This window comes from Lepisma saccharinum, chromosome 10 (assembly GCF_977018435.1).
Source record: "Lepisma saccharinum chromosome 10, izLepSacc3.1, whole genome shotgun sequence".
Lineage (NCBI taxonomy): Eukaryota > Metazoa > Arthropoda > Insecta > Zygentoma > Lepismatidae > Lepisma > Lepisma saccharinum.
Genome location: NC_139238.1, coordinates 78,241,629 through 78,306,996, shown reverse-complemented (window position 1 = coordinate 78,306,996; position 65,368 = coordinate 78,241,629). Strand labels below are relative to the sequence as shown.

Sequence of the window (65,368 nt, the reverse complement as noted above, 5' to 3'; positions counted from 1 at the left end):
ATGACAAAATTTAAAAATTGTTATCGCCCAGACAGGGACTCGAACCCTGGACAGATAGGTTAAAAGCCTAACGCTATACCAACTAAGCTATCTGGGCACAAGGTATTATTTTTTGAAAAGTTAGTTATGTTAAGAAATATATTGAAACATTTCAGAACACTCTTGGTCTGGTTCGACAGAGAAGGAGACAACATTTCCAAATTTTTACAGACTGGGTGTATTTTTCCACTATAGAGGCCTTCACTATATGTAATTCGTAACACTAAAGTTCAGCCAGCTTCCAAAATTGAGGTAAAGATTGTGTTTGGCGAGATTAACAAGTTACAATTATATCCAGTTACGGAGAAATAAAGCTAAAACTCTCAGATTTACTGTACTAGCCAAGTTTTAGTAACATTTTCTTCACTTTAGTACAAATACCAAAGAAATAGGTATATTTTATTTATAATTTGACAAAATGTACTAGTATTTAGTTCACAAAGTTAGGTAAAAAACAGTATTTTTTAAAATATTGTTACTGCCTTCAAATTTTATGTTATTTAGCCACTAACAACTGGTTTATACTGTTTGGCATCCTTTAAAAAGGAAAAGAAGGAATTATTTGTTTAGTATTTTTACTACTTTATATTTATTTAAGAAAACAATTCTACAGTTTAACTTAATTTTAACAAATTGTTACTAATTTATAGATCAAAGTTATGTTATTTAGAGTGTATGAAGGCGTATAAAGTTAATATTTGTACTTATCAGTTCAACTAACAATTATATTTTACACACAAAAGATAATGTTTACAGTTAAATTACTTGAATCAGAGAATAATATTTTACAGTAATTGATTCATTCAGCACTAGTCAGTACTTTTATGCATCAGAAAGTTTTCTTAATTTTCTATTACGCATGCTATTTTGGGCTATTCTTAAAATGTATTTCTAGGGCAAACTGGTTTAAATTTCTGCTTATAATGCAAAGTTGACAGTTTTCGCACAATGCATTGTACATTTGTTATATTCTCTACTTACAATCCAAATATTATGCTTATTTAATGTATGACTAACTAACTCTCTAGTTTTTTTAAACCCGAATGTTCATGGCTGCAGCAACACATGCCTTTCATCTGTCCCTGTCCTGAGCAAGATCTATATACTCCTTTCCTTCCCTACCAATTTCCTTTAGGTCCATCTCTACATTATCCCTCCATCTTTGTTTTGGTCTTCCTATTGGTCTTTTACCATCAGGTTTCCCAACAAGAATCCTGTATACTCTTCTTTCCTCTCCCATTCGTACCACATGATCTACACACCTAAGTCTTCTTGATTTAATTATTCTAATAATATCTGGACATGAATACAAATTATGTACTTCTAAATTATGTAACCTTCTCCACTCATCTGTCTCCTTATCTGTTTTAGGCCCAAATATTTTCCTAAGGATTTTATTTTCAAATACTCTCAATTTATGTTCCTTTTTCAATGTAAGGGACCAGGTTTATTTACTGTATTTAACTTTCATTTTTTGTAATTAACAAAAATTAAAAGCTTATACTGTAGTTATTATATCTTTTTCTATCAGCTTATTTTGAAATTAATATTATTAGGTATAGTATTTGATTTATAACTATATTGCTTTTTTATCAATTTATCTAAGAGTACACGCAGACAAACACATGTGTACACACTTTTATGTAAATAGATATGCCTTTTTCAATATTTTAGTATGAAGATTGCACTTTAGCTATTTAAGCAAGGGTAGGAAAGGTAGGATTTCTGAGAATTTGTTGTAGGATTTTGTTGTCCAAGTATAGATGAGACCTGAGCTGGGAGACTGTTTTGAACCTTTTCATGATAGTTTGCATGTGAACTGTATGCAAACTGAGCACTATTGACTGTGCATGCTTCTAAGTTTTGCTGTTATTTTACATCAAGTCTCTGAGACTGTAGTCAGTTTCCCTTTTCAAGTAGTTTTTATTGATTGTGTTTGTATATGTTTTGGGGACTTAGCAGTTTTATGTTATGAGGCAGTTTGTTGTAGAATATTTTTACATGATTGTTTTGAGATATTGAGTGTCTGCTGTTTTACTTGTAATTATTTTCCTTCTTGTGTTGTGTATTTGACTATATTTTGTCCCAGTTCGTAGTATTTAGAATAATTGTTGTTGACTTGTAGATGTAGGGAGTAATAATCCTTTGCAAGATGCCCTATACTATAGTCTGAACATTATTCTTAGTGTTCACTTTTGAAGCCTTAGTATTCTGGTAGTATTATTAATGTAGAGGTAAATTAGGCTGAAATGTAGGCATTTATCTGATAAATTATACTCACTTAGTTGTTTCAGCAGGTAGAAGTTGCATGATGGTTTACTGCTGATGATGTTAATTTGCTCTTCTTATGTACTACGTATGATGTAGCTTACTTGAGTAATTGGAATTTTCTACTGAAAAAAGGATTGCTTGTCTATTTTTTCCTATGTTGTTGAGTTTGTCCATAAGCAAGCCATGTTTTTACTCAATCCTATGCCTTGGAAGAATCTAGATATATTGTGTTTGCAGTTTTATGTTTCTCTAAGGTTTCAGCTATGTAGTTTTTTAAACTGTGCTATGGGTGTGACTACTGATTTCTCTTTCTGGATGCCATGTTGGTTTCTGTGTATTCCTTTTGCTGCTTGAATTTGACTTAGGTTGTTTGCTTTTTTTCTTAGATCTTTATTTGTTTATTTGTTCAGTATTTTTTATTTTTTAATATTCTTTTACATATAAAAATTCAAAGTACATTGTTAAAGTCAAAGTGTGTTAAAATTCAATTTTTCAAAGTTAAAGTTTTAAAAATACAATTTTCTAAAATTAAAAGTTATAATAGTATATTTTTGTTAGTAGAAGTTTTTATACTAGGCAAATTATTTTGTTGTTAATTTAAAATTTGTTAGTTAATGTAAAATTAAAGTAATTAAAAATCAATTTTTCAAAGTTAAAGTTTTAAAAATACAATTTTCTAAAATTAAAAGTTATAATAGTTCATTTTTGTTAGTAGAAGTTTTTATACTAGAGTAAATATTTTTGTTGTTAAAGTAAAATATGTTAGTTAATGTAAAATTAAAGTAATTAAAATTCAAAAAAAAATAAAAAAATACTGAACAAATAAACAAATAAAGATCTAAGAAAAAAAGCAAACAACCTAAGTCAAATTCAAGCAGCAAAAAGAATACACAGAAACCAACATGGCATCCAGAAAGAGAAATCAGTAGTCACACCCATAGCACAGTTTAAAAAACTACATAGCTGAAACCTTAGAGAAACATAAAACTGCAAACACAATATATCTAGATTCTTCCAAGGCATAGGATTGAGTAAAAACATGGCTTGCTTATGGACAAACTCAACAACATAGGAAAAAATAGACAAGCAATCCTTTTTTCAGTAGAAAATTCCAATTACTCAAGTAAGCTACATCATACGTAGTACATAAGAAGAGCAAATTAACATCATCAGCAGTAAACCATCATGCAACTTCTACCTGCTGAAACAACTAAGTGAGTATAATTTATCAGATAAATGCCTACATTTCAGCCTAATTTACCTCTACATTAATAATACTACCAGAATACTAAGGCTTCAAAAGTGAACACTAAGAATAATGTTCAGACTATAGTATAGGGCATCTTGCAAAGGATTATTACTCCCTACATCTACAAGTCAACAACAATTATTCTAAATACTACGAACTGGGACAAAATATAGTCAAATACACAACACAAGAAGGAAAATAATTACAAGTAAAACAGCAGACACTCAATATCTCAAAACAATCATGTAAAAATATTCTACAACAAACTGCCTCATAACATAAAACTGCTAAGTCCCCAAAACATATACAAACACAATCAATAAAAACTACTTGAAAAGGGAAACTGACTACAGTCTCAGAGACTTGATGTAAAATAACAGCAAAACTTAGAAGCATGCACAGTCAATAGTGCTCAGTTTGCATACAGTTCACATGCAAACTATCATGAAAAGGTTCAAAACAGTCTCCCAGCTCAGGTCTCATCTATACTTGGACAACAAAATCCTACAACAAATTCTCAGAAATCCTACCTTTCCTACCCTTGCTTAAATAGCTAAAGTGCAATCTTCATACTAAAATATTGAAAAAGGCATATCTATTTACATAAAAGTGTGTACACATGTGTTTGTCTGCGTGTACTCTTAGATAAATTGATAAAAAAGCAATATAGTTATAAATCAAATACTATACCTAATAATATTAATTTCAAAATAAGCTGATAGAAAAAGATATAATAACTACAGTATAAGCTTTTAATTTTTGTTAATTACAAAAAATGAAAGTTAAATACAGTAAATAAACCTGGTCCCTTACATTGAAAAAGGAACATAAATTGAGAGTATTTGAAAATAAAATCCTTAGGAAAATATTTGGGCCTAAAACAGATAAGGAGACAGATGAGTGGAGAAGGTTACATAATTTAGAAGTACATAATTTGTATTCATGTCCAGATATTATTAGAATAATTAAATCAAGAAGACTTAGGTGTGTAGATCATGTGGTACGAATGGGAGAGGAAAGAAGAGTATACAGGATTCTTGTTGGGAAACCTGATGGTAAAAGACCAATAGGAAGACCAAAACAAAGATGGAGGGATAATGTAGAGATGGACCTAAAGGAAATTGGTAGGGAAGGAAAGGAGTATATAGATCTTGCTCAGGACAGGGACAGATGAAAGGCATGTGTTGCTGCAGCCATGAACATTCGGGTTTAAAAAAACTAGAGAGTTAGTTAGTCATACATTAAATAAGCATAATATTTGGATTGTAAGTAGAGAATATAACAAATGTACAATGCATTGTGCGAAAACTGTCAACTTTGCATTATAAGCAGAAATTTAAACCAGTTTGCCCTAGAAATACATTTTAAGAATAGCCCAAAATAGCATGCGTAATAGAAAATTAAGAAAACTTTCTGATGCATAAAAGTACTGACTAGTGCTGAATGAATCAATTACTGTAAAATATTATTCTCTGATTCAAGTAATTTAACTGTAAACATTATCTTTTGTGTGTAAAATATAATTGTTAGTTGAACTGATAAGTACAAATATTAACTTTATACGCCTTCATACACTCTAAATAACATAACTTTGATCTATAAATTAGTAACAATTTGTTAAAATTAAGTTAAACTGTAGAATTGTTTTCTTAAATAAATATAAAGTAGTAAAAATACTAAACAAATAATTCCTTCTTTTCCTTTTTAAAGGATGCCAAACAGTATAAACCAGTTGTTAGTGGCTAAATAACATAAAATTTGAAGGCAGTAACAATATTTTAAAAAATACTGTTTTTTACCTAACTTTGTGAACTAAATACTAGTACATTTTGTCAAATTATAAATAAAATATACCTATTTCTTTGGTATTTGTACTAAAGTGAAGAAAATGTTACTAAAACTTGGCTAGTACAGTAAATCTGAGAGTTTTAGCTTTATTTCTCCGTAACTGGATATAATTGTAACTTGTTAATCTCGCCAAACACAATCTTTACCTCAATTTTGGAAGCTGGCTGAACTTTAGTGTTACGAATTACATATAGTGAAGGCCTCTATAGTGGAAAAATACACCCAGTCTGTAAAAATTTGGAAATGTTGTCTCCTTCTCTGTCGAACCAGACCAAGAGTGTTCTGAAATGTTTCAATATATTTCTTAACATAACTAACTTTTCAAAAAATAATACCTTGTGCCCAGATAGCTTAGTTGGTATAGCGTTAGGCTTTTAACCTATCTGTCCAGGGTTCGAGTCCCTGTCTGGGCGATAACAATTTTTAAATTTTGTCATCGGATCTTTTGCAACAGTAAGTCGTGAGTAAGCTTTTAAGTTCCTCAAATATCAGCATCTTTAGCTAACAGTACAGCATAACCAGTATTATTATGATAGAAAAGTTCTGGTGGTAGAACCTACACCTACTGTAATATCTCTGTGGTATTAACTTACATGCAGCCCATAACTTTTGGGACTGTTTCTTCTCCGTTACATTTCCTCGCCATTTACCCTTAGCGTCGCGATTAGCCTCAGAAGCAAAAAAAGCGAAATCTTATATTTGTTTTTTTTTTATATCTCTGAAACCACCTATACTATAGAACTACATTTAATGAATTTTGCAGTCTTCCTGTTTGATCTGTTAAATAATCCAGTCAATAAAAATATACTTGCATAGAAAAATCTGTTTTTCAGATACTTTAATCGGGTAATCTGCTTTTGTGTACTTCCTCAGAAATATATACAATCAGTGTTCTTGATACATTTAGCACCTGATATAGAATAAGTCGAAGTCTAGTTAGAGTTTGGCCTGTAAGTGCTTCTGGTACATGTAGTTACTTGAAAAAGCAAATATTGGTTGTGTATAAAAGGTAGCATTCTTGTGAAACAATGAAAAATTAACATTATATCCTCATAGCATTAGTTGCAACTGCTTCTTGCAGATTAACAAAGCTCTGGCGTGTGGTCCTACGTCACCTATAATCCTTTGTAAGGTTCGTGTTGTCCTATAAATTGTCGATATACATACTAAGTCCCTAGTTACAGCCTAAGCTTTAAGTTTCAATCTGAGGATTTCAGTGTTCAGATAGTGATTGTAGCCTAGTGTAATAAACCAAATGGAAATAACCCAAGTGTTGATGCACCCAAAGAAGCCAGTAATACTTCAAAATACCTTGAAAAAGGCTATAAGGCTAAATAATTCTTCTAGAATAGTAAAAAAGTTTGGAAAGTGGACCTATGGTTCATATAGTCAGTCGTGGGTGAACTTCGTCTTGTCCTGTGAATTGTCAATATATTGTTAAATTGTTATATTTAAAAAAGAAAAAAAAAACAATATTAGTAAGCGTCCAGTTGTGGACCCCTCGGTAAAAGAATTTCAGTCTTTATAGACACACAATAATTTTCGTTACACTAAACATTTGGCCTCGTATAAAGGTAAATAGTTGAAATGTTAAACATTTCGTGTACTTTATCCAGTAAGGCTTAGCTAGAAATACAATAACAGCGTTACAGACATAAAAATTAAGCAAGGTTTGATATTCTAGTGGCACATAATAAATATAAAATATCCTTTAAAATACTCTGACAAATAGTTGTGGGTTATCTGAGATCAAAATTTTCAAGCCCTCTCTCCTGCATAAATAGGGTCTAGAATTCACTAAGCCTCAAAATAATATTGGGTACATAAAATAAAAAGCAGATGGAGAGTGATGCTGATCGCATCATCTCCAAACAGCAAAAACAAAAGTATATGGATGGAGCCCTACCTGATATATTTAGGAAACTTTACCTAGTATAAAAGTAACAAAATACTCAGCAAACTCTAAAATAAACAAACTTTCCTACGTAGCAGGCGTAACCTGCCCTAAATAAATACATATAGAAATACAGAACCAAAAATAGCATAGTGGAAATCAGTAAACCCTAATAATAATAATAATAATAATATATTCTGTGGCTTACATTTTAGCTAAAAGTACTTTTTCTTTAGTGTTTTTGAAAAAAAAAAAATAAATACTAAACTCTAAATTAAAAATTTGTAAATGTATATATGATACAAAACAAAATAAATACAAATTAATACATACCCTGCAAAAAATCAGTAAAAAAGTTGAAAACATCTCTTTGTGCATCCAAAATATAATAACAAATCCTTCCTGACTGGATTAAATTGTGTTATTTGAGTAATAATAAGCCTAAACTTGTAAAATAAAAGGGTAGAACTTGTCAAAACATACTTTTGCATCCAAAATATAATTCAAAACACATCTAAATTGTGTTATTTGAGTAAACTAGAGAATAATCCTGTAAACTTGGAAAAAATCTCTCTCTCTCTCTCTCTTTCTCTCTCTCTCTCTCTGTGTGTGTGTGTGTGTGTGTGTGTGTGTGTGTGTGTCTTTGAGAGTCCAAAATGTAATAAAAATGGTGCCTGAATAATATAAATAGTGTCATTTGAGTAAATATTAGGCTAAACTTGTGAAATAAACAGATAAAAATTGAAAACTCACACTTTGTGTGTCGAAAATATAACAAAGTCTTTCCTGAACAGATAGAATTGTGTTATTTTGGTAAAAATAAGCCTAAACTTGTGAAATAAACAGATAAAAGTTGAGAACACACACTTTGTGTGTCGAAAATATAACTAAAAATCTTTCCTGAATAGTATAAATAGTGTTATTTAGGTTAAAAATAGGTATAAAATTGTAAAATAATAAGTTAAAAAGTTGTAAAAAATGTCTTTTTGTGAGTCCAAAATTTAATAAAAAATGTTGCCTGAATAGTACAAATAGTGTTATTTTGGTAAAAAATTAATATAAAGTTGTAAAATAATAAGTTAAACGTAGAAAAAAATGTCTTTGTGAGTCCGAAATTTAATAAAAAATGTTGCTTGAATAGTACAAATAGTGTTATTTTGGTAATAATAAGCCTAAAGTTGTAAAATAATAAGTTAAAAGTTGAAAAAATGTCTTTGTGAGTCCAAAATTTAATAAAAGTGTTGCCTGAATAGTACAAATAGTGTTATTTTGGTAAAAATAGGTATAAATTTGTGAAATAAACAAATAAAAGTTGTAAAAAAGTCTTTGTGTGTCGAAAATGTAACTAAAAATCTTTCCTGAATAGTACAAATAGTGTTATTTTGGTAAAAAATTAACATAAAGTTGTAAAATAATAAGTTAAAAGTTGAAAAAAATGTCTTTGTGTGTCGAAAATGTAACTAAAAATCTTTCCTGAATAGTATAAATAGTGTTATTTTGGTAAAAAATTAACATAAAGTTGTAAAATAATAAGTTAAAAGTTGAAAAAAAATGTCTTTGTGAATCCAAAATTAATGAAAAAATGTTGCCTGAATAGTATAAATAGTGTTATTTTGGTAAAAATAGGTATAAATTTGTGAAATAAACAAATAAAAATTGAGAACACACATTTTGTGTGTCGAAAATATAACTAAAAGCCTTTCCTTAACAGTATAAATAGTGTTATTTAGGTTAAAAATAGGTATAAAATTGTAAAATAATAAGTTAAAAGTTGAAAAAAATGTCTTTGTGAATCCAAAATTTAATGAAAAAATGTTGCCTGAATAGTATAAATAGTGTTATTTTGGTAAAAATTAACATAAAATTGTAAAATAATAAGTTAAAAGTTGAAAAAAATGTCTTTGTGAATCCAAAATTAATAAAAAATGTTGCCTGAATAGTATAAATAGTGTTATTTTGGTAAAAAATTAACATAAAATTGTAAAATAAACAGATAGAAGTTGAGAACACACACTTTGTGTGTCGAAAATATAACTAAAAGTGTTTCCTGAACAGATTGAATTGTGTTATTTTGGTAAAAATAAAAATAAGCTGGGAAAATGTTTGACATAAAGTCAAAGTTTGGTAAAAAATAAACTCAATATTATGTTAAATAGCACACAGTAACATAAATTTACTACCTAAGTCAATAATCAATGGGTCCTAGGTTCGATACCCCGTGATAAAAGCAAATAGTGAAAACTGTAGGCCCAGTCCCTGAGAGCTCTCCCTTCTTCCTAGTACAGATAATAAACCCTTACGCTTCGTTCTCCTTGTTCAAAATAAAATTCTCGCTCCAATCTAATTGGGTATCCAAAAATCCTTCTTTCTTGTGTTCTCGGTAACATTGGGCTACTTTGACAGAAACCTGTTCTAACATGCAAGCTTTCTACCCTAAAACCCTCGCTAAAGCGTCCTGTGCCTTGGGGCAACCCTGAGCGGAATATTAATTGGCGGCGGAAACCGGTTCTACAAGCAACGCATAGCTTCAGAGATTTGACCCTTGCTGCGCATTCTAGACATCCTTTGTTGTCTGGCTCAATCCCTCCCCTCCCTGGCAGGGTTGCATAGCTTTCCCCTGTTATTGCGTACTGGTTAACCTTGGGAAAAAAACCGGTTCTGAAAATCTACCGACGCGTTCTCTGATTGGTCAATCAGATTCCTTCTTTGTTCTGACGTTGTGACGTCATTTGACCTTGAACGCGCTTCCCCCAAAATTCCTTTCTCCTCTACCTGCGCGGAGTTCCCCTTGTCTGTCTGGCATCACAGCCGAGTCGAGATTCGGAGACAGTATTCTGTCTGGCGTGTTGCACCATCGTGTTTCATAACATGATGAAATTACTGCATAGTACTAATTAATAATATTACATATCGCGGGTTCGAGTACCGGGACCGTCCCAAATCGTAATTGGACCTGTACCTACACCCATTACCACCGTTCATAACGGTTCATAAACCATAGAAAACTTATTTTCAATACTATAAACATTAATTATTATAGTTTCATACGTTACATACTTTGCAGTAATGAATATAAAAACATATGCATAGCGTTTAGTACCTCTAATTACCTTCTATATACATATTTTTCATAAAATAAATAATTATATATTCATAAAAGTTATAAACATGCAAATACATAAATGTAAAGTATTCTAAGTACATGCAAATGAATTCTAAGTACATGCAAATTTATTCAAATTATGCAAATTAGTTCTTAATTACATGCAAATTAATTAACACCCGTGCACTAATTGTCCTTAGCTCATTCAGATACTACTAATATTGATAAACTTCTTTCGCAGATATGTAGGTATGAGACGGGCTCATGAAATTAGTGGACACAATACGTTCAACTTGGTAAGGAAGTAAGATTTTCAACACAAACTTAGTTTTTTAAATGGAAACCCCATTTTATTTTCATCTCATTTGAAAGTACGGAAAAAATCATTAAGAATGGCCTTTGTTACATTGTAATACGTCAAGTGGTTCTCAAGTAATTGTAACGTGAAGTTGACGCTTGAAACAAACATTCTCACAAGTTATTTTGTATGTCGTAACATACATATCCCCCTTTTGACATCATTCGTGTATCGTAAGAAACATGTTACTCTTCTGCATACTACGCGTTGTGCCTAAAATAAAAAAGAAGTTGTTGTGTTCCAACAACTGCGCGTTACAATAAAATGTGTAGTTCGTACATAAGTAAGCTTTGACAAATTATCTAAAAGGTTCTGATAAATCTTTTTGAGTTAACAAATATTTGTACATTAAAAAGTATAGATTTTAAACATTCCGCATTGAGTTACATTCATAAAGGTTAGTACATTAACATCTTTCTAATTTTTTATTGGCGTTCATTCATTTACGTCATAATTTTTAGTACATCGGAAAAATCAACTCTTCGCGTTTGGCCATCACAAATCTTTAAGTTTTCAACTTTTATACTTTGCACCTTATACATTTTTCATTCTTTCTATAAATTGATTTATCAGATAAAGCAAAGACCTAACAGAGTACACTGATTAAGCAGACGTTTGTACGTACGTCAGAACTGTTGGTCAGAAAATAGCACTTTCAAACTCTGAAAAGGCCGAGATGATACGCGTACTTATCTATGGCGAGTGTATGTAAAATGCAGCACAAGCGTGCAGGCTGTATGTACGACGGCATTTGCGCTCGGCTCTGCCGACAGGCATAGTGGGGATGCACCTTCAGCGCTGAACTTCACGTTAGAATTACTTGAGAACCACTTGACGTATTACAATGTAACAAATGCCATTCTTAATGATTTTTCCGTACTATAAAATGAGCAGAAAATAAAATGGGGTTTATATTTTAAAAAACTAAGTTTGTGTTGAAAATCGTACTTCTTTACATAGTTGAACGTATTGTGTCCATTAATTTCATGAGCCCTTCTCATACCTATATATCTGCGAAAGAAGTTTTTCAATATTTATTGTTATTCACGAAATATTTCCAGTGGTAATTTTAGGTGACTCGCCCTGTATATATTTATTTTTTGTAAAGTGCTGAAGATGTTTTACCTGTGACAAGTTATTCGTGTCGCATGTAAATCTTGATTGATTGATTGATTTAGTTTATTTTACTTCGCGTTTTGTGCCTCTTGGCTAATTTGCGAAGATGGAGATGAGTGATGAAATGATGAAATTGATGAATGGACATTCACAAACAACCAAGCCCGACCGGGATTCGAACCCGGGACCCTTGGCGTCGCGCATGTAATCTAAATTACGATCAACAACATCAGATACCCCTGCCGCGCAGGTTTGTGTCAGTAACATAGTGGTAAAGGTAAAGTGCTCCCCTGTGTTTAGCACCACGCCATGAAGGCGTATAGGGGGAAATGGGGGTAACGCCCCACACTTACTTGATCCGGTCGTGAGTGAGGGTGATGTGATCAGCATCACGACCCTGACCGTCTTTACCCCCCAGGGTTCCCCCCAGGTACCCATGTAACATAGTGGACGTGTTTAAAATCTTGTACGTACGTACCAACTGAAAGAAGATTAACATTGTATTATAGGATATTTTCGTAAGACTGCAGTTCATTCTAAGGCTCAGAAAACAGAGTTTACGCTCCGCTGTGTCATTTTAATGGCGTCCACGGACCACAGAAACGTATAGAGGACATCAAAACAAACAACTTTTCTCCGTAACATTTTTCTCGTTGGTGCGTCGTTTCGGCGCTACAGTCGTTCAAAAAAATCCTTTTTGCCGCCTGAATGATGACAACCCATACACCCATCAATGCAATAAAACTTAAACAGTGAGATAAAATAAGGTTTATCTTTCCCGACTAAACTTTCATCAAGACCCCCTAATCAGAGGGTCTGCGCACGCCTATGTCTAACTTGATGAGCTGGACAAAAAAATCATTGTATTGTCTTTATGTAACATAATACTTTATAAACTTTTGATTGAGAATTTGATTATCATATTCTGTTTATATATTGTATACTTTTTCGCACATTCCTTCATGGGAGTTTAATATCTTCACACATGCTCATACATGTACACAAAAATTTATTTTTTGAAGTTGGTTACGCATTGTATAAAAATGTAACGCTAGCCACAGTAATGCAGTATGCACACATATGTTTACAGGTATAAGTTAAAAAAATACTAATCCTGATTATATAAAACAGTGGCAAGTGTGCCATTATTATTATTATTATTATTAGTAGTAGTATTAAAGACCTTATTATCCTCTTAATTGACGCAGTGGCGACTCGTGGAATTCTTGGGGTGTAGGAAGTTATGGTAAACAGACCGAGGAAAGTTTTCGAAAATGCGTTCAATAACACAGTGACATGTATCGCCTGTACCTTGGATTAGCCATTGGATTTGTAATGTTAGCTGCAAGCCCTCCCTGGCTGTCATGTGTGGATTAAGAACAGCTTTGCCAATACCAACCTCCTGATAAGAAAAGGTGCTGTTTCAAATCATAAATTACGCTAAATGTGATAAAATTATGCTAGGGTTTATTATTATTATTATTATACAATTATTATTAATTTATTATCATCATTTTCTGATGACTGTAATAGTTTTAAGTTCAATTTTATTTTGCTATTTTGGAGTTGTGAACTGCGTTATTGATTATTTATTGTAGTTAAGCAACATTAGGAATTTCGACCATTCAATAAAATGGGTTTAGCATAGTGTTTGAAAAAAGTTGACGAAAATTCCATGACTGGTAACGGCGTCGGTTTGTTTTACTTGTGGCCTCCAACTTTTTCTACCGATTACCTTTTATGAAATGTTCCTCCTTGTTAAATCGGTGAGGATAAAGAAAAGATGAAAACAAGAGGATGGATCAGGGCCTGTAAAAGCTTGTCCCTTGGTCGGCACAATCCCTTTTGTTTGAAACAAGTCCGCTAAAGAAGTACAAACAAGATCTGGAGATTTTCTTAAAAATAAATATTTCCTCAAAATATCTTCATTAGAATTCAATTTCTCTTTTTCCCAGGGACGCCCGTTTTTTAGATGATGCTGGATTTTTCCATTATGCCAAACACAGAGTTCTAGGTGCCAACGAAGTTCAAATTTTGCTAGGTTTAGAACCATTATGCTAGAGTTGGCATCAATGTTGAGGAACCCACGGGACCTTCCTCGCGGACCGTATAACTGGGCAAACCCCCGCCCTCACTTGCACTGCCCCTCACCCATCTGCCTGTAGGATGAAGAGAAAGGTTCCTCAGCGGCAGGCATAGACGATCGTCTTTGGGCAACAGATCTGGAACGAGCGGGTGATAGCTAGCACATTGACTCTTGACAGTCGAGTAGCGAACCTTGATTGCGCTCAAAATTTTATAACGCTCATTAAACTCGTAAAAAGTAGAAAACTGGAAATAAGTATAAATGAAACTGTAGGAAGTTCCTCACTTCCTACATGGAGGAATCACCACTGAATTGACGCGAAAAGGGGGTAGAAGTGGGTGCTAAAGCATTTGTGTTGGAACAAATTACGAGGGGGTGCTGGCTTTGCTCTCTTCCCATCGTTTCCCATTCGCGATTCATATCTCATTTGAAAGTGTGTAATATGAGTATGTTACGGTGCAAAAATAATATTCTTCCCGTAATAGCTTCTTTCTATTTTTCGGGTTTGAAGTAGTCATGGCGGAGGCACAAGTCAGTTTCACAACGCCGGAGGTTCGGAGTGTGATCAAGTTTCTGTTCCTCCAAGGAAAGTCTGCGAAGGACATTCACGGTGAGATGTCACAAACACTGGGAGATAAGTGTCCTTCATACAGCACCATAAAAACCTGGAGAGCTCCATTCACGACTGGACATTTCAGCGTCGAAAACGAGGTTCGCAGTGGGCGCCCTTCATCAGTGATGGATCCGGCAACATGTGATGCTGTGCATGACATGATTCTTATGGATCGGCGAATATCATCCATAAAGATTGCCGAGATAATGAACATCTCCCGGGAACGTGTAGGATTCATCATACTGGACATGAGGAAACTTTCTGCCCAATGGGTTCCGAAATGCTTGAACAGTGATCAGAAACGGCAGAGAGTGAAGTCATCGGAGGCCATTTTGGCTCGATTTCGTGCTGGTGAAGAGGATTTTTTGGACAGATTAGTGACAGGATGAAACGTGGCTACATATCTATGATCCCGAGACCAAGGATCAGTCCATGGAATGACGCCACAAGGGGTCACCCCGTCCGAAGAAGTTTTGTGCACAAAAGTCATCCAAGAAGGTGTTGGCGTCAATGTTTTGGGACAGGGATGGGATTTTGATGCTGGACTACCTCCAGGTTGGTCCTACGATAACTGGTGAATACTACGCAACCCTTCTGGGTCAATTAATGGAGGTTATCAAGAAGAAACGCCGAGGGAAATTGACGAAAGGCATCTTGTTTTTACAGGACACAAGGCCAACATTGTGATGGACAAATTCCATTCCCGGGATTTTGAATTGGTCGAACACCCACCCTATTCACCTGATTTAGCCCCCTCTGATTATCACCTGTTCCCACACCTGAAAAAATATCTGAAAGGACATCGATTTAATGACATTTCTGACGTGATTAAAGCCACAGAGAGCTGGTTTCAGGAGCAATCAAAGAACTTTTATTTTCAGGGGCTACAGAAGTTGCAGAACAGATGTGCTAAATGTGTTAGGCTTAGGGGGGGAATATGTTGAATAAATATGTAGTACCATCACTCTATCTCAATTATTTCTGGGTAAAGCCAGGAACTTATCAACACCGCCTCGTATTTTAAATATTTTTTCAACACGTTCAATTTCACCAGCTAATAATGGAATACAAGCACACAAACTGTGCTTTTAAAAGACAGACAATACATCAGGCCCGTACCCAAGGGGGGCAGGGGGGCATGCCCCTCCCTCCCTCGAGCCATGAAAAAATTTAATATGAACGTATAAAAACCTACAAAAATTACGTAGACGGTTTTTCAAATTTTGCATTAATTTCGATTTTGTCCTTGCGCAAATGAATAGGTTGTTTCTGTACAGAGGCAGGCTCTAGAAGTCTGCAGTCTGCAATATTGGGCTATTTTAGTTCTATAAGCATTGATGCAAGGCTATGAGACGTTCCGATTTAGTCGGGAAAGTCCATTCCTTTTAATCCATGTCCCGACTTTTTTGTCTCGGCTCGGACACTACTTGCTATAAGGAAAGAAAGATTCTTGCGCCACTACAGACATTGCAATGGCTATGTAGGTCTTTCTGTAGAATACTGTGTACATTATTAAAATTGTCTGAACTTTTTACGAGTCAAAACAGTTGTTTGACACTCGACAACACCCCTTGATTGTTGAATAGTTTCTTCTATTACAGTGTCACTAATGTTTCACCTAATTAGAATAGAGGGGGATTTTCTATACTCTTTACATTATGGAAGAAAGGTTCCTCAATGACTGCAATACAAAACCAACCATATAAGGGGCATTTAGCTCTCCACCCGCACCACAAGGTCTGTGACCCCTTTTCACCACCATTGAGCAGAAGGATAAAAAAAACTGTTTTATTTCTCCAACATCAGTGGTTTTCTGCTACTGATGTCCATTCTGCTACTCAATGGCTTAGGGTTAATTAATATTATGTAAATAGGAAAATCCACTTCACAGCAGAATCGTTGTTAGACTTTTGGGGCAAAAATTGCCTGAAGCACTTTTAACATATATAGTTATTTGTCCAAAACACTCAAGAAATTAAGTACATTATTATTTACGAAACTCTGTCAATCTGAATTTGATTTACTGCAACTTTTCTTCTTATCTACTTGTAATTGTCTTGAACATAAATACACAATGGTGTGACCGTTCAACAGACAAATTTCACAGTGTGCAGAGGACATCAAGGCCAAAAAATTCAATCCTACGAGCCGTTGAAAATGGCATTTTCTATCCCACTTGTATGCAACCCTATTTAATAGCTTCTTGGTTGCCACTGGCATTTATTTTTACCGTCGAATAAGATTCTAAAAGCAAAAATACACCATAGAGACAATATTATGCCAGCAGATACACTGCTAGGGTGAAGACACTTAGCCATTCCCTTCAGATAATTTATTTCCAGGGTTCGCACTGACTCCAAAGTACTTCACAATTGGAGGAGTCAGGAAAACAAGGCTATGACTGAGGTCATTTGACACCAATTATTTTTAAAAATAAGCTTTCAAAACTTGGAAAAGTCAGGGGAATTAAATGATTTTTGCTTGGCAGAATTTGTAACCTGAAACACGTTTCGTTTTATCTTCCCAACAATCTTCCTTTTTGGGTAATATTGCTTATAAAAAGGTTCTTTCATTTATTTTCAAAAATGTTCAACAAACGTGATTAATTTAATTAACTTACAAAGTTGAAGTGTACTTCTTATTTTTTATCATGTTAAATCATTACACAGTTATGTAAAATACCTGGAAAAGTCGGGGACTTTGCAAGATGGGTGTGAACCTTCATCTATCAACTCCACACATATATGTTGCTTTTCGCAGGCTATTTGAATTGTTTGTATTATGCATACATGTAGTATACCCTTATCATACAATTTTTCTTTTCCCTCTCTGACAGAAACAAATGTCAGGGTCAACTGTAAATATTTGTCACGTGGTTGTATACATATAGGTTACAAAATACTGTTCTTCAACATTTCGTAGCAAAATGAGCAAATTTTTCTAACCACCCTTTCCCATACACTCCCCCCTCCACATACACAGTGTATAATATACTAACTAACTAACTAACTCTCTAGCCTTCTTAAACCCGAAGGTTCATGGCTGCAGCAACACAGGCCTTCCATCTGTCCCTATCCAGAGCAATCCCTACCAATTTCTTTTAGGTCCATCTCAACGTTATCCCTCCATCTTCGTCTTGGCCTTCCTACAGGTCTCTTACCATCAGGTTTCCCAACAAGAATCCTGTAAACTCCTCTTTCCTCTCCCCTTCGTGCCACATGGCCTGCCTACCTAAGTCTTCTTGATTTAATCATTCTAATAATATCTGAACATGAATATAAATTATGTAGTTCTAAATTATGTAACCTTCTCCACTCACCTGTCTCCTCATCCCCTTTAGGTCCAAATATTTTCATACGGATCTTATTTTCAAATACTCTTAATTTATATTCCTCTTTCAATGTAAGGGACCAAGTTTCACATCCATATAATACTACAGGCAAAATTACTGTTTTGTATATTTTAACTTTTAGTTTCTTAGATATTAAACAAGAAGGCAAAAGTTTATGAAGAGAAAAGTAACATGCATTTTCTGAATTAAGCCTGTTTTTTATTTCCTTTTTAATATAATTTTCATTTGTTAGTATTATTCCTAAGTACTTGAATTTGGAAACTGGTTCAAACGAGTTGTTATCAATAATTAGATTTTGATTATTACCTAACACTTGGTTTCGGCCTGTAAGCGGAAATCACCTGGCAGTTTGCCCGAGAAAACCTCTACAATATTCACCACCGGGAAAGCTTCAAGAATTATATATACTTAGTTTTCTCTTTGCTAACTTCCAAACCTATCTCTTTAGCTGCTTTGAAAAATATTTTAGAATTATTCTTAATTGTATTTATAGCATCCCCTAATAAGTCTACATCATTTGCATATGCTAACAACAGAGTCACACCGTTTAATTTTAGTCCTTCGTTAGTTTCTTTTACCTTCCTAACAGCATATTCTAAGGCAAAATTAAAGAGCAATGGAGATAATGAATCTCTTGTTTTAACCCATCATGAATTGTAAATTTGTCACACATTAATACCCACACGAATTTTACTTTCTGTTTCACTGGTGCATACTTTTATCATACTAACAAGCTTCGTAGGTATTCCAAACTCGACTAATATATTATCTAATTTATCTCTTTTGACCGAATCATATGCTTTCTTCAAATCAATGAATAGCTGATGGACACTGATTATATTCCCACTTTTTCTCAAGTGCCTGTCTGATGTGAAAAATAAATCCACATTGATAATCACCTATAATTTCATTAGCATATGGGGTTAGTCTTGTTAAAAAGAATGTTAGATAATATTTTATATGTTCTTGCGAGTAGAGAAATTCCACGGTAATTATTGCAGTTCATTTTATCACCTCTTTTAAACACAGGAACAATTATGGATTCTTTCCACTGCTGAGGGATTTCTTCTTTATTCCATATTAAATTAATTAATTTGACATATTAATGAATTTCCACCATATTTAATTAACTCTGCTGGTATTAAATCAATGCCAGGTGCTTTGTTATTCTTTAGCCTTTTAATAGCATCTTTAACTTCAGTCAAGTTAGGTTCTGGAACTAAAGGTTCTGCTGTGTGTGCTTCATTCACTTCTGATTTACCTCCTACATGAACATATAAAATGTCATTAAAGTAGTTCTTCCATCTATTTAAAATATCACTTGGATCAGCTAAAAAAAATCACCGTTTTTATCTTTTATCAAATTTACAGGTTGCCATCCCTTTCTAAATTCATTTACACCTTTATATAAATCTCTGATATTTTTGTTTTTGCTGTTTGTTTCAATTTCACTAATTTTGCTTTTCAAGTAATCTCTTTTTTTTTTACTTCGAAACGTGTGGTTAACTTCTCACTTTATTCTATTATAATTGCTTAATCATCAGAGTTAATTAACCACCTAAGTCTAGCCTGATTTCTTATTTCTATTAGATTATGACATTCGTTATCAAACCATGACTTACTTTTTCTTGGTTTATGGTATCCTATACTTTCTTTAGCTGCTGATTCTATTGCATTATGTATGAGCTCCCAATTCTTATTTATGTCTCTTTAATTTATATTTTCATCATCATTTAAATCCTGCAAAACATGAAATCTATTTGAGTTTAATTTGGTAATCTTTCTTAATTCTTTCATCAGCAAATGTTCCTGTATCAAATTTTAGAACTTTTAGATTTTGTTGTTTATGATTTATCACTGAGAGTCTTTCTCTTAATTTAGCAATTACTAAATAATGGTCACTGGCACAGTCGGCACCTCTATGTGTACGAACGTCAATTATACTAGTAGGCCTTCTCTTATCAATGAGAATATGATTTATCTGATTATGAGTTTTACCATCTGGAGACCAGGTATATTTATGGATATCTTTATGTTTAAAAGTGGTACTTTTCACAATTAAATTCTTTGAGGTTGCAAAAGTAATCAATCTTATACCATTATCATTACTTAATTCATGAAGACTTTCTTTACCAATCGTGGGTTTAAATGTCTCTTCTTTACCAATCTGTGCATTACAGTCACCTAACAGAATTTTCATATCATACTGGGAAAATTTATCAAAGACCTGCATAAAAAACATCTTTAGTATTATCATCTTTATCTTCCGTTAGTGCATGTATGTTTATTAAAATAATTCTGCACTGAAGTCACCTTGAAACACACATTTATTAAGGAGGGCAATGAAGCTTTCAGTTTCTTCAAGGGCCATTTCTAATTTTGTATCGGATTGATAGAATATCGGTATCGGTAAATTTTATATCGGCCCATTCCTAGTGAAAATAGAAATTAGTGAGGCCAGGTTGACTTAATGGTTCCATCCCATATTTTATGGGATGTCTGAGAACCGTAATCTAGATGTAACATCATGGGCTTCTTGGACAACATACAACCTTTGATAACTTTCTTTCTGAACTGCGAGCTTTCAAACTATTGAGATTATGAAAGAATTTAGAATACCAGGCAAATTAGTAAATTAACTGAAATGACTCTTACCAAGACACTTAATAAAGTTAAAATTTGAAATAATAACTGGAGTTAGACAAGGAAATGCCCTTTCCACAGCACTCTTTGTATTATGTCTAGAAAGAGGTCATACGAAATGTAAAAATCCGACCAGCAGGAACACTTTTCAATAGAATATCTTGCATGATAGAGCTGTTTTGGGGAGAAGTCAAAGCTCTGTTGAGGTTATGTTGGCAATTGAAGAAGCAGCTAACAAAGTGGGATTAGAAGCAAACGTAACTAAAACAAATTACATGAGACTGACAAGTAACCCTACTCGGGCCAGACAAGAAAAGAGTGGTGACCAAAATTATGAAAAGGTGGAAACCTTCAAATATCTGGGATCATTAATGACTCAACAGAAAAATATAGAACTTATCAAAGAGCAAAATTCAGCAGGCAAGAAATGTCTTCATGCCTTTGTGGTTATATTTCCAAATAAACGACTATCAAGGGCATTAAAACTCAGAGTATATGAGACAATGATCTGACCAACAATACTGTATGGAAGTGAAACCTGGACACTCACGGAGAGATCATTAATGCTGAAAATACTATGAAAAATTAATGGACCAAAATATGATGGTGAAGGGTGGAGAATACTTTATAATCATGAACTGAAGGAATTATATAAATCTACTGATATTATAGCTGAAATCAAGGCAAGGAGATTGAGCTGGGCAGGACATCTTATTAGAATGAGTGATGACTTGACTAGTAAAGGAAGTTTTCTTCGTAAAACCTGAAGGAAGACGAAGAAGAGGGTGACCCAGGATGCAATGGATAGATGACGTGGAGACAGACATCAGAACACTGGGTATAAGATGGAGACAAAAAGCAAAAGAAAGACGAAGGCTAAGGCTATACTTACAGAATAATTGCTTTTACAGAATGCAACAAAATAAATTTATGCAAGGCGAATTTCGGTTGTTTCCAAACCAATACATTACTCTGGAACTACAGCGTGTCCACAATGAGACTCCAACTTTTTGAAAGTCTATAACTTTTTCATTTTAAATTGTACAGCTGTGATTCCGGAAGCAGCAGAAGCAGAAACTCAAAAAGTTTTTGTTTTAACGTTTTAGTGCGTGCAATAGCCGTAGTGGCGCTGCAGCACTCGATTGTTTGAAAATGGAGATTCTAAACGAGCGTGCACAGGTTCATTCCAAAGGAGTCCACAGATGTCAGTAAGACAAGCAGTGAAGAACTGTGTGAACTGTCGACCGTTTCATACCAAGTTCTCTCGCTGCTTGTCTTACTGACGTCTGTGGACTCCTTTCGAATGACCTAGCACATTTTCTACAACCTGTTCCTGGATTCTGGGTTTACCACCACAGTGTCCTTTTAAAACATTGCCGGTCGCCAAAAACTGATCACACCACTTCTTTATAGTCGTGAATGTCGGAGGATCCTTATTGTACACACGACGAAAGTTTCGTTGCACTTGAATAAGTGATTTCGTTTCTGCACACCACCACACAACCTGTGCACGCTCGTTTGGAATCTCAATTTTCAAACAATCGATTGCTGCAGCGCCACTACGGCTATTGCACGCACTAAAACGTTACCAAATAAACTTTTTGAGTTTCTGCTTCTGCTGCTTCCGGAATCACAGCTGTACAATTTAAAATGAAAAAGTTATAGACTTTCAAAATGTTGGAGTCTCATTGTGGACACACTGTATTTTGAATGCTGATAACCAGTGCTCGAAAATTTTTATTCAAAGCTAGGTGCCAGCTCTGAAAATCAGGTGCCAGGAAACCACCTACTAGCAATTGTGCATACTACAGTATGTTTCAAAAGTCTCGCAATCCAAACTTTGAAAATGTACATCATGGAAATCGTAAGAGATATTTACACCAGGTTTTCTGCACTAAACTAATCCTGTAGGCTATCACTGGGTTCATAAATTTATGTTAGCATTTATCTACGTAAATAAAAGCAATTACATTATTTTTAAAAAACATTGTTAATTTGCTGAAAATATCCGAGAACTGGTTTTCAACAATAAATACCAACTCTTCACCAATTTGTGGGATCATTTGTTGGTGTTTGACTGGTTGCAAAACAGTTGCTTTGTGAGGTACAGCAGAAGCAGGAATTTTTATTGGAAAACTTCTTGCACATGAGTGTAAGAATGAGTAGTAAAATACTCTTCAGCAATGCATACACACTGCTCCAATGAATACGCCATGCTGAATCAATTTAAAAAAAAAACAGGCCAAGTGGCGGTGAAAGTGAGCGAAGAGAATTCAAGGACCAGGGGCAGCCTAGGATTCTCTCAAGAGTCCAATTTCGGCACAAAATCTTGATTTACGATTTTTCACGTAAATGTATAGCCAATATTTACACACATGTTGCATGCGACTGTTGGCAATATTTCGACTTGCTAGTGTTGCCATATACGGAGATATGTCCCAAAAATGGCACTTTTCACTCAACCCATAAAATTGCCAGTCAAAAATTCATCAAATGTTGCACATGACCAATATTGGTCGCAAATGACACTGACATGGCATCAGTCATCAAATGCCTAATTATGACCCTTCGATAATTTCTTACATATTTTTCTTACTTATAAGTTCATTTCTGGAAAAATTTGAATGCTGCTTTCCATCAGTTATTAATTTATATATTTTTCTGTATGAAGTGAACTGATAATTTTAAGCATTGAAAAATATCTCAATGGATGAGATTTTATAATGCAGAAAACCTGTTGTAAATATCTCTTATGGTTTTCATGATATACATTTCCAAAGTTTGGGTTCTGAAACTTAACTTTTGAAACACTCTTTATAAGATGCTGATCAACACGGTATTCAAAACATCGCTAATTATTTGAGAAAGCAGAGAATGGGGTGTTGGGGGACAAAGGGTAAGAAATTGTTATGGACTCTATGGAATGTTCACAATGTTGATAAAAAAGAAAATCATTTGCTAACTTACGCTGTACTGCAATTTGAACTTAGAATCATCAAAATTTCATACATATTACAGCAAAAGATCAGTCGCCACGCTGAAATTTTTAGTCGCCATGGCGACCTGAATTTTTCGAGCCCTGCTGATAATGCACATAAATAATTTTTTCCCATTGCGTCAGGATTTTTCTCCATGTCACAAAGTTCAATCAACCCACCATATTATAAATTGAGAGTTAAGACACATACTACAAGGGTCGTTCAAGGTTGACCGGGATTTTCGTACGTAAAAAATCGATGAATAGCCAGATCATGATGAAACGTGCGGGTGACATAATGTATTCCTTCGTGAGTAACTAGCGCCCGGCATGACGTATTTCGTGCATGCGCAACAGTTGCAGCGAACATGGCGGCAAGCAGTGTGTCTGTGGCTGTGGAGCAGTGGTGTGTAATCAAATTTCTCGTGAAGGAGAAAGTGAAACCAGCTGAGATTTTCAGATGATTGCAAGCACAGTATGGTGAACAAACGATGTCGCGGACAAGAGTGTATGAATGGTGTGAGCAGTTTCGTGTAGGACGGGAGCTGGTGACAAATGAAGCGCATGGACACATTCGCCCGACTGTAGTCACACCAGTGAATATCGCACGTGTTGAGCAAATGATTCTTGAGAACCGGCGAGTAACAGTGCGGGATATTGCTGCCGAGGTGAATATCAGTGTCGGGAGTGTTGAGACAATCATTCACGACCACTTACGCTTCCTCAAAATCTGTGCAAGGTGGGTTCCCCGCCAGCTGACATTCGATCAGAAGTGGACACGCAGGACAGTCTGTGAACAGCTTCTGAATTGGTTTCGAGCAGAAGGTGATGAATTGTTGCAATCCATCATCACGTGTGATGAAACATGGTTGCACAATTCAACCCCAGAGACCAAAAGACGCAGCATGGAGTGGCGGCATAAAGGTTTCCCGCCCCCCAAGAAAAGCAAAACGCAGCCGTCCGCTGGAAAGATCATGGCAAGTGTCTTCTGGGACATGAAGGGCGTTATCCACGTGGATTTTCTGGACAAAGGGAGCACGATTAATGCCCAGTATTACTCCACATTGATGAGTGGTGCTGTACGAAAGTCCATTCGCAAGAAAAGACCTGGGATGTTGTCTGGAAATATCATTCTTCTCCATGACAATGCCCACCCTCACACGGCCAATGTGACAACAACAACTCTGGCCGACATGCTCTGGGAAGTTCTGCCCCATCCCCCCTACAGTCTGGATTTAGCCCCCAGTGATTATCATTTGTTTGCACCCCTTAAAGAACATCTGGGAGGGAAGAAATTCACGACAGACGAAGCACTGCGGAGCGATGTCCTCCAGTGGCTACGACAACAACCAAGTTCTTTCTACGCCAAAGGAATTCGGGAGCTGCCAGAACGATGGCAACGGCGCCTCGGCGCGCACGGAGAATACTTTGAAAAACTGACATAGTTTGGTGTTTCTTCTGCTACCTATTTCCTCTGCAGAAATAACAGTCCCGGTCAACCTTGAACGACCCTTGTACAAGGGCCTTAATGCTGAAGGAAGAAGGTTACACTGGTCGACATTTTGAGATAATATTTCGGAAGTTTTCAAATCAATAGGAGATTCTGGAAGTACTTTGAGTTGATCATGCAAATGGCATCCATCTTTTGCCATCACATCAGGATTTTTCACAATTTCACAATCAAAATTCTCATATTTGCCATTCCATTACACCTTTTACAGAATGCAACAAAATAAATTTATGCAAGGCGAATTTCGGTTGTTTCCAAACCAATAGGTTACTCTGGAACTATTTTGAATGCTGATAACGCACATGACTAATTTTTTTCCCATTACATCAGGATTTTTCTCCACGTCACGAAGTTCAATCCACCCACCATATTATAAATTGAGTGTTAGACATTTTGTGAAGGTAATACGCATGAGGGATTTCGAATATAAAACTACGTAATCTAAGCCTATACAATTTTCATGCCAAAGTGTCATGGAGGTGGATTAAATACATACAAGGCGAATTCTGTATGCATTTGTAGTTCAAAATTGGAGGATTTGTGTTGAAGAAAAATCAATCTTTTACCACCATCCACACAGAGCCATCTATTGGGGAAATGATGGACCTACACATTTTGTGAAATTAAAGCAGTCAATATGTTGCTGTTTTCTGAAAAGAAAAAAAAAACTAGGCATAATGGGTAAAAATTGATTTCATTTTTGGAATCAGCATGCTGAAATTATTCAGACAAAATCTGTGAGACATCCAAACCCATGTTGACCAGTGTTATTTTGATTGCCAACCAAGCATATTGTAGGAAGTGATGTTGGGAATGACATACTGTGAAATGACACTAAAGCAAGGGCAAAGGAGGTATATTTTCCCTCATAATAGTGACGTCCCCTGAAAAAAACACTGCTTCAGTTTGAAATTTTCATGTTTCTTCAACATTGTTACAATAATTAACATAAATCAGTGATTGAAATAAAATTATGTGTGAAATATAAGGGTAAGTCAGTGCAAACAGGCCATCTCGTATATCTCCGCATGTAGATGCTGTGGCTCCACGAAACTCCTGCAACTGGAAGGGAATTCCATTGTTGCCCGGTAGATGGCAGTCACATAGCAGGCTTGTGTGAAGCAGTGCGAGTGTGATCTGTGTGAATGCAGATGTGCAGGGACTCGCCATTTATCATATCATGAAGGCCAGTGAGGAATATAGGCGAGCAGTCATGGTTTCCTGGTGGCGGAAGGCGCTAGTACGAGAGACATTCACCGTCGAATGAGAGCAACGTATGGGGAACATCCTTCATCTCCCTCACGGGTGAAGGAGAAGCATCAGGACTCCTCCTACCTGGAGACTTCTGTTTCTGCATGCTGCCTTTGTCTTTGTCTGACCTATCATATCATGTTATGATGCTCTGGCACAGGTTGAGAGTGACGCTCGCTGGACCGTCATTCCAGTGCCTGCTGCGTGTCTTGAATGTCCCTTCGGAAGAACGTCTCCACTGCCACAATTTGTGTCTGAACCGGCTAACGTTTCATGGCAGACTGATTGCGAGACTTGCATCTGCCAAATCATGGAAGATTTCTGTGCATGCGCAGCTGCATTCCTACAGGGTTGCCAACTGATATTGGTAGATACAATACGTGCCCCCTTTATACTCTACGGGTCAGGACCTCTCCGAAACACTATTTTCTCACTTCTGCCTACTCTTGCACATCCACAGCATGCACCTTGCAGACCAAACACCACCCATTTTCAGAATACCCCTCATAAAATGGGTAGTAACAAAAAATTACGTACACATGATCCACAAACTTATTGTTCACATCCTCGGAAACAATGGGAATGAGAAGTTTGTGAAACATCACGAATTGCAACAAGGAATGAACCGTTTGTGGTATTAAATGGTGAAAAAATATTCTATTCAACAAAAGGTGCAAGACAGTATCTTGTGTCAAAATTTATACCAAATTTTAAACCAGTAATTACAAAAAAACAATCCCCATGTGCATTGCAGTGTACCACGAAAGCATATAGAGGGTGTGGTTGTAAGGCTCCCACACATTCTAGATCTTAACCACAGTGTACATGATGTGATTAGAACCATATTCCAGACATATTTACCACTAGTGTGCCTTGATATTTCACGAGGAAAGGACATACAATTTCTTATTTTAGTAGTGTAATTTTATTTAGAAAATCTGAATCAGGTGGGAATTAAAAACCTCCATACACAACTCATTTATGCATATGGAAATTTGGCATCTGTCTAAAGATGCTGTTTGAAAATTAATCTGACCAAAAATGTTGACTAAACAAAAAATGCTTTCAAGCAACACATAAATAAAAACCACGCAAAAATACAAAAGGATACCTGTCAAAATCTGGTGTATTTTGCAACAAAACTGTACATGGCATATATTCAATACACACCAAACAATATATTATTTTATAAACAACTGGAATTTTGAGGACTGTCGTGTCTCTGAAATAAGTAATATCTAAGAAAAGAAAATTTAACATTTGAATTATATTTATATGTGACACTCTTAAAGTGGTTCTCTATTTATACAGTATTGGCACTGTCAAATGAACATATTTCCAAAATATGCATGTATATATTATGCTTGTTGCACAAGTCAATACATTAGGTAATTAATTTGCTATTGTATACTCAAGATAGAAAATAAAATATTAATTATTCTTTGTGTGTAATCAGAAACAATTATTATACATAGTGGAACCTGAATGTTACATTTTACAGGGGGATAGAGTTAAAAAAGAAAAACTTAAAATGCAGGAAAATGTAAAATGTAGGAGAATTTTATAACATTTTGCACTATTGACACCATGAAAATTGAATGTATAATATGGGAAAACATAGAATCTGTAAACATAAAATTGAAGTTCCAATGTATTCATATTCTTCCAATCTCCGCCTCTTCGCAGAACAAATATGACAATCTGCTCATCATTACAAATTAGTAAACCTGATACTGCATAAAGAGTACTAATAATGAATGTAAACAACTCTCAAATTACATACAGCAAACCAACATTAGAGACAAATGTACGTTACAAAATATATATATCTACTTCAACAGTGACTTCTTATAATAGTAATAATAAAAAATGCATACCCTGATGTGTTTATATATGTACATATACACAATCTTCAAGATATATATACACACGCATGAGTCAAATCTTTCCTTTTGTTTACAGAATAGTTGCAGCATTGTCATGTTCGGATATGATATGGAGAGGAACCAAGATAACTTGTGCTTCCTTCCTGTAAGGTGAAGAATTCTGGAACCTGCCAACAACAAACACATGTTTGTCAGTAATATGTACAGGTGTGGTTGTAGTACATGTTAAAATTTCGAAATTTTGCTTTCCCGTGCCCACATCCATTTTGAAAAAATTGTCCTTGAGCTTTCCAGGTAATTTTAAAATATATTTCCAGACCATTTTGTGTTGCTTTAGCAACCAAAATAAAATAACCAAATTAAAATCACTAAATTTTAAGCACTAAACTGCATTTGCTATTCAAAAGAATAAGGTTTATTCAACTTGCTCAAAACAAATACACAATACCCTTATTCAAGAAGTTTGTTCAAGACAAAAGTACGGATGGTAACAAAATAAAGATAATGGATGTCTGGATTTTAAATTATATGATATCCATTTTGGATGCAATGGATAATCCAGCAATCAGAATATCTGGATATTAAGATAATTCTAATATCTGAGTAGTATGGATATCCGGATATCAGACTAATACGTTTATTCCTGATACTGTATCCAAATATTCAGATAATCTGTATTTACAGATCGTTATTCACTTTTTCAAGTTGAGTAATTTATTCTGGTAAGAATGGTGTCTGAAATTAAGGAATAATTACCAAATAAAGGGTTGAGACATCAAACTGAATATGTTATATTCTGCACTGTATTTTCGTTTTGGTGTTTCTAGACCACCTAGAAACTGGGGATAATCGGGATGTTGAGCCTTGGATCTGGTTATTCGGGGGGAAGGAGAGGGGGAATTAATAGGGGAGGCTAAGGAGAGAATCTGGTCAAGAGAACGGTCTAGCTCTTCGTGAAGAATAATTTGGGATTCGTTCATGCGAATTTAGGGAGGGGGAATTTTTATGCACTTATTCACAAGAAATGAAGGATAGTGAGCGGAAGAGAAACTTTACGAGTGGGGAGTTTATAATACGAAGTGTATTATCGAAAAAGAAGAATTTCTAGGGTTGCTGCTGTGTGCGGCGGGGATTTAAAATTATGGGGTTTTGAGTGACGTAAAAAAAAATTAAAATTTTATGGAAATCCACGGAGTGGAGCCGGCTATCTCCACCATGTAGCGTGACGTTGGGTAAGGTACGGGATCGAGTCACGCCGGGACGTAGCTCAGATAAATACAATAGGTCTTAAGTTTGACTTGGCTAACCACCTCTACCCTTAAGGAGGCTGATGAAGGATTGTTGGGAGCCTGTGTTGTTGAACGCTACTCACCCCTTGCTGTTGGTTTGGCCCTCGGCTTCTGGCATCGGCGACGGTGACAGGTGTTCTCTGGAGAGATCGAAGATGACGATAAGAGACGGCAGGCAATTCGGAGACTTGTTTTATTCTTGCAGATTCTTCGGTTGGCTTAATCCGGACTGCTATGGACTTCTCGCTTGTTGCCGCCTCGTAGTGTCGCGATCTCTCAGCAGGCCGTCGTCCTCTTCTCGTCGATCAGTTTGGTGGTGATATTGGAGCGAAGTGAGAGATCGATTTACTGTCTCCAGCGGTTTTATACACATTGGATTTGAGTCATAGGTTGGTGGACTTTGCACCTCCACTGTGTACCTGGGGTATCCCTGGATGCAGATGGAAATTTACAGTGGAGGTGCACTCACCGCTGGCGAGGGCCGTTGCCTTGCTGACTGTGCAGAGCCGAGTGGAAAATTCTTGTTGCTCGGCTCTGCATCCGGTGGAATGTGGGGTGAATGAGCGTTCAACTTGCGAGCTTCTGAGCGATGTTTGAGGCAAATTAATGTTTCGACTTTTATGCTCCCAATTCCTTCATCATTCCCCTGGCCAAGATGTATCCACTTTGAGTGGTTACGAAGCAGAGTAGAGATGGTTATGGAGAGTATATTGTGAAATAAAAATTGAAGGTACATTGAGTAAAGAAAAATTAAAACCATGTATAAAATAATGTGGAAAAAAAAAAAAGTTGGAACTGTCGTTATAGCTGGTACTGCACGGGTCTGGCTGCATGTTCAGCTGGAATGCTGACCGCTGGTGGTATGCTGAGCTGCAGGCTGCCTGTGGTCTGCTGGCTGCAAAAGGAAGGCTCCTGGCTGGCTGGCTGTATGATGTCTGCTGCAATGGGAAGGCTCCTGGCTGGCTGGCTGCATGGTGTCTGGCTGGCAGCATGAAGTCGGCATGATGAGCCGTATGAAGACTGCATGATGTCTGCAATAAGATGTAAGCTGGTTGGCTGGCTGCATGGTGTGTGAGGCAATAGGAGGTCTCCTGGCTGGCTGGCGGCATGATGTCTGGAATAGATGGCTGCTGGCTGGCTGGCTGCTTGTACAGCTGCTCCAGGATGACTGCTGCGCCATGATGATTCCTCGCTGACCGACTGCTGGGTGTCTGGCTGTATGCGGAACTGCCGAAGAGATGCTTGAGAACGCCAGATGGTGACGTTGTGCAAGGGGGAGCCGACAAGCGTAGGGAAGGGGAAGTTATAATAAAAGGTGTTCGCCTAAGTGCGGAAGAGTAAAGGTTGGAGTCGAAGGTGACATAAGTGAAATGACAGGGGTGGGTAGACAGTAGCCATCATTGAAGGTGATACGTGTGGGAAGAGGAGGAGCTAAGCGAGTGGGAGTTGTAAGTTGACAAAGAGGGGGAGGGGGTGGTGGGGAATGTGCGGGACGTTGAGATATAGTAGCTAAGGAAATAGGAGGACTAATAATAGGAACGGAACATGTCTTAGGAGGAGATGGGGTTCGCCGGTGACAACATGAACAGCAAGAAGTGTGACGTTTTAGACGTAAGTACATGTAGGTAATGCAAATAGAGAGAAGCAGCAGAGCTATGAAAATTAAGAAGAGATAGGTGGTTGTATGTGCAGGAGATTTTACAAGGTCATGAGGGGTAAGTGCACGAGCCTTAGAAGTAAAACATAAGAAAAGGGGAATGTGGAGAAGTTTAAATTGGTATATGACACCTAGAGTGAGACATGTGAGCCAGACAAAAATTATAATGATAGGAAAATCGCATGTCTGTAAAGTGGAGTTATAGGAGGGATGTCAAGAACTTTATATTGGGAGAGGTTAAGGTGAGGGATATGAAATGTCCATTGTTTATGATAAAGAGCCGTTGCATTCACAAGGGGGGAAATTTTGTAATGGGTGTCGAGTAGAAAATTGGGATTGTTGGTCCAGGCAGCAGGAAGGATATGAATTGTTCGGTGGATTGTTGAATGATCGAAACCACAAGGAAAGATAGCATGAATTTTGATATCGGGGGTGATAAGTACATCTGTACGGCAAGCCACGTGTAACAATACTGCACCGGGTTCGTGAAAAGTGGTAAGATTATAATGTAAAGTGGAGCCATTAGCGTAAAAAAAGGTGATGGTAGGAGGAGGATTAATTATTGCATAAACATTTAAATCTAATTTGACCACATCAGTGAGGTGGGATTCGTGACATGTGAAGGTACACCCATTCATCGTATCAGCCACGGTTGTTGCTTGAATCAATTTGGAAAAACAGAAATTGAGCCCATCGTGTCTTCCTGTGTGAGAAGGCAGAAGGCACAATTTCTGTGTATGGACCTGACAATTTTCAAGGTCTGTACCACTAATGGTGACAACATTATGAGTATCATCGATGGCGATATACGATGGATTATGCGACACTACGCACGTTAAATTTTGATACGAAAAGGGTACAGGGATTGCTAAATAAAGTTTGTATTTCTTCTGAGTGGAAGTGATAGGCACTTTCAACTCAATATTGATAGCATCAGCAGAAATTCTGCATTGGGACAGTGGTATCTGATAATACATGTCAATAAGTGTGAGAGGAATCGCTATATCAAATCCAGTAGGAAGAATATTTTTTTGAATCTTTTTCAAGTCTCGGTGCAGTGTTGTTTTAGATACAACATGTTCAGAGAGAAAATGATGTTTACAATTGTTAATGGTGTTCTCATATTCAAAAAGGGTGAACATTTGGCTAAGCTGTAAGGTTAGGGTCATAAATTCGATGAGATATGCCTGTGCTTGATGCGCATCTTTGATTGTTAAATTTTTGAGTTTATTAATCAATGCTTCCTGATTTCTAGCCAAACTATCAGAGTGGTTAGCATATTCAGTAAAAACATTCTCAATCTGATGTTGGAAAGAGTGAATTTCACCAGTTAAATTTTGATAGAAAATATGATTAGCTTGCAGTTGTAATTTAATGTTAGATATCGTTTGTTTTACTTCATGAGCATTTTGGAATAAGGGTTCTAGTTGCTTAGTAGTGGCAAAATCACAGCAATAGTTAGCAATGCTACTTATAAAGCCAAGGAGTGCACGCTTTTGTCTAACTACGGAAGTGGTGGGAGTGGGTTGTGTGAAGAGGGAAAGGTGTGAAAAAAGGTGTGAATGAAAATTTTGGAGTTGGACCGCAAGTTTACATTGGTTGGAATCTTCTTCACCTTTGTTGCACATGGCATTATGTAGTGTTGATGGGGAGTGCTGGGGTTTAGGCATTTCTAATTTTACATTATAGTAGATGGGGATGGTATAATGATAAGGGATGGTGCCTGGTAGTTCTTTCAGATAAATTCCCGAGATGATTTTTACATGTTCAGTCGCCGTGGTGACCGAAAAAATGAGGGAAAGAAAAGGAAAGTAGTAACATTACTGCCATTGTCGTTAGTGAACCCTGAAAGGGACAAGGATACAATTTTAAAACTGAGTTTGCATAAAAAAAAATAGCATGTGTTAAGCATGAGATTTGTGATGAAAAAAAAATGGTTTGCGAGTTAGCTACTCAAATAAAAAGGTTAAAGAGCCTTAATGATAAATTAGAAAAGAGAAGGAATAACGAGCTGTAATGCAAGCGATTCTCGAGACTGAATAGTTTATAATATAAACTTCTGCATTTTTTATTTGTTTGTATTTTATTACCATTTGTTTATGTTTTGCACTCCGCGATGTATTTGCTCGAGCCGAAGGGATTGCTACATCGTCAGCTGTGCGAGATTCGTCTACGGGTAGGTCGCGCATGCGCAGATACTTGTGCGAGGTTTTTTTTTTTTTTACAATCTGCTTGCTGCAGACAGAAAAAAATCGCGTTGTCTCTAGCGAGTGGAAAATTCACGTACTCAACCAGTAGTCAGTTGAGAGACTACGTTCCTGATTGGCCGTTTTTTACTTTCTACTTCTTTATTATTATTACTTTGTGGAATATTAAAAGTTTATTTTAGTCTTCGAACTTGCTTTTAAAGTTAATTCCCGACTCTTTTATGTGTACAGTATTTGAGGAGGAGGGAACAGGAAGAAGAGGGTACTATGTGAATCAAAATGTCGGAACTTCCGTTTTTACATGTGCTCGTTCTTGTGTGCGGCTTGGTGAAAAAATCGCATTGCGAAGAAAAAAAAAATTGCGAAAATACAAGTATTATATTGACATGTGGGTGCGAAAAGAATATTTATAAGGTGTGAATGGACTGTGCAACGGTGAAAAATGGAAAAATTGAATATTTAAGTGACAGACTCGTCCGAGTCAAGGTGCCTTGTTTTCAAACGGTGAATCGTGATAGCATCGGTTTTCAGTTTGCCACGACCATCGGTGTATTCCACCAAATAGGAATTGGCGTCGTTTTGTGAAATTATTTTCCCTTGAAATTTGTAGGAGGAGGAAAATGCCTTGGGTACGTGGGGATGAGGGGTAGTGTCCAAAATATACACTAGTTGTCCAGGGGAGTAGGTTGTTTGTTGTGTCTTTTTGTCGGCACATTGTTTTTGCTGCTCAAATCGCTTTGCTAAATGTTTGTGTGCTAGTTCTCGAGCGGCTTGGAGTTATTCTATTCTCTGTTCATTAGAGTGGATAGTGGTGTTGGGATTAGTAGGGAGAACAGCATCTGCAATTAATCGAGGGTGTTGTCCAAATAGCAAAAAATAGGGGGAGTTGTTCATACCAAGATGTGTACTTATATTGTGGGCATGGGTCGCGCTAGCCAAAAGTTCATGCCATTTACCTTGTTTTTGTACCACATAGGTTTTCATGATGGATTTCAAGTAGTGAAAAGATGATTCGACTACGCCATTTCTGAAGTGGGCAGCAGTATCAATAAATTTTAATGTGACACCAGTAATTTTGGATAATTCCTGTATTAATTTGCTACAGTTCGGGGAGCTCCTGTCAAGCATAATCGTCTCGGGAAGACCAAAAATGAGAAAAACATGCGAGACAAGAGCGTTAGCTATTGAGTTGGCATCATGGTTGGGGAGGGTTGTAGTTATGGCAAATCTGGTACAATTGTCAACAACGGATAGAAAATATTTGTGTCCTGTGTCAGAGGTTGAAGTCAGTGGTCCACACACGTCAATATGTATTTGGCTAAAGGGATGACTAGCGGGTGGGCTCGTTTGCAGTGTATGTTGTACGGCTCCGTGAGCTCTTTTTGCTACTTGACATTCAGTGCATTTGCGTACTGCAGCGTACACATATTTCTTTAGATTAGGCCAATAGTAGCGTAAAGAGAGATGGGAGTATGTTTTAGCAGCACCTTGATGTGCGGCCATCATTTTGTTACTGTGAACTAATTGAAACACTTCTTTTCTTAGTTTTTGGGGAATACATAACTGTCTTCTATAGCCTGGTGAAAATTTAGTGTTCCTATAAAGGATTCCATTGTCAAGAACAAATGAGTAGGCTGTTTTCTCTAATTTGTGATCAGCATCTGGGTGGTTTTCATGAATTTTGATTAATGCTTGTAAGTATGGGTCCTCTCTTTGTGCCGTACCTATGTCAAAGTCATCAGATTGTAACATGAAGACTTGATTTAGTATGTCCTCCTCGTCTGTGTCAAGGGAAGTGTCTTGTGCTGTGTCGTTGGGCAAGGAAGGGGCTGGGTCTACAGGATTCCTCGATAATGCATCAGCAATACCATTCTGTGATGATGGGATATGGTGGATTTGGAAGTCGAACTCTTGGAAGAAGAGTGATCTTCGAGCAAGGACCCCGGACAACTGTTTTGTTGTTCTAAGGTAAGACAATGCATGGTTATCTGTGAAAACTATAAAGGGTGTGTTGATTAAGAAGAATTTGAATGATTTTAGGACATAAAAGGCAGCTGCAATTTCAAGAGAAAAGACGTCTGCTTTTTTCTCAGTGTCTGTAAGGTGTCTGCTGCAGAAGGCTATCGGATGTAGTATTCCATCAGTATCCTTCTGCATAAGACAACCGCCCATACCCTGGTATGACGCGTCGATGTATACGCATGAAGTTTGCTTTGGGTCATAAGGTCTAAGAATGGGTGCGGAAATAATTTTGTCTTTTAATGCCTCAAAGCTTTTCTGATGCTCTTCATGCCAATGAAAGTTTACTTTCTTTTTGAGTAATTTGAACAAACATTCTGCGGGTTCCGCAAACCCTTGTACATAGCGTCTGATGAAATTGCATATGCCTAGGAAGGATTTCAAATTCTTCTTAGATTTAGGTGGAGGGAATTCTTTGATTGCACGCAGGATGTGATCAGAAATTTTAAATCCCTTTTGCGACACAAGATGGCCTAAGACTGGAATTTCCTCAAAGCAAAATTTACATTTATTTGGCCCTAGTTTCAAATTGGCTGCACGTAATTTAGCAAAGACTTTATGTAAAACTTGTAGCATTGCGTCAACTGAGTTTGTGTAGCAAATTATGTCATCCGTATATGCAGATATCTCGGAACTATCTATGCCAGATAGAGCCATAGACATTACATTGTTCATGACCTGACTACTTGTCTTCAATCCCATTGGTAATACTTCATACTCGTAATTTCCACAATTACTAATGGCAAATGAGGTCATTTTCTTTGACCTTTCTGTTAATTTTACCTGAAAAAATGCCGATTTAAGGTCAAGGGTTGTGTAATATTTCTTGCCCGCCATGTCTGCTAAAATGTTATCAATGTTAGGTGTTGGGAGAGAAGAGGGCTGAATAATTTTATTCAGTGCCCGAAGGTCAGACACCACGCGGAACGAATTGTCTCGCTTGCGCACTAAGAGAACTGGGTGTCGGAATGGACTACCTTCTGACCTGCGAATGATGCCATCTTGTAAGAGCTTGTTAAGCTCAATTTTCATTTGCTCTCTAAGATTCAAAGGGATGGGGTATTGTCTCATATAGGGAGGTTGATTGTCACCAATGTCAATGTCGTACTCATAAATTGGGGTTGTGGTGAGTTTATAGCCTTTCCAGGCTAAAACATCAGCATAATCAAATACTAACTGTATGATTTTTTGTTTGTCTGCCTCTGATAAGTCAGGGTTAATACTGATGCAAGATGGGTCAAATTTTTGCTGACTTTCCTTCAGTCTTGTGTTGTCTGTATTGTCTTCTGTGCATGCGTATGTAGTGGTAGTCATATCAGTGTTGGATGCGTCTGTCATGTCTACTAGAATGTCACATGGGGTTGCTGGGCCAAGTGGGGTGTTGGGTGTTGGATTTGAGAGTGACTGGTTTCTCTGAGGGGTTATGAATTAGTAACAGGGGGGAAGAAGTGTTAAGGAGAGCATGGGGTATGAGGATATTGTATGTAAGGAGTGTTTCCTGAGAGGGTGTGAGTAGGATATTGTGGGGGAGGGGGGGAGTGATGGAAACAGGAACATATGTTCGGGTTCTAGGTTTTAGGGTTACATTTTATGGGATTGTTACTAAACTGTGTTGGTTGCTAGTAGGGTGTAGTTTAGAAAAAATTACATCAGGGATGGTGAAGGTGTGTGATTTTGTGGGAAAGTTATAGTTCGGAATATGGCCTAAGCGTCTAAGAGTTAACAGGTTAGTACTAAGTGAAATGTCACAATTTTGTGTCTTTAAGAAGTCATTGCCAAGGAGAGGAGGTAATTCTTTGGATTGCACAACTCTAAAAGGGTGAGAGTACCTATATCTTCCTATGTGAAGGGGGAGTATTGCAATTTCTGAGATAGGAAGTCTGTTACCAGTGACGCCTTTAATAATGCTGTGCATTTGAATTTTCTTTGCATTGGGTGGAATTAAATGCTGAGGACAAATACTAATCTGGCTTGCGTTGTCAATCATAATTTCTAGGGGGTTATTATTTACATGAGCTTGAATGAAGAATAGATTGTTTTTTTTCAAGGATAGGAACTGTGTCAAATTTTGTCTTGCGTGTGGATCCGTCCCATCGATTCACACGGTTTTTTAGTTTAAATCGCCCTTGTTTTCATTGTTTGGATTATAAAAACAGTCCCTGGTAGAGTGATTTGAACGGAAACAGATCTGGCATTGCGAAAACTGTGAATTTTGTCGCCCCCCGGCTGAATTATTATTTCCACCTCGAGATCTGAAATTACGTCTCATGCCGCGAGTAGAACCTCTGCGATTGCCATTCCCCTGGCCGTAAACATAAGGCCGGGTCTGAAATTGATTACTGTTATTTGATTGTATTTGGTCCGCCAGGTTCTGTACAGTGTGACACAACGCTTCAACTTTATTTTCTAATGTTAAGGTTTGCAATTGGTTTGTGACTGAATCTAGTTGGTTCGCTGTTGAACCGCCAGACGGCAAAATTGCGTTGCAAGACTGGGAAACGGCCGCGCTGGTAGAACTAGCGGACTGCGTGTGTGGAGCTTGACTGGAGGGGAGGGAAGGAGGGGCTGTGGGCGTGGTTTGGACCTGCCAGGAGTTGGTCGGGAGAGCTAGTGTTGCTTGATACGATTGCTGCGGAAGAAAGTTGTATGGAGCTTGAGAGATCTGCGGGAGGGGGGTAGGGGGGGAATACGTCACGAATGACGAAGCAGGCTGAGGTGTGGGGAAAGGATGCGTGTTGCTGACCTGTGGTTGCGTACAGCTGGGAAACTGAGGGGAGGCTGTTGCGTAAATGGAGTGCATGTACTTAGCGGAATCTATCAGTTTCATCGCTTCACTTTGTTCCTCATTGCGTCTAGCTTGAATCAGCATGTCTTGCCTTTCTTGATTCTGCAGATGTGCAATAAGAGAACTTGTGTCGGTGAACTCTTTGTCTCCTATCGCAGCGATGTGTTTAGATCGAAGTCCTGACACAACATAGGAAAGGATTTGAGGGTTCGTCGCTTGCGGGAAGAATTGAAGGACGAGATTTTTCTTGCGAATTACATAATCATGAATAGGCTGGTTAATTTCCTGCTTTGTCTCTAATAAAATTTGGATGGGCATGCTGACTAAGTGACTGCCTTTAAATAATGAAATTAATTCTTTTTTGATTTGCGGAAAGGTGAGGGTGTTGAAGTTTGGCTGCTTCTTGAGATCGTTAAAAAATGTGAGTGCTATGTCTGCGAGGAACAATGGCAACATTTCGTGTTTTTTATTTTCCTCCCACGACAAAGCGCCCGCAATGCTATCGAACTTTTCAAAAAACTGCTCAACTTCTTGAGGGTTTTTTCCTGTGAAGGGGGCGGGGTATAAGCCATGGGGTATATTTACGGACATTCTTGACGGGGATGGATTGATGGTAGGGGTAGGATTGATGGTGGTAGGGGTGTTAATTTTAGGTGTACTGGTTTGGGGTTCTGGGTGTTTCTTTTTTCATTTGGGTGTTTCTAGACCACCTAGAAACTGGGGATAATCGGGATGTTGAGCCTTGGATCTGGTTATTCGGGGGGAAGGAGCGGGGGAATTAATAGCGGAGGCTAAGGAGAGAATCTGGTCAAGAGAACGGTCTAGCTCTTCGTGAAGAATAATTTGGGATTCGTTCATGCGAATTTAGGGAGGGGGAATTTTTATGCACTTATTCACAAGAAATGAAGGATAGTGAGCAGAAGAGAAACTTTACGAGTGGGGAGTTTATAATACGAAGTGTATTATCGAAAAAGAAGAATTTCTAGGGTTGCTGCTGTGTGCGGCGGGGATTTTAAATTATGGGGTTTTGAGTGACGTAAAAAAAAAAAAAAAATTTATGGAAATCCACGGAGTGGAGCCGGCTATCTCCACCATGTAGCGTGACGTCGGGTAAGGTACGGGATCGAGTCACGCCGGGACGTAGCTCAGATAAATACAATAGGTCTTAAGTTTGACTTGGCTAACCACCTCTACCCTTAAGGAGGCTGATGAAGGATTGTTGGGAGCCTGTGTTGTTGAACGCTACTCGCCCCTTGCTGTTGGTTTGGCCCTCGGCTTCTGGCGTCGGCGACAGGTGTCCGCTGGAGAGATCGAAGATGACGATAAGAAACGGCAGGCAATTCGGAGACTTGATTTATTCTTGCAGATTCTTCGGTTGGCTTAATCCGGACTGCTATGGACTTCTCGCTTGTTGCCGCCTCGTAGTGTCGCGATCTCTCAGCAGGCTGTCGTCCTCTTCTCGTCGATCAGTTTGGTGGTGATATTGGAGCGAAGTGAGAGATCGATTTACTGTCTCCAGCGGTTTTATACACATTGGATTTGAGTCATAGGTTGGTGGACTTTGCACCTCCACTGTGCACCTGGGGTATCCCTGGATGCAGATGGAAATTTACAGTGGAGGTGCACTCACCGCTGGCGAGGGCCGTTGCCTTGCTGACTGTGCAGAGCCGAGTGGAAAATTCTTGTTGCTCGGCTCTGCATCCGGTGGAATATGGGGTGAATGAGCGTTCAACTTGCGAGCTTCTGAGCGATGTTTGAGGCAAATTAATGTTTCAACTTTTATGCTCCCAATTCCTTCATCAATGTTATATTCTGCACTGTATCTCTTTTATGTTCTTCATTATGGCAGAAACCTTTGCTTTTGTATTGCACTTGGTAATGCAGAGATATACTTTAGACAAAAAAGATAAACATTTTAAAAATATAAATGGACTGACTGTACAAAGGATTTGCAGAAAATCAGTACATTAGAAATATGAACATGACAGAGAACCTGTGAAATGGATAAATAATAAAACTGTCCAGAAAATTGACACATTTGGATGTTTCACATATCGCAATAATCTGAATACTATCTGGACATTTCAGATAATCCGAATATCTGATATCCAGATTTGGCCATCCCTAGACAAAAGTGTAATTTATTTACATTTCCCAAATTCTGGCACGTACAAAAAATATTTTACCTGAATTTTTCAGAATTTTTGAACACATTTTCGAAATTTCCTGACTTTTCCATACACAGGTATCAGCTCAGCCCTACTATAAACTGATGCTCTCTCCAATACAGATATCAATGCTTGCAAATTGTAACAATTAAAAGTTGTTCAAAATGTTTATCAATGGGGATGGGACAGATTAATCGGTACTCTATCGATATCAGCCGATATACACAAATCAGCCAATATAGGCATGTTGGTTATTTTACCGATAATTTTACCGATAATTTTACCGATAAATACGCTTAAAATTTGGTGCAATATTGTGCCAATTTGTTATAATTTTTATGGAAGAAACATATAATATTTATTCTGTACTTTTCTTTAAAGTATATGTCTTAGTGAGCACTTCTTGTGCATTGCAAAAGCTTGGTTCAATTGTTAGCATATATTTATTAAGAAGGTCAATAAACCAATTGGAATTTTATATCGGATAGGTAAATTTTATAGAGGTCAATCCTTATTTATCAATATTAGTGGGGGAGTACTCCATTCCAAATATAAGGATCAATTTATCAGAGTTTTGCTTAAAAATATTCAAGACTTGCACCAGAAACTTGTTATGCAATGGCAAAATACAGCTTTCACACAATATTGGTGCAAAATAAGTGGAAACTTCGAATTTTGCATAGCTTCTAAGATAATTGTTACGATAATTATAAAGCCATGCAATTTGCAGACCTCACGAAAGACCAAAATGCCAGAGAAGTATTGGTAAATAAAATCCAACCGATACTTTCAGATACCGATCCATCAGTATCAGCTGGACCCTAGTTATGAGGTTCATACTTTTAAGATTCCAGCCATACTACGATATGTAACTTTGTTTCATTGAGTCATAATTACCTGTTTGAAGCCTCCATGTTTGTTTATCTGGCAAGAGCACTCTGTGCTTGACTGACCCTTTCCAACTTTTCAAAGTGTTTCCTTGCATTTCGAATGTTGATCAGGGTGGCGGCCGAAGCTGTAAGTATAAATAAAACAAAACATAATTAAAATAAATGCAAACTTCTGTGAATTTTGTTGTGCAGGACAGCACATCTGAAATGTGCATGCTTGAAAACCTCCCATCCTGAGATGTTTTACAGGCAGAAAAACTCCCGTCCACCAGTGGTTAAGAAGAACTACCTGTACATTCCTCAGTTTAGTGAAAACTTTACGTTGAACAGGGACGTTTTCATCATTTAAATAGATGAGAGTTGAAACACATTTATTAATGATTTTTTTCTCTGCCACGTCAGTCACAATGACCGAAACATGTTGCTTGACTTTGTTGTTCCTAGAGCACCGTCGGTCACGGACATAACAATGATGCACATAAGGCATGACTGACAAGGCGTGGGAGTTAAGTGAACATCAAAAGTATTTTGGCTGTTCTATTTTTTTTACATGAAAAACAAACAAAAAAAAAACGAAATTTTCGAATTTACAAAATAAAGTCCAATATTTACTTTGGCACAGAAGGCAAAATTGGCGAAACCACCCTGGCAGTGAACGTGTTAAATATGTTTTATGTAGCATAATAAAACATCTGTTTACAACTTCATTATAACTTGCATGCACTATGACAACAATGTTCACCTTATGCAGAACTGTACCACATCACCTTGATAAAATAATAGAATTTAAACCTTTTTTTAACCAGCTACATTACATGATAATTGTTCACCCTATATGTCAAAATTATATTGGCACTAAAATTGATTGGTATCAAAAGATTTTCCTCATTTTCCCGTATCAGGCATTTCAAACAGTGGCTATAAAGGAACTGACGAGTTAAATTGACAATAACAGACAGCAAAACACTGGTGTATCCTTTTCAGAAATGGTCTGAAACGGGTTTTAAACTCAACATCCTACATTTTCTGGAAGGGGAACAAAAAAGGAATTCTTAGGGTGCACTAAATAAAATACATACGATGGTATGAAGTGATGTACTTCATGGACATAGTCAGGAATCACATAACATACCAGATATGAGTACTTCGAGATTTCATAAGTATGAAAATCATGACTAAATGCATGGCCATAAAAATAGGTGGCTGGGCAGAATTGCGCTGCTGATACATATGGGTAAAGCAAAGCAAGAGCGGGACAAAAGTTGCTGGTTCCCACACACTGTGCGGCAACATCAACCGAGCCGCATTGCCCAATTCGATCATCAGACTGACCTTTCTATGGAGCACTTTTGTGTCATCGATGAACAGTGCCAGCGATTGGGTTCCAAACTGGGCAGGAGAGGGGGGGGGGCAAGGACAGTTTACTTCCCCTTTATACATAAGGTTTTAGCATAGTGCGGGGTAGAAAAAAGTGGGGCACAACTGCCCCTACCCCCCCCCCCCTAATCACCATCACTGTCAATGAACTTTTGAGCAAATACTGTCACTTTGTATCACATGGATTACAAAGACCAACTATACAACAAGATCTTTCATTCTCTTAAACCTCGGCACACGGGGTTGTGCTCCGACGTGGCAACAGCACGAACTTCTGCCACCCATGTAATTCCATGAACACTTTTCAGTGTTATTGCATTTTCACAAAATCAAGGTCCCTACCGATAAAGACTAAATAATTAAAAATTAGTAAGTGTAAAGTAAGCAATTTAGAATACAAAAGTAAGAGCATGTTGAAGTGAAAAAACAATGGCATGTGGTATTAAATTATGCCTTAGACAACTATTAATCAATACGATTATCAGTTCAAAATGAAATCCATACCCAAGAGCTCAACTGTTTTTTCTTCTAATAGTTGTGGGCATTTTCATACCCTTAATAGTCACACTTTATGCTTTTAATTGAATGATTACTTACGTATTGTAGGATCTGAAATGATGACCATTACATATGTATTGGAGGTGAAGACATCAATGAAAGATGCAAAATGAGAATTGCGAACTTCCATACTTTGGAACTGGGCTGCCAATTTGCTGAAATATACAAACCACAAACATTACATCAACAGAATTGGCTAAATATGTCATGCACTACATCTTATGCTGGGCAGTCCAGAACAATTACACTCTGCCCCAGGATCTCTGGAGCAAGGGAACGTAAACAAGTCTCTGCTTGAGTAGACTCCAGATGACTTGACCAACGAACTTGTGAGGGGGGAAAAGTGAGGGAAATGGAGGGAAAAGACACCAGCTGTTCGCAGCAGCGTGCACTGCTTTGCTCTGAGCATCCATTTTCTTCCCTTCCCCTATGAGCGACCCTGCTCCACAGATTTGCCAGACAAGAGTGTAAAGTGTTTCCACGCAACAATCTGTTATTTATGGTACAGAGCAGTAAATGTGGATAAAGTATGAAGAAATACAAAACTTAACCGACATAAGTCTACTATACCCTGTCAGAGCTAACTGTAGAGGAGGAGGAGGGGAATCGAGTAGTGAAAGCGCAACGTTGCCAACCGCATTATCATTACTAGGGCTCGGAAGTTGAGGAAAATCCCTTTTTTTCCTAGTGTCCGAAGACGAGCTCCAACATAATATATGTTCATTTTGGGTCATTGTAGGCCAGAAAAAGGTGGGTTTTATTTGTCCTTTTTTTGCCTTTTTCAGCATTTTTTGGCTTATTGGTCCTTTTTTTTTAACCTTTTTTAAGGTCTTAACAGCTTTTTTTTTTGCAACTTCACCTTCTTTTGACTATGTTTTTACTGCCCATTCTCAATTCGAATCATCATCAGTTCATCACCTCTTAAACATCTTTTCTCTAGTAAAGAAATAAAAAGAAAGAACGAAAGAAATATATTTGAATCATCTCTGAAACGAGAGAAAAATGTTTTTGGATGACTGAAGCAGGTACGGTACAAGGTCCTTTAACCATAACTTGTCTGGAAGGTCGCGCTGTAAGTGGCAACTTTCTTTTGTTTTGAACCTTTCAGTTTTTTTCGCACTGTGTGTTCCATACCATCAGAATTTTTAATTTTTTTATTCATTAAATATGTAATTAAAATGAAGTTATTAATTAATTTGGATCACATTTATACATCCTTTTTTCCATTTTTAGGTCCTTTTTTTGGCAATTTATAGATCTTCAACTTCCGAGCCCTAATCATTACCGTACATGTACAGAAATGTCATGGCATGTACGGATGTACGGTCCAGACCTTAGTCCGTAAGCTAAATGTACGGCTTGTCAAAATTTGCACTTGCTGTTTTATCCCTAATATTTCCCAAGCGTACGGATCTGGAGACAAAGATACGGTCCATTTGCCATGTGCGTACGGTATTATCGGTTTCAAAAGTTTGCAATGCTGACAGAGCAAAGCAGAGAAATTGGGTAACTCCAGTCATCCATTACACAATCCCACTTCTCTCACTGTTCATTGGTTGAGCAGTCTCGCGTCACTTCTTACGCAGAGACTTGTTCTCGTTCGACTGGTCTACAGTTAGCTGGTACAGGGTTTAGTCAAATTTCAAACACCAGTTTACTTAGTATTGGTGATCAAACTTCATCTATTATTCTCTGAGACTATAATATGAGATGAATGCTAACTTATGAAAATTCTCAATTCATTATGGTTAAAACTTTTTTCTAAAAAAATATGAATCTTGAGAACATTACTCAACATTAGTATTTCATAGGGATGTGCCGAAGCCGATTACAGATGTATGAAAATCGGCCAAAATAGACACATCGGCATCGGTATCGGAATCGGCAAAAATCCGATATTTAAACCGGTACAGATTATACTAGAGTTTTTACCTTCCAATAAGTTTTATATTCTAGTTTTGTAAGATTTATTGAAAAATTGGTTATGATTCGTTATTATTGTAGAGTTTTTGTAATAAAATTATTGCAAACTCTCATTAAGAGGATCAACCTAACTCAAAATCGGAAATGAAACAGTACATTGCTGAACCAGGATCTGCTGTTGTATTGGAAATTCAAAAATGAGTATTTAAACCTGAAGCAAGTGCTGAGAAAATACTTGAGCATACCTGCTGCATCACTATTCAGTGATTGAGTGTTCAGTGTTGCTGAACAGATTTGCGATAAGAGAAGTAGGTTACTTCCTGAAGTGCTTCCAAATCTCGTGTTTCTGAAGTTGAATCTGGCAGAACAGGAATTCATTTTGCATTTGAAAGAACTGCTTGTGTACTAATGTTTATCTCTTGAGAATCCATGTTGTTCTTAAAGGTTCACATAACATTTTGTTGATGCAAATGTACATTCGCATCTCTTGAGAATATATATGTATATACATATGATATGCAATAGAAATGTACATAGCAAATTTATTTTTGTCATGCTGAAAATAACATCCCATTTCTCTTTAATAATCTTATGTATCGGAATCTGTTAAATATCGGCATCGGTATCGGTTCCAAAAATTATCGGTGAGTACATCGGCATCGGTAAATTTTCAGCTTCGTCACATCCCTAGTATTTCATGTCTACTACAGATGTACAATTAGGAATGGTCTAATATGAAATTCTTATCAATACGAATACAACACATACACACTAGAGTGCTGCATGGAATCACCTTCGCTCGCTCAAACTCGTTCGAGTCTCCCAGCTCAAGCATACCACAGTCGTATTGGAATGATTGGCAACGTCCTGTATTTCAGAGTGCAAGAAGCAGCACTGTGAACCTAAAACCCATACATGGAACGAAACTATTCTATGCAATTACAATTATAAATCATAATTCTGTATATTATTATGCAAGACTAAAAATGCGATACAAGAAAGTATCGAAACATAAAATGAATACACATGCTGACAGACCTACCTAAGCAATTACAAATATCGTATCACAGTGCAACAAGTTATGTGTACATCATTGTTCACTTACCGAAAAGGATAATCATATTCTACAAATAATAAAATGCAGTTATAACATTCAACCGAGCATAATTTTAATGTGACAATAATTGTAGAAACATAAAACGTTAGTCTAGGTAGTTTCAGCCCATAATCATCTATTTCATTTTCACGTATCATAGTGTATTGTACACAACTGAATTTTAACATGGAGATGATGCATATGTTCACTTAATTTTCAATTTCACGGCATCTTTTACTTTACGATCCATATTTGAGGGTCCACTACCACAGACAAATGACGGAAATATGTGTGCTAATAGGCTTCGATTCGAGTGTATTCCGCTTGTTCGAGCATTTTTTGCTCGAGCGAAAGACCTATCAATTATATGTGCAGTCTAGAGTTGCACATGTGAACTATTGAGCGGTCGAGTGAAAAGCCCGCATTGCAGTACTCTTAACACACACACTCACACACACACAAAAGAACAAATTTCCACAGTCGTCCCTGATGACATATTAGTAATTTATTGTAATAATATGCTTTGAAATCGTAATGCTTGATTATAATACTCCCTCTGTCCCATAATTATTGTCCGGTACACTTTTGTTTGTTGTTCCATAATAATTGTCCGATATTCAAACTGTGACATTGGTGTATACAGATTAAGAAAATGAAACACGGGAATGTGTCATACAACGTTATTACTCAAGGATCAGTACAAATTGGCCAATCAAGTATCCAAAATACCCTAAATAAAAAGTTACCATTTTGGCATACCGGACAATAATTATGGGATAGAGGGAGAACCTTCTAATCAAGGGAGCCTGGGTTAATTATCACCTTAAACTGTAGGTCCAGCCACTCTTAGCCTATCTGAGCAGACACAGAATATGGAGGATATTTCTTTATTACGAGGGTCATCCAGAAAATGAAGACCGTTTGGTTACACAAAATGAAAAACACAATATTTATTGGAATAAACAATTCTATTACATACCTGAAGCTTCCTTCACTTCTCTACATAATCACCTCCTACATTTAAACATTTGTCGTATCTGGGCACGAGCTTGTGCAGTTGGGGTGGTCAAAATGAACTGCGTGATGGAAAATCCCGCCGACTGTGAGGTAAGGAGTGTTATTCGATTTCTGAACGCTCAAAAGGTGAAACAGGCAGAAATTTAACGGCAACTGACGACTTCTTGCAACCTCCACTTACAGCGTTATGAGCACAGCTGTTACGGAAGCCAGTTGACACTGAAAAGAGACAGAGGAGTGAGCTCCGCGAGCGGTCTTTTATTTGAATGCAGTGACCACCTGGCTTAACTAACTGGCGGCAGAAGAGTATAACATGGGAATTCTGAAGCTCGTGCCCAGATACGACAAATGTTTAAATGTAGGAGGTGATTATGTAGAGAAGTGAAGGAAGCTTCAGGTATGTAACAGAATTGTTTCTTCCAATAAATATTGTGTTTTTCATTTTGTATAACCAAACGGTCTTCATTTTCTGGATGACCCTCGTATTAAAAGTCCATTTTATGCTCAGATAGGCTAGGCGACTGAACCTACAGTTTAAGGTGGGATCCAAACTACTATGTGCCTCCACCAGGTATTGAACCAAGGACCTTTGCATACAAGTCAAATATACCATTGGGTAGGCCAGCATGCAAAGGACATTATTTATTGTAAAACTATCCTTACCTGCAACTCAATTTAAACTGCTTAATAATATTGCTGACTTTCTCAAAGCGGTGAACGTCCCGATGGGGTCTACGCTGACAGTGGGATATCACTAGGAAGGTAGCTCTTTCAAACAGCAGCACTTCGTCTGCGTCGATGATGTTTGCAAACTCATGCAAGCTGTGCTCTAACTCCTTCACATTGGGGATAAGTTTATACACTATAGAGGACCACGCCTGGAACATAACAAAGTTATATGAGAACAATATACATAATATGAAGCATATTTACATAAAGATAAATATGTAGAAACTATCTAATACACAACTAATAACATTGGCAAAATCTTCACTTGCATTTCATAAATCACTTAAGTACAATGTTTGAAATAAGTGGTCATTGGTCACGTCCTAATTGAATCAATCAGGTCGTCGTTTCTAACAACTATGCAACTCTGATTCCATTTTATTTGAAAAAAGGGGGAGGGGAGTGTATTAACCACTGTACATTTACATCAACACGTCTCTGGCCAGTCAACTCATTGCCTCATTAGTAGAGGCACATATTTTTGGTAAATAAAAAAGCAAAATTTCGGTACAAAAACTGAGTCAATTTCGGGTTCAAAAGCGGTAAATAAAATGAAATATCGGTGTTATAGCAGTGAAAAATTGGATGAAAAGTGGTATATAAAAAGACATTTTGATTTTCAAATTGTGAATATAATCCTAAATTTGATTTAAAAACTACACTTATTCCACAGAATTAACATTTCACTTCTAATATCACATTTGTGTAGTTATAAGAGTATTAGTTTATTTCTGTGTAAAGGAGTCCATTTTTGCTTCTCCAATATTAACAGCAGAATTAATCAATTTTCCGGGAATTGCATAACTCACAGGATACTTCAGACTTCAGAAAGTGTCGAGTTGGTATATAAATGGTAAATTTCGTGTTTAAGAGTTAATTTCGCTTTTTGAAGTTCATTTCGCATTATTTCGTGACAAAACATGGTCACAAAATGCATCTCACACCTTTCAAAAACATGAAAAATTAACATTACAATGTGTTTTTCAAATTTCGTTTTTTCGTCAAAAACGAAATATGCATGCCCCTACTCATTAGCTTAGTCACAACTGAGTGAAAATAATCCAATCACAGATTGTTTGTCAAAAAAAATTGAAGCATCATATACAGACAGGTATTTCAAATAATTGTGCTTCAAAAGGTATCATCTCAGAATGAACATTTCAATGTAAAAATACGGGAAAAATTTGCACTAATTACCAATGTGGTGTGAGGAACTGAACCATCATTATTTTTTTCCTTTTTTTCGGTTTGTTGCAATTTGACAAATTAAGTTTAATCTAGGGCTAAGCTGCCTATGATATATCAGCTGGATTTCATTTACAAAATTCTTTTTGAAATATTGGTCTGTTCCTAAAAATGTCATGCAACATCTTCACAGAGTCTAATTTTCCTGAAAATTATGCAAAAATCGAAGTTTCCATTTATTTTGAACTGATATTGCATGAAAAACTTTATTTTGTGTCAATAAAAGGTATTTAAATATTCTTGAACATCCTAAAAAAAAAAACCTCTGGTGTGGAATACTTTGCCACTAATATTGTATTGATCAATACTTCAAAAAACTTTTTAATTGTTAGTGTTTTCAGTTATTGGTGGGAATGAGTATTGCCATCAGCTCAGTCCTAACTTACCCTTAGTATGTACCTAATCACTACTAAAAATGCTTTCATTTTGTGATTCTGCTATTTCTTTACATGCAAAAGGAAAGTTCGTACAAATTACACCATCTAACCAGAAGGTTCTCGATGTTCAACTATTCAATTATATTAATGTTAAATATCTGAATCAGGGTGGTTGCGGTAAACGCGGTTTAAAATTACTTACGTGAAATTTAAAAGATTTCGTAATTCCGTGTTGCACAATTTAATGGTTCAATCCTATTAATTTCGAAGATCCACTGTCTTCATTCACAAAAGGGTACGGCGTTTGAAGCGGAGATGGTACCGCGTCAGTACATTGTTTGTTCCCGGGCGGCGGTGGTTGCGATTTTTCCCGTTCGGCAGCACTGGCGCGCGCATCTTGGTTTGCGTCGTCTGCTTCCTGTTGTCCGGTGGCGTTGCCAGTTGGGGGTTGGGGGGCTGGGCCGTGTTGCTCGGTAATGTGCCGTTCCTGTTCCCCGCGTGGCTGGAGGGGGGTCGAGTATGTGTATAGCATCTTTTCTTTTTCAGGTCGGGGATCTTTCTGAGGACAGGGTGCCAAGTTGGGTGTGCTTGTCCATTGTCCAGGTTTAGTGCTGGTTTCTGCTGGATGATAGCATGGGTTTCTTTGATGGTGTTTTCTATGACAGAGCCGGTTGGGTGAAGTATGGATACGGAGGAGATGGTGTGGTTAGTGGAGTGGAGGTGTTGGGAGAGGCCTGATTTAGGTGTGTCGTTTTTGGAATCTTTTACATGTTCGTTAATCCGTTCTTGGACGGTGCGGATGGTTCTGCCAATGTAGGTGTTGTGGCATTGGCATGTGGTCTTGTAGACACCGGGGGATGCAAGTTTGGGTAGGTAGTATCTCTTGAAGTTGGGTAGTGCCCTTCCGATTTGGGATATGGGTTTATGTGCTACTCGGATGTTGAAGGGTTTGAGGGCCTTGGCAAATTTTCCAGATGTGGTGGGGTGGTATGGAAAGGCGATCCATTTGGATTTAGGATTTTGGTTCGGGTTATCTCTGTTTTTTGGATGTCTGAACTGGGTTTCTGTTTTTGCGCACCACATGGATAGTTGGCGCTCGGTGTAACCGTTGTTTAGGCCTATTTCCGTTACGCACGCTATTTCATCTTGCAGGTCATCTTCTGTGCAGCTGTGTGTGAAGGCTCTTCTGTAAAAGTTCATCCATACTCCAGCTTTCTGTTTTGGTGGGTGGTTGGATTTTGCATGGATATACTGGGTGCCCGAACCTGGTTTCCTGTATACGGATGTGACGAACTTGTCTTGGAGTCGTCGGATGCTGAGGTCGAGAAAGTTGAGGCGGCCATTTTGTTCCCTTTCAACGGTGAAGTTTATGTTGGGATGTATGTTATTGAGGGCAGTTAGGAGAAGGGTTAGGTCTTCTTCCTGTTTGTAAATGACTATGGTGTCATCTGCATATTTTTTGTATCTTATATGAGCAAACTCTGGTTGGGTGAGAATTGACTTCTCGGCCACATGCAGCACTATGTTGGATAGGGGTGCAGAAAGGGGGTTGCCCATCGCTAGGCCCCCTGTCTGGTGGAAGAAACTGTCCTCGAACTGGAAGTAGTTGTGGGTGAGGCAGGCTTGTAGAAGGTTGCAGATTCCATCAGTTACAAATGGAGGCGTGTTATTGCTGAGTAGCCAAGTTCTGGTGGAGTCAAGTGCAAGGCTGATCGGGATGGAGGAGTACATGTCCACTACGTCTATGCTGGCTAGTTTGCAGTTGTCGGCTTTGACAAAAGAGGTGACAAATTATTTTGCCTCGAGGCTGTTTTTTAGGCAGTAGGTGAGTTTGTCATTGTGGGGGGTCAGTTTCTGGAGGAGCCATTTGGTTAGGTGGACACTTGGTTGATTGAAGCCGGCCACTATGATTCTCAAGGGGGTTCCTGGTTTGTGAGTTTTTGGTATGCCATATGCACAGGGAAGGCTGGGGTGGGTGTTCCTTAGTTTCTTCTTTTCACTATCTTGAAGGAGGGCACAGTTATCTATGGCTCGGCGGATGGCTGTATTGTATCTGCTTGTGGGGTCACGTTTCAGCTTTTTGTACCCGTCAGAGTTTAGTTTTGCTTGCATTTTGTCACTGTATTGGCCTTTTCCCATTATGACGTATTGATTACCCTTGTCCGATTTTATGCACCAACATTTGTTGTCCTGTAGCCACTTTCGGAATTCCTGTGTTGTGTTCCTTAGTTTATTGTGCACTGTGGGTTTATGTTTGCTAGTAGGTTGGGCGTGTTGGCGGAGGATGATGGAAGCACAGGTAAGGCGTACACACTCGGCATCTTGGTTAGTTTTCGTTGCAAACGCTGTTTTTTCGGCAGAGCAGATTAAGTCTAGGGAGGGGGGGGAGTCATTTAGGAGGTTGAATTTGAGGCCGTGTTGGAGGAGGGAGTGGAATTCTGTCGGCACGGTGAGGTTGATTATGGTGCTGGCGGGGGTGTTGGGGTTCACTGGTGTGGGGGTTAGGGCCGGAGGTTGGGCACCAAGGGTTTGCAGTTTCTGTGTTAGGATCGCTGTTTTCTTGTTTTGCGACATTTTTAGCATGAAGTCGATGTTTTGCTGGGCTTTTTTCCAGTCGTCGGGGTTGATTCTCGGTTGTATGTAATCACGGAGGGAAGCACATGTTTTTTTTTTGTGATTACATACAACCGAGAATCAACCCCGACGACTGGAAAAAAGCCCAGCAAAACATCTTCATGCTAAAAACGTCGCAAAACAAGAAAACAGCGATCCTAACACAGAAACTGCAAACCCTTGGTGCCCAACCTCCGGCCCTCACCCCCACACCAGTGAACCCCAACACCCCCGCCAGCACCATAATCAACCTCACCGTGCCGACAGAATTCCACTCCCTCCTCCAACACGGCCTCAAATTCAACCTCCTAAATGACTCCCCCCCCTCCCTAGACTTAATCTGCTCTGCCGAAAAAACAGCGTTTGCAACGAAAACTAACCAAGATGCCGAGTGTGTACGCCTTACCTGTGCTTCCATCATCCTCCGCCAACACGCCCAACCTACTAGCAAACATAAACCCACAGTGCACAATAAACTAAGGAACACAACACAGGAATTCCGAAAGTGGCTACAGGACAACAAATGTTGGTGCATAAAATCGGACAAGGGTAATCAATACGTCATAATGGGAAAAGGCCAATACAGTGACAAAATGCAAGCAAAACTAAACTCTGACGGGTACAAAAAGCTGAAACGTGACCCCACAAGCAGATACAATACAGCCATCCGCCGAGCCATAGATAACTGTGCCCTCCTTCAAGATAGTGAAAAGAAGAAACTAAGGAACACCCACCCCAGCCTTCCCTGTGCATATGGCATACCAAAAACTCACAAACCAGGAACCCCCTTGAGAATCATAGTGGCCGGCTTCAATCAACCAAGTGTCCACCTAACCAAATGGCTCCTCCAGAAACTGACCCCCCACAATGACAAACTCACCTACTGCCTAAAAAACAGCCTCGAGGCAAAATAATTTGTCACCTCTTTTGTCAAAGCCGACAACTGCAAACTAGCCAGCATAGACGTAGTGGACATGTACTCCTCCATCCCGATCAGCCTTGCACTTGACTCCACCAGAACTTGGCTACTCAGCAATAACACGCCTCCATTTGTAACTGATGGAATCTGCAACCTTCTACAAGCCTGCCTCACCCACAACTACTTCCAGTTCGAGGACAGTTTCTTCCACCAGACAGGGGGCCTAGCGATGGGCAACCCCCTTTCTGCACCCCTATCCAACATAGTGCTGCATGTGGCCGAGAAGTCAATTCTCACCCAACCAGAGTTTGCTCATATAAGATACAAAAAATATGCAGATGACACCATAGTCATTTACAAACAGGAAGAAGACCTAACCCTTCTCCTAACTGCCCTCAATAACATACATCCCAACATAAACTTCACCGTTGAAAGGGAACAAAATGGCCGCCTCAACTTTCTCGACCTCAGCATCCGACGACTCCAAGACAAGTTCGTCACATCCGTATACAGGAAACCAGGTTCGGGCACCCAGTATATCCATGCAAAATCCAACCACCCACCAAAACAGAAAGCTGGAGTATGGATGAACTTTTACAGAAGAGCCTTCACACACAGCTGCACAGAAGATGACCTGCAAGATGAAATAGCGTGCGTAACGGAAATAGGCCTAAACAACGGTTACACCGAGCGCCAACTATCCATGTGGTGCGCAAAAACAGAAACCCAGTTCAGACATCCAAAAAACAGAGATAACCCGAACCAAAATCCTAAACCCAAATGGATCGCCTTTCCATACCACCCCACCACATCTGGAAAATTTGCCAAGGCCCTCAAACCCTTCAACATCCGAGTAGCACATAAACCCATATCCCAAATCGGAAGGGCACTACCCAACTTCAAGAGATACTACCTACCCAAACTTGCATCCCCCGGTGTCTACAAGACCACATGCCAATGCCACAACACCTACATTGGCAGAACCATCCGCACCGTCCAAGAACGGATTAACGAACATGTAAAAGATTCCAAAAACGACACACCTAAATCAGGCCTCTCCCAACACCTCCACTCCACTAACCACACCATCTCCTCCGTATCCATACTTCACCCAACCGGCTCTGTCATAGAAAACACCATCAAAGAAACCCATGCTATCATCCAGCAGAAACCAGCACTAAACCTGGACAATGGACAAGCACACCCAACTTGGCACCCTGTCCTCAGAAAGATCCCCGACCTGAAAAAGAAAAGATGCTATACACATACTCGACCCCCCTCCAGCCACGCGGGGAACAGGAACGGCACATTACCGAGCAACACGGCCCAGCCCCCCAACCCCCAACTGGCAACGCCACCGGACAACAGGAAGCAGACGACGCAAACCAAGATGCGCGCGCCAGTGCTGCCGAACGGGAAAAATCGCAACCACCGCCGCCCGGGAACAAACAATGTACTGACGCGGTACCATCTCCGCTTCAAACGCCGTACCCTTTTGTGAATGAAGACAGTGGATCTTCGAAATTAATAGGATTGAACCATTAAATTGTGCAACACGGAATTACGAAATCTTTTAAATTTCACGTAAGTAAATCTGAATCAGGGTTCCTGCTCATTTTGGAAAAATAAATTTTATGACTTGTCCAGTTTTCCTGGTATTTTGAAGTAAATTTCCAGACCATTATGTGGCACTTTAATACATACTAATAAACAAATTTTAAGTCTTAACCTGTGCAACACCTTACAATTAAAAAACCTGGAAGAACAAATAATAGAAATATGTTCTAATTTTATAGATAGAACTTTAATTGGTTCATTTGATAACAAAACCATCTTATCTTACATAGCTTATAAAAATCCAAAATACAATGCCAAATCCACACTTGTATTACTATAAGTTCTAGTCAACACTTTTAGTCTCTGGTGATTAAGTTGGTACAATATTATAATCATAATATAGTTAATTAAAAACTTATGTGTATTATTCAATGTATTTAGGTTATTAAAGTAATCTCTTTATCTCTATGTGTGATATTGAAAATATTGTAAATATTAACTCATGTAAAATTAATTTGTGGCTTGGTTTGAATTTTATACTATATAGTTTAATTGTATACTATGTATTTCCTTTATTGTCTTAAATGTATCTCCAGTGTTGTATAAAGGATATACTGTTCACAACACTAAAATAAGCATATTTCTATTCTCTTTCTATTCAAAGGCATGAAGTTTGTTCAACATTGTTCAATAAAAATTAATAAGACAGCAGTTCACAGAAAAAGTGGAATTTATTTGTATACACAAATCCTGGCATGCACAAAAAAACTTGATTTCCCTCAACTTTTCCAGGATTTCCAGATCAGTGTGAACTAAACCTGTGCACGCATATGTAATATATTATTTTAACTCACCCTGTACAATGTTTCATCCCATATAGACGTACGGAAGCAGGTGCATTCCAATGGTTTGGACAGCCTTTTCAAGTCTTCTTCCCTTTCTCGAAAGATCTGGTAAAACAGGCACAAATTATAACTAAATATGTTAAACATCAGCAACCTCAAAATTACAACTTCAAATTTGAAAAAAATCAAGAGTTACGCAATAATGAAAATTCAATTATTGATCGTCTGAATCAGTGTCCAAATTCAAGTACTTAGGAGTAATACTAACAAATTAAAAAGATATAAAAGAGGAAATAAAAATCAGGTTTAATTCAGGAAATGTGTGTTACTTTTCTCTTCTTGTATAATATCTAAGAAACTAAAAGTTAAAATACACAAAACAGTAATTTTGCCTGTGGTATTATATGGATGTGAAACTTGGTCCCTTACATTGAAAGAAGAACATAAATTAAGAGTATTGAAAATAAAATCCTTAGAAAAATATTTTGACCTAAATGGGATAAGGAGAAAGGTGAGTGGAGAAGGTTACATAATTTAGAACTTCATAATTTGTATTCATGTCCAGATATTATTGAATGATAAAATCAAAAAGACTTAGGTGGGCAGGCCATGTGGCACGAATGGGAGAGGAAAGAGGAGTTCACAGGATTCTTGTTGGGAAACCTGATGGTAAGAGACCAGTAGGCAAGTCAAGATGAAGATGGAGGGAAAATGTTCAGATGGACCTAAAGGAAATTGGTAAGGATGGAAAAGATTGGATTGATCTTGCCCAGGATAGGGACAGATGCAAGGCTTGTGTTGCTTCAGCCATAAACCTTCAGGTTTAAGAAGGCTAGAGAGTTAATTAGTTATTATTCAGACAGCATACTAACCCGTGAGCAGTCACAGCTGAGAATTGTTATTTTGACAAGATCCTGTTTTCCTGCTGGCTGCTTCGAGGAGGAGGAGGGATTGTAATGTTGTCTCTTCTTGCCCAAGAGGTTGGCGTAATTGGCTGTTTGACTGCGAGTTCCTTAGTAGGTAAAAGTGGCAACAGAGGGTCACTACCATAAAGGTAGTTCCCACGTCAGATGTAAGGGCACCCTAACAGTTAATTTGATGCTTCAGTGTTATTACAGTGAATAAAATCTCTGAAATTTGATTTCAAAACTTTACACTTACTACTCAATACATTCTAATACATATTTTTACAATATTCACCAATGTGAAATGCATGGTTTATAGATAAGTTCATTTTTCAGCCACATTTTACCACAGAACAAAGCAATTCTACATGGAAAAAGTGCATTGATGTAATACAAAGACGTACAAAATAAAAATATGGATTGCAATGGTGGGAGAATAGATTTTCAACTGCATTAACAACATACTGAACTTTCAAGCAGGAAACTTACATAAAGACAAGACAATTTAGTTCCCACATTACACATTCAATCTTCTTGGCACCAATGTTGTTATGTATAAAAAAATCCCAAATTTTACATTTTCATAAATTTTATGTTTTTTGTCTTGGTTCCCTGAAAAACATGAAATTCAGGTGCCAATATAATAGTGCAGAAAACAGAAATAATAATAAAGAAAACAGGATATCTCATCGTGCTTGCTACTGACCGAATGCTTCGTAGGTGAACTTCGCATTATTAAATGAGTTCAGACATGCCCACTTCAACCTCCACCTAAGTGGTTACTTTTTCTTGCGTGTGAAAACAAATTCCAGTTTATGTCTGATTAATCCACGTATGTGAGTAATGAACATGAAACATACCAAATCCCTCTGATCCTCCTGCACCAAATCCATCTTGTGTACAAGGCAGAAGATCTTCGCTTCGGGAGAATTCTGGAGAATGGCCTCCAGGCAGCTCTGGTAGTAATGCATGTCCTTGTCCAGCTCTCGGCTCTCCACGTCGAAAACGTAGATCAACACTTCCACATTGCGGAAGATGTTGTCCCTCTGACTGGCAAAGTAATTCTCCATAAAAGCTTCCTGTCTGTAAATTAATTACACATTTAGCAATGACAATTATGGATGGCTACTTGAATGAAAAGACAAGAATTATAATTCATGGTTTACATAACATGACATAAAAAGATTGAACTTCATGCCCGGTTCTCACTCATTTCGCAAAACGCAAAGTTGCCTGGCACTTTTAAATAACTTTCCAGACCACTCTATAATGATTTTACATCATTGGCGCAGTGTATCGCAGGGACCTGAGTGAGACTAGAATCTGAGGCCTCAATTTGTTCTTTAATTTTGACATCTCAATGTGAATCGATACAAAATCTTCCGACATGTCGGTAAAAGAATTATCAAATTTAAATAACATTAATAAAAATAAAAATTAATGATTAAAATTATATTTAATAATTTCACTCACCCTAAAAATGTCTTTCTCTACTTTCTCTGGAGCTGAATTCGCTCATGACTTCTAAGGAGTCTGCAGATGAGGCGATGTCATTTTCTATACATACTAGAGAACCTGGCAACCTTGGCAAATGGACGGTTGATGTAGGTTTACTGCGCTCAGTAATTTTGTGTGATTTATATAGTTTTTAGTGAGTTATGGTGACTATTCTAACACGTGGAACACTGTAAGTACTATAGCACTATGTAGAATAGGAATTTATCTCCAAAATGCAGCAATCAAACAGAAATTCAATCAATTTAGCTCATTCCAGTGGCCTATGCGAAATGTAAACAAACAGCATTGGCAACCACTAGAAGATTTAATCTGAAGCAAGTTGCTATCCTTTCGATATATCGCAATGAGCTCCTGCATAGAATTTCTAAATTAATTCTAATTTGCGTTATTAAGAATCACTTTTCTGCCACCAAGTGTGATTATGAGAATGAGAAAGTGATGAAGGAACATGCATGCCAAGACCATGGATTCCCTTCACCCCTAAATGTCTACCAAGTTGGCTTAACCTTTAAGATCTAAGAGAGATATTCTACTATGGAATCTAGCATGAGTGCATGAAACGGTCAGCAAACAGCCCACTCAGGGGTCCCATGTCCATAGAAGCTGAGGATGCATTATTCACTCTGAAAAGGTTAAATTAATCACAATACTCACCCACCACAATCCCACAAGTTAAGCACCAAGTTCCCCAGGAACCGTACATGAGAGTGCTCCACATCAACTGCAAAAAGGAATTAAATATTAATAAGACGTACAAACAGATTTTACACGTTTTGGCATCATACGCATGATGTACTATGTAAAAAGCCACAGATGAAAAAATAAATCAGATGAAACCAGGCTTGGCTCAGTAGGTTAATTGGTAGAGGAGTAACAAAGTATGTCAGGAACCTGAGTTTGAACTTGCATTTTCACTTAAATATCCATAGATTAAAAATTAGAGGAAAGGACGAAGGCCAGGTTTGTACAGGAACAAAGTGGAGAAACTATTTTGCACATTTAAAGTTGCAAGTTGCAGAAATTATGCTGCAAGAGAGTTGGTTGTAAAAGTAAAAGTACCCACACTTTAAAGTCACTGCTGCTGGGAGCATTTTAAATTTTTTTTGCATGGAAAATAATGTAGTGATGCCAGCAAGAAAGGGAATTATGGAAATTCAACAGTAATCACACCTAACATTCCTCATTTACTCAATATGTATAAATAGTAACAATGTAAGAGCATCAAACCCGATTCACCTAACCTACTACCATGGTAGAAAATATCGCCCTCCACAAAAGGAGCAGTTTCATAATCAGAAAAACTATTCCGTATGTACTTACAGACACATGCAGAACTTTAAACAGGTACGAGAGTGTACAATCGTCAGAATTACACAATTGGAGCTTGGATCTTTATTCTACTTTACACCTTTATCCCTAGTAAACCTCTTAACTTTCTATAATTGACATTTTGGTCAATATTGAGTTTATTAAGGAAAAAGGTTATTAGAAGGTATATTGAACATAAATTGCTTTCGTGCTGTGTTTACCAAATTCATGAGCGTTCAATGAGTCCAATGCAAATTGCATGACATGGCAATTATAAGCGAAAATTGAAGGATGGCTCATTTTTTTTTCAACTCAATAATAACCAAAATGTCACTTACCATGTTTTAATCCCAGGCCCTTCAATTATGAGTTCATTCAAGCAACACAAAGAACTTGATATTTGAACAGCACATAATTCAATCAGCTTAAAATCAAAAATTAAATTCATAAAAATGCAACATAATAATTAAATCTTAAACTAAAGGCCAAAACACACAGAACTGGATTTCCAGTAGGACTGTCCTAGCGGGCGCTGGACTGGCTACCATGCTGACTGCTACACTGGTTTTGATGACTACACCATGCTCTAATTGCAACTGGCTTTCTGTTAGATTCTGTGGAACAGCTAATCAGATTGAAACTTTGGTCATGTGAAGATAATGTGTGTGTTTGGCAAGGGAGAGTCTTTGTCTGGGTTTTCCAAGTGTTGGTTACTTTTGTTTACTGCTCAATGAAAAAAGTAACAAAGATAATGTGCATTTGTGTTCATCAATATTTAGGAATTTATCCAGTGATGAGATTTGTACACGACAAATGTGATTAGCTGATAATGAAAATCCTGATATATTTTTATTTTTTTCATTTTTTATGAATCCTGCAAATCTCATGAATGAATTGAATATGTATACCTGAGTTTATTAAAAGTTTGTTAAGTAAACCTTGGCTACCACATTTTTTTAGAGCCAATTTCAAGCCCACACTTTTCTTCTAAATCTTTTAATTTCAATTTTTATTAACAGCAGTAGCTATTCTCGAACAACGTTTTTGAAATTGCTTGTCCATCTTTTTAGCTTGCCTGGTCTGTGAAATGCCTTGTGGGACCAAAAGTATAATGACAAGGATGGTAACATGTGATGCGAAAACTAGCAGATGAGCCAGTACCACACAACTAGTCCAAATCCAGCAGGAAATCTAGCGTCGTGTGATTTACACATAACAGGCAAGTCACTTACTTGTTGCACCCAATCGACGAGTGTCTCGAGCAATATAATTTGCAAAGATTATGGATCTCATGCTGGTCTTTCCTGATCCACTTTTACCCATCAACAAGACCTGTGAATGAGAGCGGAAATAAATCACATTTAATCATCGTGTTATTTTAAAACATGCTTGCATATGATTACATAATGGTGGGGTATTATGTAATTAGCACAAATATATAAGTAAAAGACCCATGGTGGTTCAGTCAGTAGGGCATCAGATCGTGATGTGGGAGACCCTGGGTTCACTCACCCTATAATAAATGTGTACATAAAGGCAGCGCTTGAAGTGCAAAATGTTAGTTGAGATGATACTCCCATGGTTTAACATGGTGACAAGCTGGGGAGTTGAGAAAATTTTGCTATCTGGGGGATACCATCCTCCTGCATCCTCCCTCACTTCAAGCACTGCTTACAGGGAACCTAGATAGTGAATGTGTAGGGCCCTACATTCTCATCTCGCCTCCCCTATGTTTTCATGCTATGTTGCAGCAGGTAGGAGGTTTACATCTTTCTCTATATCTAAGTAAATTGTTCACCATCATATTTCATTTCAACAAGAATTTTAAGAACTTAAATAAAAAGCAAACAAAACAGAAGATAGCATCTGCATCAGCCTCAAAAAATTACTTTGCCTAAAAACAAATGATGTTAAAAAAAGACTGTTTGATTTGCTTGATTTTACTTTGCTTTTGTGTCACTTTGGGCTAATTTGCAAAGATGGGGATGAGTGTTGATATGATGAAATTGATGAGCGGACACTCGCAAACACCCACGCCGGGATTCGAACCCGGGATTCCTGGCATCATAGCACGATGTGCTAACCACTTTGGCACAGGGGCAGGCAAACTGAATGAAAACAGACAACAGGCAAGTTACCGCCCATTATCTTTCCCAGCAACTCTACTTCTATGAAAAAAAATTCTCACCATATCCTAAAGTTATGACTAATATAATCTCTTGTCTCCTAAATGTGTACATTGTGTATGACTTTAGATTTCAGAAAAGTCCCACGAAGCCCCTAGTGCACACATCAGAATTAAATGTTTTTTAAACATAACAAATAATCCTGCTATGTGTATCACAGTTATTCCTTATCTTAACAAGTTCCAATATGTTGCAGTTTGTTAATAAAAATTAAATTCTCTATTTGAGTTTGTTTCTTCACTAAAAATGACTCACAAATATACACAACACTGCCAGAGGGATGTATTCTTATTAAAATAACAACAATTCTGGTATCCCTAAGTGTACCTTATTTCAGTTATGTGACATATATAGGCTTGTTAACTTTAAAGAATAAAATTCCAGGAGATTTTTCACAGCCTTCAAACCATTTAAATTAAAAAGTGTCCTACAGGAATATCAGTCATTAGTTGTCAGTCCTGAATATCAGTCATTATCTATTTGCGATCTTCCTATTGTGAAAATAAAATTCAATCAAATTGCTCAAAACAATCTAGCAACCACAATTAACAAAATAATTTGATTTGGGAAGCGGCCCCAGCACCCACCCAGCATCGAATAACATGGGTACCTGGGGGAAACCCTGGGGGGTAAAGGTGGTCAGGGGTGCGATGCTGATCACGTCACCCCCACTCACGAGAAAGTGTGGGGCGTTACCCCCACACCCCCTATATGCCTTTATGGCATTGTGCTATGCACAGGGGAGCACTTTACTTTTTTTTTTTTGGTGGTTTAAAAAAAATGCCGGATTTGGAGTTCTGAAAAGGTATCGGCTCAGATTGTTTTATGATTTTTTCAAATTCTCCTAGCAGGAAGACTAATTATCGTAGAATTTTGACAATCGTTGTCACACGAAATTTGCACCTTTCTTAAAGTAATGAGTACTGTTTGGATTAAAAAAAAAAGTTATGTTGAAAAAAAACAACTTAAAAATCACTTTATGGAAGAATGCACACTTCCAATGGACAATGTATTTTTCATTGACAAGCGACTAGTATCATAGACTAGTAGGAATTAATGTAAAAGTAAATTGGAACCTTAGTAGAATGGATTTATGGACTTTATTTGAATGCCAAGAGAACCAAACCTGACCTGCCTAACCTAACTACGAAAGCATATATTGAACAAAATCTTAAGTAATCACTAAACCTCCGCAGTATGGGTTAACAGAAGTAAATCGAAATTGAACCATGTTAAAATTGCATTTGTGGCATGATGAAATCGCAATAAAACAAAAGGAATTTGGGCCTCTGAAAATATAGCAACCTGACACTTACTGTATGAAGCAAAATGATTCTTGATTCTAACACAGTACGCAAGGGTCTCCCTTACACTGTAGTGGATAATTCTGTCACCTTGTAACCAAGTGGTCTCAGGTTTGTCATGGAAAAATAGGATATTATTATTATTATAGAGAGCAGCTAACCCAACTACACGTGGAAATTTCCAACTTTATTATATTATAGGGACACAAAACCTAACTGCCTTACCTAACAAGCAGCACAAAAAGGAAGAAATAATGGTAAATTTCTCGTATTGGACAAACGGATTTCTTCAAATTTACAGGAGAAATTACTTATCGAATGCAGTTTCTTTATACTTCTGGAAGTTAGGGAAAGTGTCTTCTCGCATTGTTCATTGAATTTTGCGGGTAAATAATTTATTTTTCGATATAAATGTGTGACCGATGCACGGAAGCTGTTGCATTCATTTCCTTCCAGCTGGATCTTGCTTGTGTGTGACGACGTAATCATGGTCAATGCTGGTCAGTGTTTCCAAACACGTGTTTTTATAACTGAAGAAGGTACGTTTCCGCAAATGGTTTGTGGGGCTGTGTGTCAATGGTTCGTGGGGCTATGCGAGAATGGTGCGTGGGGCTACGCTTTTTTTTCTAAACCAATTTTTAACTATTGTAACCTAAACATAACTCTACCTAACCTAACCTTACCGGAAATGGTTCGTGGGGCTACGTAGGTATTTTTGGGTGCAGTGGGGTGGAAACACTGCATACCGAGTACTGTAGTGAAACTGTGACCGCCATTTCGCGCGTTACCGAAGGTAAAAAGAAACTAAGAAAACTTACTCGATATGTCGCAAATAGAGCTTATTTCCGTGAAATAAGCGAAATGTCACCTTCAACAAAGTTTCTCAATGCAGAATACGTAAGTACGAATATTGAACTTAAAAGAACTAGCAAATTTCAAGCAATTTGTCTGATATGAGAAATTTACCAAAATAACTTACCAAGTGAATATGTATGTTTTACAAAATGAATGAAACAGTGAAAATAGCACAAAATCTATGTTCACCACCTGGTAAAGGCAGTCACCGAAAAAAAAAATAATTGGCCCAAACCTACCCTAAATGGACAAATGCAAATAGGTTGTTTCTGTAATTGGACTTGCGTAATTGTGCATATTGAGGTGGCATTAATTGGCTTGCACGTTGAATCGAAATTGATGAAGGTGCAAGGGCAAAAATACATTGAAAACGTTCTGCCGAAAATGGTGGTAACACCTCTATATTTATATTATGTTAAAATGTACGCATTTTGCAATGTCTACAGTAGACATACTCACCCCGTGTGTACTTACCCGATGCAGCATAAACTAAAAAAAAAAAATTAACGTCAAGAACCAGAAAGCAAATAAATATATTTTGCTTCCTTCCGGATCAATTTATTTACAAATAGAATTTATTTTAAACCTATCCCGGATATGCTCTGCTGCTTTATGCCTACCTTCTTCTTCATTTTTATTGTGGTAATTCTTCAGATCAAAAAATAAAGAAATCAGGCCTGTTCTCCTCCTCCTGATCACAGAGAAAGCTCCTGGTCCTGATTGCACACACCACAGATTGTATACATACACATACACAGACAGATGATTGTCGTGTTGCGAGATGACTCAGTTGATCACGTGCAACGCGATATTGGTCTTCATTTAATTATCAAGCGCGAGCAAAACACAGCTGAAACATTACTTCCAGATATAATTTCTGAACAAGGTAATTGTATTTATTACGTGTTGTGCTGTGCTGCTGTGCATCAGAAAACGAAGCTAAATATTTATACAGCATATTTGTATTGTCGAATTTCCCCTTTTACTTCACAAAAAATCCCTCCAACTGTCAAGACATGAGGGAAAGAAATCACTTGATCCCTCCCTAGAATGAGGAAAATTGCTTACTTATTCTTCTTCTCTATATTATTTGTATCTCCTTTCTCACCCTTTGCTTTCCTTGTCTTGTACCTTTTCTTTGCTGCGTTTTCGCCTTCTTTCCTCACTCTCACCGACTTTTTCCTCTCTCTCTCTCTCTCTCTGTCTCTCCATTCCGTCTCTCACTTACTTATAGCCTTTCTATCATTCGCCCTCTCTCTTTTTTCTCGATCGCTATTTGTTCCCTTTCTCTTTTCTCCCTTCTGTTCTCTCTTCCTCTAGTTATTTATTCCTCTATCCTTCTTCCACAATCTCCTTTTTCGACTTTGTCTGCCTCTCGCTTTTATTTCTGCTCTTTTTATCTGTCTGAGCACCGAAAGTGAATGAGGAGTGCAGTTACGAGGTCAGAAATTATTTGCTTCTTATAATAGTTAATATGAAGAGCGCCTGCAATGGGAGGCCATAGGGGGCATATGATCCCCCGCCCGAGATATCTGGGATAAGCGTAACAACGTGGATCAGTACCATACGTCCAAGGGAGAGCAAATTAAGTGGTCTCTGATATCTGTGCATCGTGCAAATGTACAAAAACGCAAGAACTATCCGCCAACAAAGTGATAGATAGTTTAGTAAGCAAGCAAGGCGAATCCAGTTAAGTAGCGAACTCAAGTTTGAATTTGTAATTGTCAACAATGCCAAAGTATTTTCAATTTAATTTAGATTCTATGATTCGTAAGATAATAATAATAAAAACAACAACAATGATAGCAGGTGAAATATAAGTGTC

The 65,368-nt window shown here is 37.6% G+C and overlaps 1 protein-coding gene across 1 annotated transcript; it reads right to left on the bottom strand.

The window, feature by feature from the left end:
- Nucleotides 1-27,418: 27,418 nt before the first annotated feature.
- Nucleotides 27,419-64,454, bottom strand: RagA-B (Ras-related GTP binding A/B). Its single transcript, XM_083129962.1, has 9 exons — nucleotides 64,164-64,454; nucleotides 60,431-60,530; nucleotides 58,545-58,611; nucleotides 57,233-57,455; nucleotides 55,477-55,572; nucleotides 47,846-48,060; nucleotides 43,186-43,301; nucleotides 41,219-41,336; nucleotides 27,419-28,363 (listed from the first exon to the last, which is right to left on the bottom strand). Exons 1-8 carry the CDS (start codon nucleotides 64,173-64,175, stop codon nucleotides 41,242-41,244), a joined length of 924 nt encoding a protein of 307 aa, XP_082986088.1. The 5' UTR covers nucleotides 64,176-64,454; the 3' UTR covers nucleotides 27,419-28,363; nucleotides 41,219-41,241.
- Nucleotides 64,455-65,368: the final 914 nt, after the last annotated feature.

Coding starts and splice junctions, on each gene's coding strand:
- RagA-B (XM_083129962.1), bottom strand. Junction 57,456..58,544: donor AACTTGTGGGATTGTGGTGG/GTGAGTATTGTG, acceptor ATTAATTTACAG/ACAGGAAGCTTTTATGGAGA. Junction 48,061..55,476: donor GGGATGAAACATTGTACAGG/GTGAGTTAAAAT, acceptor GTTATGTTCCAG/GCGTGGTCCTCTATAGTGTA.